Source organism: Camellia sinensis, chromosome 8, assembly GCF_055761805.1.
Source record: "Camellia sinensis isolate YWXY chromosome 8, ASM5576180v1, whole genome shotgun sequence".
In the NCBI taxonomy this organism is placed as follows: domain Eukaryota; kingdom Viridiplantae; phylum Streptophyta; class Magnoliopsida; order Ericales; family Theaceae; genus Camellia; species Camellia sinensis.
Window position 1 is genome coordinate 64,685,251 of NC_138968.1, and position 72,089 is coordinate 64,757,339.

A 72,089-nucleotide genomic window follows, 5' to 3' on the forward strand; every position below is an offset into this window, starting at 1 on the left:
TTGGTCGCCTGTAAAAGTACTGAGCTATGTGATTTCGCGCTCGAGCGGGTTCTCTAGCGCTCGAGCGGACCTCTGTTATGTCACGCGCATATTTTGCTGAAGCCGCTCGAGCGGGCTGTTGGGCGCTCGAGCGGAGATCGCGGGCCAGATTCTATAAATTCGCGTGTTAGGCCAGATTTTAGGATGACTACTCCAAATCTTCTTTTTGGGTTCTAAGGTTTATATCTGGTGATACCTTGTGAGTTTTCTTTGATGTTTTGATTGAGTATTCAACTCATGTTTTAAAGAGTATACATCAAATGTTTTTGTTTGTTCTACAAAAGAGAGAGTTGTTCTTCAGTGGATTTTGAAGAATTCGAGCCTGAAGCTTTGGTGGATTCTGGGGTGGCTCATTGTAAAGACAATTCCAAGGTGAAGACGGGTTGGAAGAGGCACATAGAGGTTGGTTCAATTAGGCGTGGATTTGCTAGGTAATTGAGAGTATACCTGTGTAATTCCTTTAAATCTTCTTAGTGGATTGTTTTGTGGCTGTTGCCCGTGGTTTTTTATCACAGTTGGAGGTGTCCAATTGTGGTTTTTTCCACGTAAAATCGTTGTGTCTCTTTGTCTTGATTGTTTGATTGGGATTGTTATATTCTGCTTAAAATTAATACATAATCACAAATCAACATCTAGAGGATTTCTAGATTTTTCAATATTGCTCGTCTCGTGGGAATTACCCATTGCGCAACATTCCCATGGAAAGAAAATTACAAATTATAGAAGCATTTGTCTTGTTAGTATATCTTTTTTTTTTTGATCTGCAAAAGAAAAGACTTTATTGATGATAAACACATACAAAGTATGAAAATTACATCAATAAAGAGGAGCTTAGAGCTAAAAAGCTCCAACCTCCTAGTTGGTGAGAGACCAACGAAGAGAAACCAGAATTTGAGGGAAACAAAAAGAATGAAACTCAAAAACCCAACTTCAGAAAAATGCACAAAAATGGACTCTTAAAAATGGACTCCAAACCAGCAAGAACAAGATAGTGTAACAACAAGCTAACTTCAAGCCAAGCACCAAACAGACCAACAACATAGCAACCTAGCAGCAGAGCCACAGAGCAAAACCAATAGCAAAACCACGAGAGAGCACAAGATGTAGAAACTTCACAACAACAGCCTGGTTCAGAAACAGAACAAACAGAACGGAGCAAATGGAGCAAAACCTGTTCAGAAAACCCAATTAGCAAAAAGAGCTGATATGAACCAGAAGGAGCAAAACCAGAAGGAGCAAAACCACTGCTGTTGCACAGGCAGGAGGAAACAGAGTCAAGCCTAGTGCATTTACAAAAGAACTTGGTTGCTGTTGCACCTAAATCTGACTAGAAACACTGAATACCTCAACAAACCCTGCCTATTAAACAAACTCTGATCTGCCAAATGTTATGCAGGAAGTCATTAATAGAAAACTGATAGTGCTTCGAATAGGCATTCAACCAAATTGCTAGATGGATAATAATTAACTCCTGCAGCTCCTCCATATTTGGCTGAACATTTTTAAACACGCAATCATTCCGATGTTTCCAAATGGACCGAAGCGCAACTAAAGGTATAGCTTTCCAAATCCTTCTTTCAGCTTTCATGAAGCAAGAACCATCCCACAAATACAACAAGCACTCAACCGAACCAGGCACCACCCAAATCGATCCCCACCACTGCAATAGGCCAGTCCAAACCTTCCAAACCAGGGGACAATAAATAAATACATGAGCAGCAGATTTAGCCTCAGATTTACAAAAGACGCAGACAGTGAATGCTTATTCACCTAGAACTCCAATCCTTTGAAGAAAGACGGACGTTTTAATTTTATGTTTCCAAGCTAACCACCCAAAAAATTGAAGTTTGGGTGGAAGATAATTAATCCACACCAATCTACTAGACCTCACACTAACACCAAATCCCAATTCAATATGCCTGTAAAAGAGATGCAACAAAGGACTGACCAGTTTGGCATGCTAGCCACAATGGTTTATCTTTTTCACCCAAACATAAAGCAGGAGCTGCTCTTAACACATCAGTGAGTCTAGATACCTCCTCACCCTTCCACAGAAACAGAGTTCGTCTAAAACTGAGATCCCACAACTCAGAGCAACCTTTTTTATCAACAAAAAACTTGAGAGAACCATACTTAACAATGGAAAGGGAGTAGAGTCTAGGGAAAGCCTCCTTAAGACAAATTCCACCACACCATTTATCATGCCAAAATCTCACGCTATTCCCATCTCCTCCTTTAATTTGAAAATTGTTAACAAAAAATTAAAGAAGATTGATTCTTTTCTCTGCCACTGCTAAAATATCACCCCATAGCTTTGACCATCTAGTGCCATTAGATTGATTTGGAAACCAAGCATCAACAGCAATATTATATTTACTACACACCACCTTCTTCCATAGTGCCTCCTCTTCATTGGCAAATCTCCACCACCACTTCAGTAATAAGCAAGCATTAACCTCTCTGATTCACCTAATTCCCAACCCACCTTGATTGATGCTCTTGGTCACCTCGTTCCATTGCACTAAGTGGATTTTTCTCTTCAAGTCTGTGCCTCCCCACAAGAAGGCTGCTTGTATTTTATCTATTTCCTTAGCAACTCCTTCCGGCAACTTAAAGAGTGATAAATAATATATAGGCAAGCTAGACAGCACTAATTTGATTAGAGTCAATCTGCCAGCAAAAGAGAGGAGCCTCATTTTCCAGCCAGCAAGCCTGAGTTTGACCTTATCTATAACAGCTTTCCAAGACTTCTTTCTGCTTGGTGAAGTACCCAAAGGGAGACCAGGGAATTTGAAAGGTAAACTTTGAATCTTATAATTAAGTAAAGAAGCAAAATCCTTAGCTGACCAGCGTTGACATAACTGATTTAAGTCTACTTGCAAGAACTTTAGACAAAATCTTGTACATTGACCTAATCAGGCTTATAGGCCTATAGTCACTTAGATGACCAGCGTTGACCTTCTTGGGTATTAATGTGATAAAAGAGCTATTCATCACATGTGACAAACGACCCAAACTGTGAAACTCCTTCATAAAAGACGTCACCTCTTCTTTAAACACCTTCCAGTTCTTTTGAAAGCACATTAAGTTAAACCCATCTTGACCTGGTGCTTTATTCCTATCACGCACTTTTACTGCTGCCCATGTCTCCTCCTCCGAAAACTCTACTTCCAATTGCTGAAAAAAATTACTGCATCTAACATTCTTGAAATCACCAGTTATTATAGGTCTACTCCTCCATTCTTCTGAAAAATGCCTGTTAAAGTGGGCCTAAACCTCATGCTTCACATGCTTTGGATCCTCTACCACTCGCTCATCGACTAAAATAGAGTTCAGAGCATTCTGTCTACTGCTAGCCGTCACATGAAAAAATCTAGTGTTCCTGTCCCCTTTTAGGTTCCATTCTAGTCTAGACTTTTGCAGCCATGACCATTCCAACATTCCAACATTCTGTTAAGCCTCCACATTTCACTTCTAATCTCTCTTTTTAGCTACAGCTATGCTTCCACCAACGGTCTGTCTTCAGCCACTACATCCAGGGAGTGTAACTCACTCTCAACTACTTTCAATTTTTCTGGCACATTTCCATATACCTCTTTGCTCCACTATTTTAGTGCTGACTTTAATACATGTAATTTCCTTTGCAATATTGCCCCTGCTCTACCCTTTATTTGAGTCTCTTTCCATACTGATGCAAGATGGGAAGCAAAACTAGGATGTAACAACCAAGCATTTGAGAATTTAAAAGGTTTGGGCTCCCAGTCCCTTACCTCTTCCAATAAAAGTAGAGGACAATGATCAAACATGAGTTTAGGTAATCCCCAAAGATTAAGCTTGAATCTTTCAATCCACTTGGGGCTAAGCAGAAATCTATCTATTTTGCTTCATTTATTTCCATAAAATGCGTTACACCAGGTAAATTTCCTCCCCAGCATTTGTAACTCAGTCAGCTCGCATCTATCTATGAATTCATTGAAGTCATTCATACCCCTTTCCCTTCTTGAGCATCCCACTCTATCACCCACAGATCTAATTTCATTAAAATCTCCACCTACACACCAAGGTGTATGGAAAGATATATTTTAGTAGATAAATGCCTTGATAGGAAATATAACACTCATGGATGCAGTCACTTTATTTATTCTGTTGACACTTTATGAGTCATGTGAATTGTACTTTGTGAACATGTTTACTTTGTTTTACTATGTCATGCATTTTCCTTCACTTTCTTAGAAAATATTTCAGGGCTAATGTGCCTGATTCCCTGAACCATTGATGACGAATCCGATATGAGCCTTACTTGAAATTGTTTTTTCTTCAAAAAAGCTTGCTTTATTAAGGGTACAATAAGCCAGTATGATGGAATCGTTTTAGCTGTTCAATCAATACTCATTTTGCTTTGATGGTAGGAGAGGTAGCCATAGAGTAGTATATGCTCATGAATATATAGTCTATAGATGTACATCAAGTTAAAAACTGTAAGTTGTAGACGAGTCGAAGCAGATGAACAAAGGTCTTAAGTTGAAATTAAGGCAGGTGGAGGTTTAAAGCCAATAAGAAGACAAGCAATAATGTAAAATTTGATCTTGTGCTTGAATCTTGTCAAGACCAGAACGATTCCTTTTCCCCGGTGGAAAATTGATACAATTAGCTTCTTTATGGGCTTTTATGCATCACCTCCTTTACATTTCTTCATCTTTGCCTCCCCATTGAAGAGGATAGCTTCTCAAGAACACCCTTCTATTGTTGTAGTCTTTGTAGCAAAAGCTCTCAGTTCTCAGGCCATTTTCTGCTATAATTTTAGACCCCTTAATGGTCTAATTCATGTTGTTGGGAGAAAGGTATTTTTATAGGAAGAAAAATGGCAGGAGAGTATGAATAATTTAATTACTATGTCGATAAGAGAGAGAGAGAGAGAGAGAGAGAGAGAGAGACCATTTTTCTTAGAAAAATAGAATAAGAGGAATCATTTCATGATCTTAATGGTGGTGGTATCTCTAGTAATTGTTAGTTAACTGCAAATGAGTCGAGCTAGGTAGTAAGTTGTTGAAATTTGACTTGGAAAATTTAACTGGACTTGTTTATTTTTGAAATTGATCTCAAACAATTTTTATTGAACTGAGCTTTGTTTTACTTCCTATATGTATTCATGTAATAAAAACTATGCATATGTTTTGGACCCACTATATTTAACAAATAATGAGAGAATCATATTTTCATGCTGTTATAATTGTTCTATTATCCCTTGTCAAATTGTATTCACATACTCCAACATGCTTCACAATATTTAACTTTTCGGATGATTAATTGTTTCTTTGTTACTACTTCATCTTCGTAGAAAAGAATATACCAAATGAAAACTTAATGCTTCTACAACAAGAAATCTAAGCCAAAATAGCTATTAGAGGAACGACAAGAATTCAGAAAGAAACATATATTCACCTTTTTCCAAAACCACTTAACCTTGGAAATTTAGGAAAAGCTGAGTTTGGAGAACCCTAACAAAGCCTCAATAATCTTATACAATTATACAAATATTTCAACAGTCGTTGGCCAAAAGTGACAGTCCGGGTTTATCATCAAATGGTTTAATGAAAGCACTAGTGGTCCTTAGATTGTCTCACAAGGGAAGCTATTGACAGATCAGAAATCTTGGAATGTTATTTCAACAGGGCAATTTTTCAATTCTGGAAGACAGTAACAAGACACAAGGGGGACCTTCACAGTTGAAAATTATTTGGGCAGTCATGTGGCAGTATAAGATTATGTTCAAAGATATATTATGCACGATGTTATTGCACACTAGCATGGTGGAGAAAATCTGCTCTATACATGTAGACGTCCCCGAGCGTCTCGGGAGGGAAATCCCGTTTTGTTCGTTTGGGCTCACTACAGTTCGGACTCAAAAGTCACGGTCCTGTATCTAATCTCGCAGAGTGCAATGCAAGACCGATGAATCATCAAAGAGTCCAAATCTGGCAAATCGTTTTGGAAAACAGATTTTTAGAAAGAAGTGCCAAACATGGACTGCTTTGCCAGATATAGAGTCGCCACCTAAATATTTTATTTTGGAGGAATTTAGGAAACCCTGACTCGTGCCGAAGGCGACGTGTCCGTCATCACCAAAGTTGTCTCGGCTCGGGAACTTGGGTACGATTGGGGAAGGTCACTTCGTGAGCACCCCCGCTCGCCCGATCAAAGATCGGCCTCTACTAACCATGATATCGAGTTTTGAAAACATTATGCATTCTTATTCCGGTTATTAGCCTAGATTTACTACGTGATGCGCACAACATACAAGTATAGACTGGATCGCCTGAATTGGAACAACACATCTCATGTTTGTTTATTTTGAAAATGGTTTGATGGTGCTACCCGCAAGTAGGCTAAGATGTGGATTTGCCACCCTCAGGTGGGCTTAGAAAACAAGATGATTTGCCACTCTCGAGTGGGCTTAAAACTCACAGTCAATGCATTATTCCAATTTAGAAAATCCAACCTTCACCCACAGGCATTCAGGCAGGTATATCACATAAGCACATAGCCTCATGGTAAGCATGCTATCATGGCAGTCACTCACACACATGCAAGGATGCTAAAGCATAAACACTTACCGAGTATTTTAAGCCAAAACAGAAGTTATGTTAGAAATCCATGCATGATCCTAACTATGCTGAAATGCCTAATGCAACACATGTAGGAATGCAACTACAATAGGCTCGGCTATTCTAAAAATGGCATGTGAAATGCAACAATTGATACACGTATTCAACTTGGAATTGAAATACGATGCAGTTAGTATGATGCGCCGAGCCCGGTACATGCAAAATAGATGAATGAATGCAAACATGTTAGCATAAGTATGCTAATTGAAACATGCCCTAAACTAACCATCAAAAGCTGGTAAATAAAAGGGAGAAAGACGTGGGGTTGGAAGACATACATCACACACACGCACGCTTATTACAATATTGCCCTCTCTTTGAGGGTCCGAATAAATAATACAGTCCGAATAAATAATTAACTATTCTAGCTAATTAAATATTACAAAACCCTAATTAATTAACAAATTAACTAGGAAAGTGAATAAACTAGCATGCAATACTACAAGTAATGGACTGCCTTAGCTCTGTTCTGAATGATGAAAGGTGTATGCATGCTCGAGTCGCCTTGTCGGTAAATTCCATCGCGATGCCTCGCTTCACCCTTGTTTGCAATTGATCTTAGAAACTTGCACAAAGCTCCAGAAGGTTGAAACTCCACCTTGGGAAGGCCACCGACCAGTTATTAGCATGGGAGACCACCTGCCGACCACCCTTTGTGGTGGAGACCAAAGAGGGTGGTCGGCCTGCCAGAAAATCTGGTCAGCCGACCAGTTTCCACCTCTGGTTTTTTGGTTTTTCTGCAACAAAGGCAAGAGAGAGAAAAGGCAATGTATTTTCAACAAATGTGTGCATGACCACTCTTCCCGTCCTTGCACAAGCTCAAGGGAGGGTAGTCCTCGATCCTCGTGCCACCAATCACGCATCTCGATGCATGATGGCCGAGAAGTCAGATCGCGCGACTCGATGTGAAATGAATGCACATATAAGCAAGTAAAGCCAACAACTCTATCATGGACAGTCAAGAATGTCGACGACCGAGAATCGAGGCACGTTTCGTCACTTGGAGTACGAAACGTCCCTCGTTTCCCGTATTTGGACTAAATCCTACTCCAAACACAATGCAACACACATGGCATGCATGAATGCAACTCTAACATGCAACCTAAATGCAATGCCACTAAATGATGCAAACATGCAAGTAGTGATATGCAAACATGCTACTAGCATACACAATGCTATGAACCTAGAATGGCATACTCAATGCACATGAGCTATATGGCATACACAATGCACACATACGAAGATGGACATACACAAAGGCATAATCAAAGCATACACAATGCGATGGTCAATCATGCAACAACATGAACCAAATGGCATACACAATGCAAGATGGACTTAAACCAATATGAGTATACCTCAGCCACACTTACATCAGTGGCCATATGATAGAAATGAGACAACCGAAATACATGCAAACATGCACGGATGCAAAGGACCGATCCTAAGGCACAACATGCAACTCTAACTAAGCATGGCAAAGGATGAAGCATGGCATACAAACACACATTTCCCAGCTCTGAAATATGATACACAATGGCCCTGAATCATGCAAATACTTCACACGATGCATGCTAAATGGCCCGAATACCGAAACTAGTGAAGTGCGTTACACTAGAGGTATACAAGACAATGCACAAATGGAAAAACCAACCCCAAACAGACCCTAGGAAGGTCCAAGACAGTGGGAAATTGGTCTAAAATGATGGCTTGGAATGCATTCAAATGAAGCCCATGCAATGGTCGGTAAATGAGGCATACAAGCCCGACTCTCTAATGCACTTAAAGAGTGAAAATCATGGGAATATGGCATGCATATAGGCTCTGAAATGTGATGTGATATGGCCCCAAAACATGAAAACACCTCAGTATATGCATGCGATGGACCTCAAAACTCAAAGTTAAGCATGGATATTGAACTACAGGCATGCAAAACAAACATCATTCGACCATGAGACCCAAAAATAGAGCTAAGGTAGTCCAAAACATGCACAAAATCAGTTTAAGGCATGGCCAAAATATGCTAGGAAAGGCGGCCAAAACATCATGCAAAACAAGCTAGTGAACCATGATTTGCACTACAACTATATGAAGCACATGAGAGGTCACCAAACCAACCAAAAGAAGAAGTATGTCATGCCAAAATATGACCAAAAACCCACTGAAACTTAGTCAATGCATGCAAGAATGATGTGTCCCTTTGAAAGGCCAATAAGGGGGTTATTCTACACATGCATAATAGACATTCAACATGGCAAAACCACCTCTACACAGAGGTTATGATGGCCCTAAAACTCACTGAAATGGGCCTGAAATGAGTCTAGGAAGCATGCAAATAAAGGCCCCTTTGAAAGGCCTTGAAGAGGATTACTCTACACATGCATAATAGACAGTCAACATGGCAAAACCACCTCTGGACAGAGGTCATGCAGGTCACAAAACTCATCAAAAATGGCCTGGAGCATGGCTTTGAAACATGCAAATAGCGGCTTTTTTGTAAGGCCAAGAATGCTAGCAAACAAGACAAGGGGTGTGAAGGCCACCCCTCTCTGATTTTGGGGCTCAAAACAGCATGCTAGCCACTGAAAATCCACTAGATTTCAGTGGCTAAAAGGCCAAATAAAGCACAATACAAAGGCCTTAATGCATGGCTCAAAATAAGATGAAAACAAGCATGCAAGGGGGTAGATGAGCCCCAACAGAAAAATGACCTTAAACAAACTTCAAGAGGAGCTCAAAATAAGACTTTTTTCAGTTTATGACAAAGCCTAAATATGCTTTCAAACTAGGCTAAAAGATGAAGCAAAATAGTGCTATAATGAGGGAAATAGAGAGTTACCCTTGTAGAGCAGACCTCCAGCAACTTCTGGACCAATGTAGCAACCCTTCAACCTCTGAGAAATAGCTCCAAGGTGCTTGGATTGATGGTGGAAAGGTTAAGCTAAGGGTTGGTGTGTGATAGGCGAAGAACTATGGAGTTTTGGAGGCAATATAGAGATACAAGAGGGAGATATATGCATGTATGCTCCAGCACTTTTCTGAACCAAGGCCAAGGAGGGGAGTCCCTTCCTTTATAGAGGAGAAGGTCTAAAGCTTCTCAAGAAAGCTTAAAAGCTAGGCCAGGATGCACCAAATGCCCCCCAGCTGGCACAGCTGGAACACACTCAGAGAGAGGAAAAAACAGATGGCTGGCCGACCAGTTCAGGTGGTCGGCCGATCAGGTTCAAAAGGGTCAAGCTCAAAAGGTGGTCGGCCAGCCCATATTGGTGGTCTCCCAGGTGAATACAACTCAGTGGTGGTATGGGAGACCAGAAAATGTGGCTTAAAAGTGAGGGAGACCACCTACCTGTCAAGAAAATCGGCCGACCGGGAAAAGGTGGTCTCCAAGAAGAAAAGGTGGTCTCCCACCCTACTACCACCTTCCTAACAATGAAACTAGGATCCATGCCAAAAATGAACCCACACCGATGCGAAACGAAGGTTCAGGGGCCAAAACGCGCAGCCGGGGGCCCCGAAAACTGGCTATTAAGCATCGAAAGTGGCGTGCGACCACGAAGGTGGTCTCCCAGGCCACAGTGTCCCTTTAAGGAGAAAAAACAAGGTGCATGCCAAAAACCGGAGCAAACGGAGGTAGTTAAGCGGTCCCGAACCGAGGCACACGACCGATGGCTCCGAAAACCGGAAACTGGTCTCCAAACGGGAAAAATGGCCTACGACCACGAAACGTAGCCTACGGCCACTGAGAGATGGTCTACGAGACCTCTCCCTCCCTTCAGGAAGAGAAAATAGAGAAAACAGGACCTGATTCGTAAACCGAGGCAAGGCACGAAAAGGTTCCGACGCCTAGAGGCAAGGCTCTCAGCCGAGACTTCGTGACCTCAGGACGAGCACAGCATGCGCAATCACCAAGCGCTCAATCGATGACATCTGAGTCTTAAGGTCGGTCAAAAATGGGGTGTCTACATACACCTAACTTAATCCTCTGTACTATCCTTACTTCGATATAGATTTCATCATTACTAGTTGGGTATGAGAGGAGTTGGGAGAAGAAATAGAAGCAGCCATATGCCACGAATCAACAAGTGAAAGAAAGCAAAGGGGGCTGAAATATATGACGAAGAAATCTGAGGGAGATATAGAGATACTACTTCCCAGTTTCAATCATGTTCAACTTACAAGGCCATTTCATTGACAATGTATTGAAAAATTTCCTCAATTTTTCAAGCTTTACCAAAGATTTATTTACTTCACTCAATTGATATTTGTAGACATCACAGACTCAGTAAGAACCGTGTTTCAATAATTATTTAAGCTTACCGAAGAAAATCTAAATCCTATAGCGTAACACATAAAAGAAAACTCCCACTGAGCATACCACAGAAACATGAAGGAGCTGCCATCCTTCTAACTGTCCCATTAGTGCATCCCTATTGCTAACAGTCCACTAACACACAAATTGAACCGGGCAAGTCTCAATACACACCAAAAATAGATAAGGCACAAACAGTGCACCATAAAGAACAGTATCCTATACTGCATTACATTTACAACACCTATTTGAAAGAATTCTCCCCCATAGACTACGTTGTCAATTGACCAACAAAAGTTCAGGAGCAGAAGATAAAGTACATATTCTTTAGTTGAATATTCTATTTGTGCAACCTAATTTAATCAGGGATAAGAATGGAAAATGTTATCACCAGATTATAATTTTATGCTAACAAAGAAACACAAGCACAAATAAATGCACTATGCATTTCTTTGAAAGAAGTATTAGATCCAGCAATATCAGTAACCTGATTAACTTTTGTCCCACGCATCTTCTTAAGGCTATGAGCTGTTTACTTTTCTCATTATTCTATCCTGGGGTTGGCCAGTAAGAATCGTGATCCTAGTTCTTATAGAACTCATTTATATCAATTTCCATATGGTGCACGTATTTGGGTTTCTCAATAACTTCATACAAAAAGGATCAGGAGAGAGAGAGAGAGAGAGAGAGAGAGAGAGAGAGAGAGAGAAGATTCAAAACCAAGAGTATGATAAGAAGCAAACTACAAAAACAACAAAAAGCATCATTTAGTGAATGATCCTTATTATAATTTTCAGTGCATTACAAAATATTACAAAAATAGTGACTTAAAAGAAAATACCACAATATCAACTTCTGTCACAGCATGATGGTTCGAAAATGGTGAGAAACATATTCTTCCTTATAGTGACTCGAATGCTAAATATACAAGACAATGTGACCACAAAGCTAGTTTGTAATAAGTCAGATTTAGTCTGAAGAAAATTCAGCTAAAATTTAAAGTTAATCAGCAGCTCACCTATGTTCAACTACTCTCGAGTTTGTCACCTGAAAATATTTGAGTTATGGTCAGACACTCTATTTGAATAACAATATTCTGTTTTAATTTTTAAAGGCAATTCATGTGATAATGATACAGTTATTTGCTTAACAATGTCTATTGTTACACAAAGAGGAGCTGACTTTTGACAAATTCATATCAAGGAAAATCAATGGATCCAACTTCAAAAAATTAATAATGAGATCATATTGCCCGAAGAATTCTTATTGTTTTCAAATAACACTAAACTAACCAACTTGTGAGAAAATGCAGACAAGAGATTTACCTATGGCCGATCACGAACCGGACGTTAATTCCCTTCTCTTGTTCCAATTGAAGAAGTCTCTCTCCTAATCAAACCCAAAAAGCTAGTCAGGGAAAGCCATGAAATTAAGATATAGTAGGACATACACACAAGGACAATATCAAATTATCACCTTGAGGCATCCAAGTTTGTCTGACCGAATCGCGCCTCTTCCTACTACTAAAACCAGTATTAATTTCAATAACTATGAAAGCCTTCTTCCTTGGCAAGCCCTCATGAGTCAATTCAGAGATATGAGTGAACTCATCAGATCTTCACATCTCTTCAAAACTTCGAGTAGTAGCCAACTCCATCTGAAGCGTTGAAATCGACTTGTCTAATGATCTGCCAGACCTCCAAAAAAATCGAATTACCAATACAAACTTCAATTGATCCAGTAACACACACACAAGAAAAAATACGAAGTATGACGAGTTTCAAACTCACTGAATCGTTCGATACAGAAGAGCGTGTAGAGGCCAGTTAGGGTTTGAGATCAATTGATTGAGAATGCATTTGGCTTCGTAGTCTACATTTCCATGGCTCTCACCAAACCCTAACTTCAAATGAAATAATGAATTCGAAGCTTTTGGGAAAAAATGATCGAGAAACAGAGAAAAATTGATCGATTGGGAAAGAAAGTGAATGACATACATTGTGACGCCATGCGAAATCGCGCGATCGATCAAGGCAATGCTCGAAGAGAGCTCGAGAGCTCGCACATAGAGAGAGAGAGAGAGAGAGAGAGAGAGAGAGAGAGAGAGGGTTTGGGGCAAAAATATATACAAATAGAATGAGAGTCGTCTGGGAGAGTGGTGAACGAGGCTAAACTAATGTTTTTGAGTGTTTTTTTTTTCCCTTTAGTTATTGTAAGTTTTTAAATATTTTAAATAAATTTTTTTTTTTACTTTTTAAATTCAAATAATTAACATATATTTAACAGAAAATATTTTTAACTTTTTAAAAAAATCATTCAATTCAAAAAAATATAAAATTTAATACATTTCATATATATTATATTTTATAATTTTTTTTTTACAAATATTTTACTTTTTAGTTGTATTTAGATTAGACACATCTAAAAAGTAAAAAATAAATAAATTATCAAAAGAAGGGAAAATATCAAATCAAGGTAATTTTAAAAAAAAATATTACAAATTAGTGAGAAGCTATATAAATATTAATTATGAAAATTATAAACTTTTTCATGAATATATAACTTTTTTTCCCAAAATCCCACTGGGCGCAATTATCCCTTAAAAGAGGCACTATATTATAAAATAATGTATAAATTATTTTTTACATTTTCCTCAATTAGGAAAATTTAAAGTGAGAAGCGTGATTGGAAATTGTTAGTTTTTTTAAATAAAAAAAAAATTGAATTGAAAGTTTCTTTAATAAAAGTTTTCACGACATGCTAATGCATGCCGTGTAAAGTTATAATATTTTACGACATGAAATGTATGTCATCTTAAGTACAAATATTTTATGACATATTTTTGTATGCCGTGAAAATATACATTTTTTACGGCATGCTTTTGCATGCCATAAAAAAATTTCGGATTGAATTTTTTTTTTTTTACAAAAGTTTTCACGACATGTTAATGCATGCCATGTAAAGTTATAATATTTTATAACATGAAATGTATGTCGTCTTAAGTGCAAATATTTTACGATATATTTTTGTAAGTCATAAAAACATACGTTTTTTACGGCATGCTTTTGCATGCTATAAATATATGAATCAACGACTTACATGGTATGTATGCTGTTATTGACAAAACATTAACGGCTTGCAAAAAAAAAATGCCGTAGAATGTACTAACCACGACATGCATTTAATGCATGTCATAAACATGATGCCGTGAATAGTTAGTTTTGTTGTAGTGATCTGGCAATTAATTGTACCATGAAACTTCGAAACATCTTTTGCTTGATTCCCTTGTTCTGATTTTCCATTAAAAAATAAATAAATACCACTAACCTCTTCTTCCTTTAATTTATATGGTTATGTATTTTTCAATTCAATCATTTTTAGAATAAAGTTATACACATTAATTATTATATCAATTAGTATATTAATGGATGATAGATTTTTATAATTTGTATAATGAGCTAGGTCCGTAGTTTTAAATGATAATGTCATAATATATATTGATATATTAATTGATGTGTATAGCACAACTGTAAAATGGGTGCTTTTATTTACATATCACTCTTTTATTTTTTTAAGGTTAAAAGGCAGTTTCTGCCTTAGAGAATCTCTTACAATAAAAAAAAAAAGAATTAAGGGCACAAAAATACATAAAATGTTAAAATAAAAAAAATTATGAAAAATAAATAATAATTTCATATATATTTAATAGGGTAAATTAAATTACATTTATATTTTTTCCCTTAGAAAAATGTTTTATTTCGTTGTGTGTTTAAATTAGTATTGAAGTCTAATTTCTCTTATTAATAAAATTATATGAGTATTAGATATACGGAAGAAGTAAAATTAGATAATTTAAACAATAACACTTCGCTACAAATTATAATAGAACAAAATAAAAGTGAGAAATTAAAAAATAAAGTAAAAAATTTAACCATTAATGAAGGTGAGAAATTAATTTTAAGATTTAATTTAATAAAAATAGTTTAAATGAAATAAATAAAGATAGAGAGATAGATTTTAAGTATCATACATAACAAATTAATTGAGTATTTTATTATTCTCAAATAATCTCTGCATTCAAGTAAAGATTAATTTTAATTTTAGGTGTAAGAAGTGATAAATTATTTGAATTATTCATTATTCACAAATGATTTCTTAATATTTCATTCTCTATTAACTAATTTTAATTTATTGTGAGATGATTTTTTTTTTTACTTTTACTTTTAATTTTTTAATTTTTTTAATCATTTAAGAAATATTAACCTGTATTTTTTTAAATATGCATCGACTAGAAGTTTAATGACTCAAAGATAAAAATTAAAATTTGATAATAATATATGATTCAAAAAAGATAAAAATAATAATTTTTTTATATATCAATAAATAAGTAATGTAAATTGTTGAGAAAAAAAAAATCTATTTATTTTAACTTTAAAAAACAAATCAAATAATAAATGTATTACGTAAAATAATAAATTTTAAGTTATATGTGGCGTGAAATAAGTCTTATATTAAATTATTAGAATGTTATCTAACATTAATTTTAGAGAGATTATTATTTTTAAGTATTTTGTCAATAATTTTTTTTGGCATTAAATAATTTAATAATGTCTTAACAATTTAAAGATTTTATTGAATATTGCATGAAATTTAAGAATTTTATTAAATAATGGTAAAATATGTATGGTTTTTGATAATATATATGCAAAATCTTATGGCAAGTAAGTGAAATTTCTGATTTGAATAGATAAAGTAATTATCATTTTTGGTATGATATCAACAAATTCTGTTATTAAATTTTTGGTATGACATCAACAAATTATGTTAAATTAATAGTAGAAAAATCTGATAATAGTTTTAAAAGTAAAAAATGACAGTGTAATTATTGAAATTAAAAGAAAAATCCATGTAATTGTTAGAAAGCTCACAGTAAGGACGTGTAATTTGTCCTAAACTAAGCCAATTATTATCAACAATTCAAATTTATTTACGATGGATGGCTCATCTTCATTTATTCATCATTTACATTTGGGAAAATAACTTGATCATGTTAGTAGAAAAAATCACTGTGATTACAAAAGGTGAAAAATATTATAAATATTAATAATTTAAATATTATAAAAATTTTAAATTTTTTTTTAACTTTTCTGACACTAGGCTCCATTTGGGAAGAAAAAAGCCAAGTTTTTTTGGCTAAAATAAACACACACAAAAAAAAAAAGATTTTTTAGCCCAATAAAACAAAACATCACATCTAACCCATAATCATTATATTTTTTCTCTCACAAAAAATTTAAAAAAGCCAAAAATCATTCCCAAACGAGGCTTTTTAGCCCCAGGATAAAAAAACTAAAAAAGTTAAAAAGCTGAAAAATCAATCTACTTTCCAAACGAACTTTATGATATACGAATTTTTTGTAGGAAAATGAGTGAGAGCACTAATTAGTGCTACCACTAATGATGTGGCAGTAGGCCCCACTTTGAATGATTTGATGTTTTGGCCTTAGTGTTGTATTTTTTTTTTATTGAGTGCCATGTCATTAGTGATCTTTTTAAAGCTCCAAAATTAGTGGTCTCTATCATTGTTGTTTTTTGTATGTACTGTTTTCTTGGAATGAAGCATTGACACTAATATTTTATGATTTTAAATAATATTTATACGTCTCAAGTTATTTTTTAAAATTTTAACAAAAAGTATGAGTTCCACACTTTTTATCAATAAATATCACAATTCAAATTATGGGCTTCGTTTGGGAAGCCAACTTTTGGGTTTTTTTGGCTAAAATAGTCACAAAAAATAAAATAGATTTTTTAATTCAATAAGACAAAATATCACATTCAATCCATAATCATTACATTCTTTCTCTCACAAAAAAGTCAAAAAAGTCAAAAGCTCTTTCCAAACTAAGCTTTTTAGCCCCAGGCTAAAATAGCCAAAAAAATCAAAAAACCAAAAAACCAACCCACTCTCCAAATGAAACATAAATGAGATCTACAGTAGGTGCTGGTCCTACGAACCACTCAAATAATCAAATTCTCAGATATTAATATGTAAACGTGAGATAAACTAGGGGCTGTTTTGGGAAGTTAGTAAAAAGTTGACTTTTAGCTTTTTACCAAGTTTTTTGACTTTTTTAGATGTGATTTGAGAAGTTGGTAAAAAGTTGACTAATTTGGTACAATTTCGAAATTTTACCAAATGCTTTTAATTATTACTAATTTATTACTCTGTTTTTTACGATTTTTTTTATTATTACAAGTTTATTACTAAATGTATTCTTTTTTTATATATTCTACAATTTCCAAATTTTACCAAATAATTAAAATTATTACAAATTTATTATTCTCTTTTTCCCTCAGATTTTTTTGTAATTATTACAAGTTTATTACTAAATGTATTATTTTTTATATATTCTACAATTTCCAAATTTTACCAAATACTTCTAATTATTACAAATTTGTTATTCTCTTTTTTACAAATTTTTTATTATTATTACAAGTTTATTAGTAAATGTATTATTTTTCAAATACAAACAATTACCAAATTATCCAAACAATTATTGCAAAAGACCAAAATACCAGTAGCAACTTTTTTCAAATTATCATGACAATTTTGTTAATTATTTTTATTATTATTACTGAATGGGGGATTTATTTTCTTCATTTTTCCCAACAAATTGCTCGCTTACATTAATTAATTTCCACATTACATAGTTTTGGTAAATGCCCTTCACAACCTGCAACTTACCAACAGAACCATACATTTTTTTGGACACTTTCTACTTGTTTACACATTCATTTCATTTGCCATCACCTCGTACAGACCGAACAGGATTTACAATCCAAGTTCACGCTGATGTCGCACTAATTCATTCCGTATTGATTTCCTCACTTCGTTCATATGTACGTCATCGTCGCCCTCTGGTTCACCATCATCATCATCACCAAGACCGTCAACATTTGGCATGTCGTTGAATGTAAAATTCTCTGCATTCGCAACCTTGTTGAATGCTTCATCGTCGCTCGAGTTACGGCGTATAAAATTATGTATCGCCATTGGAGCCCTAACCAATGGCACCTGCACTTTCCCAAAATCATATCGCGGCATGTTATGTAGGAATCCCAATCGCGCTTTCCATACGCCGAACGTACGTTCAATTGCACTCTGTAAGGAGGAGTGCACCATGTTGAAAATTTCGTTTGCATTTTTTGGCCGTCCTGTTGCGCAAAACACTTCCCGGTGGTACCGACATCCCTTATACGGCGCCAAAAATCCTTTTTGGTTCTTGTACCCCGCGTCGACAAGGTAATATTTTCCTGGTTGCATGTCGATAATTTCGCATTAGTACGGTGGTCGATTATAAATATCAAATGCACACAACTAATACAAACAAAAAAAAAATGTGTCGTTCATCCTACCATCCTCTGGCATGGGGAATTGTTTGGCTGGGTCCTGTGTTACTTCGTTAAAAACTCTACTGTCATGCATACTTCCCTCCCATCCGCAAGATATAAAAGTAAAACACAAATCGAAATCACACGTTGCATGTATGTTTTGCGTGTGTCGTCCTTTACGGCAAAAATATGGCGGTGCCTCATGAAGCGTGAGATGTGCCTCGACATGTGTGCCGTCAAGCGCGCCAATACAGTCTTGAAATTTCACACATGATCATAAATATGTTTTAATGGTACTACCCAAAATAAGTTTGCCTTACTTTCCGAAAGTGGGTACTACTCATAATGAAATTGGCCAAAAATAAATACCCTCACTTTGAATGGGAAATATTTTCGTCGGGACTCCAAGTACGGATGTCTACTGTGTTGTGACCTTGTCGGTCGGCAATGTGCCCTCGTGAACAACTTCGTCGCTTTAAGAACTCGCATTACATGACACCAGACTGTTTCCTCCGAGTGTTGAAAACGGTCTTCTATGTCCCAACTCGTGAAGCCCCGTAACACAAATATGAACATGCCGACACTCTCAACTACGTCTATACCATGGGGACGCTGTAGTATTGGAAGGCTGCAATCCTCAACTAATGTCTTGCACAACATCAAGAACACCTCCTGTGACATCCGAAAATTTCGCTGAAATGCTTCATTCCTTCCTCCAAGCATCTCCTGCATCCACATGCTACCAGTCAATGTGGATGTGTGAAACGGAGTCCTGTCAACATGCGCGCACTCGTTGGCAATGCGCGCAATTTCCATCCAAATCATTGATGTCGTCGACTCCATTTCTCCGATCGTCTCTCGTATCCAAGCATTTATTTGGCCATTGCGTATGACTCCCGAGCTAGTACCCTATCCATAGACGTTGCACTATAAATGAAAGAAGAACTACCAGTTGTAACTTGATATTGTAAAATCAGTTGCACAACTCCATGATATATAACACTCCGCTTGCATAAGCAATGAGCAAATCAACGTAGGCTACTGTGGGCATGTGATTGTCCAAAGCCTACTACCCCACACCTTCCATGTCAATGCTACTGGTCAGTAGGTTTGTACAAATAATTTATTGCATGCTTGCATATAAGCATCTAACTTTAGGATTGTAGTAGGCCGGTTTGGACGTATGCGACTATTTTGTATCGAAAGATAAATAAATTAAATTTAAACATATTTTAAAACTTGTTAAAATTTTAAAGAAAACCTAAATTTGCAGTCCTAGTATTTATAATGATTAGAAAGAAGGTAAAAATCATAATAAAATAGAAGCACAACAAACTGAAATAAGTCTGCAAAGTCTTGCAAAAGCATACATACACGTCTACACAAAAATAAAAGAAATGCAAACTGTCTCGAGACTTCACCATCCCAAAAAAAAAAAAAAACAAACAAACACCATACAAACACACATAATATACTACAATCTCATGATAAGCAAATAGTAACATGGCAATCCAACCACAAAGGCCTAGTCCAAGTCAACAGCACCACCACTCCCGAACAGCCGTGTCCCCCCTTCACGATCCCTGCCAACATTGGCCGGCGTGCAGGCACGCTTCTCTGTCAACCAGTTGACAATGCAATTCTGGGGGAGGGCCATGATGATGTCCCGATTATCGGGTGAATCCATTATGCCGCATGCGAATGAGAACAACTTACCGCCTGTCTCCAATCCAGGCGTGCTCATAAGCCGTGCATGACAGTCCCCCACTGTGTTGTCACCTTTACCCGTGACAACATATTGCGTGATTTTCAGCTCTCTGCTTTGTTTGCTCAGTACTTCCACGAGATTGTCCATGCTGCTAGCAACAGTACCAGGCACTGCTCGCTTGCGCCATTTTGGATTGGTTGATCCGTCCACGGTTGACTGGGGGAGAGCATCCTCAAATAGGCTACTATCAACCACGTTCTCCCCGACAGTGTCATGGCCCGGCTGTGGTGGTGTGCCTGCACTGAGAGGTCCCATCCCGCTATCCACGTCCATGGCATTGGTCGCAGCAGCAACATCGCCTTGCACTTCCGTTGGAGGCCATGCATGTTTCCCAGTCGTTGCTGCGCTAGAGTACACCCGCTCCATGAGATCCACGTGCTCTAGAGGCTTACTCCTGAATTTACCACATCGGTTGTTCATCTGTGAAAGAGAAAACACATATGTTTTACTACAGCTTGAAATGTAATTAGAAAACAATTTATGTAACTCGTACCAAAAAAGTTTAGTGAAAACATACCGCTTGCATTTTCGCTCACCAATGGTCAGGTGCAGTGATCAAGCCTATCTCATGGTCGTATCGAAGCCCTGTCAAGCCGTGGCTGGCATTCTCCAACTTCTTCCAGGCAACCTAATCTTTCTTCAAGTTGTCGAACTTGTTTTTTATTTGTTTGGCTGAATGTAGTAGGCCGATTTTCTCTAGAAATGTGTTTGCTACGTTCTTATACCCTGCCATGGACAATCCGCACGGTTGTCGATTACCACCTTTCATGTCAGCAATGACGAGTTGAAGAAACAACTTTGTATTGTCGCTGTCGAATTGGCATTTGTGGACTGGCTGGGGTTGGGTTGCTGTGACAGCGTTACGTTGATACTTTGAAGGGGCACGGGGTGATGTTCGGTTTGTTGCCATGAGTAGTGTTATCCTGCTTGTAACATTTACAATGCAAAATCAGAAAGAAATGAAGTACAGTACATATTATGTGCATGGCCAAAAAGTGAAATAAAACTATAAACACGGTTACTGCAGTAATAAGCACAAAACAGTACAACACTTTCCGAAAGACAAAGTCCGTTTGTACTACACGTTGGGGAAATCTTATGTAACAGGACCAAAATATCTAACTGACAGCAGCATACATATGTGATACAGAAAGAAACTACGCAGTTCATATCCATGTCAATACATCATATCCGAAACAACAACACCAAAACAACGACGCACAAAAAATCGACGACGGTCCTAAGCATACGTAGGCTTTGATCTATGCGCGCAACATCCGCTCGTAACCCCTGATCGACATCATTATGTGGCTGGCCAGTATGCAAGCTGGTGCAGCGAAACTCATCACACCAACCAACCCACGACGCACATCTCTGCTGGACAAAATTGCAATAGATAGTTAGCATGCATACTATACGACACAACCACAAACAATTTCCAAGTTTTGTGACTAAGTGCATAAGACAGTGGCAACACAAACGCACCGTAGTTCTAGGGCAAACGTAGAACGCACGACCAGGGTTTTTGGCGGATCGTGATATCTTTACGACGCAGTGTCCAAACCCACAATCACACATCCTTGGTGGCCATGACGAAGTGGTACTTGACGTGGAGGACGCCATCTGTAGACTCATTTGTTTTTTTTTTGTTCATGTTATAAATTGAACTAATATAATCTACTGTGCGGAAAGACAGTAACTGAAACAAGTTCATTTTGAATTTAGGTTAATACGTGAACAACCTGCACTTTGAATTTACCAATTTGTATTTGTTTATGAATGCACTGTGATAGATCATGGAACCTCCACAAGATCATTGACAAAAGAAAGACACAATGGTTAGGTAATGAACTAATGGGAAAGGGATTTGTTTGTATTCTCTATCTACTACTCGGTTTGACTCAATATATTTATGACACTATAACTCTCCTGTCATGGGGAAAGAGAAGAGATAATATCTATATATATTGTGTTTTAATTGGCAAATGTTAGTTATTTTTTGTTAGATGAACACTATTAAGTATATATGTATTTGATATTATTATTTATTATTAAGGGTAGTTTACGAGTCTCAAACATTTTGTTTAATTATTTATTTAAGATGGACTTGTACATACCTCTGTTTGAACAACAATAAAACAAAAAAATGATAATTATGCTTGCTTAGTTATCGTTAATTTGAGTAGTGTAAATATCTTTCTTATAGATTTCTTGTGAATTGAACTGACTGTTAATACTAAATAAGTGGCATTATACTGTTGACTGTAGTAGTAAGACCAGAACATCACACCTGATAGTCCACTAAGATAATCCTTTGATCTTATAACCTTCATTAGTAAGAGTAAAAAAAAGCGTAAAATATTATTTGATAGCAAAATGGTTCTAATAACTGGTTGAAATAAGTGAATTTACTAACAACAGTTGTGATTGAATTTAATATTTATTGAAATAAACCTATCAGAGCAACATATAATTGTGGTGATCTTTTCTATACAAGACAAACAATCATATTTCTTTTAATTATGGTCCATGTATTATTTAGTGAACTGGTGGCATTCCTGACTTCAATTTGATATGAACCCAATAAGTAGATGAAATTCATATAAAACCTTAATTGAATCTCTTAGGTTTATGGCTTGCTTATTTATTTTATTTTTTTGCATCAATGGATGATTTAATTGTTCATCCATTTTCTTGTAAATGCTTCTACTCATTGGGGAATTTAATAAATATTTTTGAAGTTGTTGACTTTGGAACAAGAGGGACAGAACTCGCTAGAGAAGCAACTTTGAACAATGAAAAGCTTAATAACTATTTTTACAGGCTTCTTGGCTTTAGAATAAGACGGACCAGATTCACTACAGAAGCAATTTGAAGGATGGAATGACTTGGTCATTTTTACTTGTAAATGATTCATTTGGGACCTCATCTTTTATGTTTTATTGATATGTAGAATAAATTTTGGGACCTAATCTTTTATGTTTTAGAGTATATTTTTGCGCTTTGATATTCCGTAATTATTTTTATCTTTGAATGAAATTTGTGTTAGATTTTCATTGCAATGGTATAGTTTTTTGTGTGATAGATAAATAATTATTACATTGATAGCAACGGGTTGCTCAATTAGAAAAAAAAAACTAATGATAACATGTTAAAACGATTTGAAGAATGCTACAAACTGTTTATCGTGCCATTCTGGTCAGTAGCTTAACATTTCCACTTGCATATCAGGTGTTCGATAAAACGTCTCCGAGAGAACAACAAGAACAACAGATTTTTCTATACACAGGAGTCATAAACCAGAGAAAAAAAATTCACCAAGTCGTCCCAAAGATTAGAACCATGTGCTGAAAGAGTTATCAAATGAGTTTCATATAATCAAATTGAAATATTTCAGAACAAAAACAAAACAAAAAAAAAATTGTACCAAATTATCCAAACAATGGAAGCAGATTCTAGCGGATTCGTTTGCTGTCTCCATGATATCTCTCACTATATTACATATATTTTTTATAAATATTTACTACACTTCAGTTAATGGGAAATAAATCGAATTCTTAGTTTTTAAAAGTGTCATTGATCTAATCTACAGGTGTTCTAAGTACAGAACACCTTGGTGTTTCAGATCTAATCAGCAATCGGTTGGTCGACAAGATGAAGAACTCGTTCATCCATGGTTTTGGGTCCGTCACTACTTGCGATAGTAAATGGAAGACGGTTTTCGGCGTACTTGATGGTGTAGATCCGGCGAAGGCGAGGACGTGGACGACGAATCCGGCGGCAGCTTCAGCTGGGGACGGCAAGGTCGTCGGTTGTTCGAGGGAGTTACACGGCGCCGCTTCAAGGAGGAGTTCGCAGAATGAAGCAACTGAAGGAGGCAAATGTTGCTTCGTTTTGCCCTAGGCCCCAATTTATGAGATATGAGGGTAGATTGGTAAACAAAAAGTTACGTTTCTAGCTCTTCCCAAATGGTGGTTCAGCTTTTTTCAACGTCCATGGCGTTTTGATTTTGGGCTGAGAACGCTGCGTTTTGGTAAGGTTCCCAAAACGGGTCTAAATATATGTAAATTTGGCCTAGTACATAATTTTTTGGGGACAACTACACATGCAATAGAGGTAGTAAAAATTAATTATAATTATTAATATTTATATTATTTATTATTTTTATATATATATATATATATTTTTGTTGCAGTATCAATAAAAGTTTTTAGAATTTTTTTATTCACACCACCAAGTCTAATCTTTTGAAAAGATGAAAAAAGTCAAGTTATTGGCTTATTTAGATTAGATCACCATTTTATTTTATTTTTATAATTTTTTTGCAATAAATAAATAAAATTACTTTTCAAACTAGACCTAAAAGTAATAATAATGTTTGGTAATCTGAATTTTATAACCCGTATAATTCGAATGTCTCAAAATGATCTTATTTTAAAATAAAATGACATCATTTTAATATATTCAAACCATTCTTATCATACAAATTCAAGCTATGGAACATTTTTTTTAAAAAATAACAAGTCGTGGTCAATTCGGGCAATGGCAGTGTCTGGTTGACCCTTTTTTCTTCAGTGAAATAATATGTTGGTTGATTATTTTTCCAAATTGAAAATTGACCCGTCATATTCATGCATGAGGTAATTTTTTATTTTTTGGGTTGAGGGGCTGGTACGTTTCTATGATTTAAATTTGAATTAATTACATAAAAGTTTTATCTATAAATGTTATGGTAATTTAGATCTTATTTAAAATTTCTTAAATTAATAAGTCTTACTTAATAAAATTAAAAATATTATCAATTTTGCATAGTAATGTTTCAGATAATTATTTCACTAACTGATAAAAAAAAAGTATAAGATTAAACTGTAAGATTTAATAATACATGTAACCATAATAATAATGCGGAATTAAACTTTACAGGATCTTGAATTCAATACAACTCAAGAATAAAACGAATATACTTTTATCAGCCATTGAATTAGAGAAGTTGAGAAAATACCCCTTAGAGTTGAACCTTTAATTCTTGGCTCACCTTCTTCTCTCTGTCTCTCTTAATTAGGATGACTATAAAACTTAAAGTGATGGAAAAATACTCATGATATGAAAGGGGAGTCACCCATCCTTATATAGAGGAGAGAAGAGGGCCAGATAAACTATATCAGAAGAATTCCTAATCCATCAAGGTTTCCTTCTTATCTTAGAAGAGTGATTATATTAAAATTCTATTTACTGAACTTGATCTCAAATATTGGCTTTATCTATTTGTGGAGTCCAAATAAATTAAAAGATGTAGAAAATATGTAGGCTATTGGGCCACACTAGAAAAATAAATCCAACATTCTCCCACTTGGCCCATTAAGCCGATTATGATGCAATTATGAGTTTTTTCAAAAATATGCAACTTAAAAAATTTTGACTCATTGGATTCCACACTAAAAACTTTGACATGTGATCACGAATTTTAAAAAATAGCCAATAAGTTTAGATATATTAGAAACTATAATACTATGATTACTTCAGATCACCAATGTGAGTCATAGCGGTTATATAACATTTATGTCATATTTCCTTCTATGCACCACACCATTGATAACCTTCACCAACCCAGTCCTTTATTGGGATATATAATTATTTGCCTGAAAGGCCCCTGTAATTTGTCTTGTTAAGACATTTCCTGTTTATCAATATTCAAAATAATGTGTACACACACTTTTAGAACAGGAAAAACAGAAACAAAATTATTATTGCGCAAATAGTGTCAAATAAAAATAAGCACTCACGATTAACCATACACATCAAGGGTTGCTTAAAAGACCCATCCTAATAACATGCTCTTTGTATGTCTTTGGTGGCAATCCCTTTGTGAATGGATCAGCAATCATAAGAGAGGTGCTTAAGTTTTCAATTAACACTTGTTGTTTCTGGACTCTCTCTCTAACAACCAAGTACTTTACTTCCATGTGTTTGGAACCACTGGAGTACTTTCCATTCTTAGAGAAGAAAACTGCTGCGGTATTGTCACAAAATATCTTTAGCGGCCTGGCAATTGAGTCAACAACACCAAGTCCTGAGATGAAATTTCGCAACCATAAAGCATGATTTGTAGCCTCAAAGCATATGGAATGTCCTTCATTTGTTTTCTTTTCAAGTCATTCCTTGGGCACTGTTTTTCACTTAATTTATCACCCTTCATGATGGGTGCATCACCGGCTGAACAAAACTGCATATTGAATCTCTCCAAAACACGATCAATATATCCTTTCTGTGATAGTCCTAGCAATCCTCGAGATCGATCCCTAAAGATCTCTATGCCAAAAATATAGTTTGCCTCACCCATATCGACCATTTTAAAGTTTTTTTTTTTTTGAAGAGATATTCCTTGGTTTCATGCAATAAGCCAAGGTCGTTACTAGCTAACAAAATGTCATCCACATATAGCACCAAAATAATGAACTTGCTCCCACTAACCTTCAGATATATACACTGATCAACTGTATTTTCCTTAAATCCGAAAGAGATAATGGTATCATTAAACCTTAAATACCATTGCTTAGAAGCTTGTTTAAGGCCATATATGGATTTTTTTTTAATTTGCAAGCTAAATGTTCTTTACCTTTCTTTGCAAATCCTTCGGGCTGCTCCGTATAAATTTCTTCATCCAAATTCCCATTTAAAAAAGCAGTTTTCACATCCATTTGATGCAACTCTGAGTCATAATGAGCTACCAATGCTAGGATGATTCTAAGCGAGTCCTTCTTAGATACTGGAGAGAAGGTCAATCTATGCCTTCTTTTTGAGTAAAACCTTTGGCAACAAGTCTGGCTTTAAATCGTTCGATATTGCCTTTTGTGTCACGCTTGGTCTTGAAGACCCATTTACACCTGACCTTTTTGCAGTTATTAGGCAATTCGACGAGATCCCAAACACTATTCTGTTCCATGGATTTTAACTCTTCATTTATAGCATTGACCCATTTAGAAGAATCATCACTATTCATGGCTTGTGAAAATGAGACTGCATCTTTGTTAATCCCAATATCAAAATCAGATTCCTGTAGATACACCATGTAATCATCTGGAATGGCAGGCTTTCTTTCCCTCTGAGATCTTTTCAAAACTGCCGGTTGTGGTGGTTCTACAATATTTTCAATGGTGGTATCTTCATGAAGTGGTGAAACATGAGGGGTGAAGGATTTTCATCATGTTGTTCGTTTTCCTCAGCCTGTGGAATAGTCTGAGGAACAACAACTTTTCGATAAGGGTCAAATGTTGGCACATCTACCCTAATTTCCTCGAAATTCACCACTCGTGTTTTCTCACTCCCACTGATTTCACCATTCTCTAGGAATCTAGCATTACCAGTCTCCATTATCCTCGTACTGTGATTAGGACAATAAAATTTGTACCCTTTGGACTTGTCTGGATAACCAATGAAATATCCAGATATTGTTCTTGAGTCCAACTTTTTCTCTTGTGGGTTGAAGATTCTTGCCTCTGCTGGACAACCCCAAATATGTAAGTGTCTCAAACTAGGTTTCCTACCAGTCCACAACTCAAAAGGAGTTGTTGGGACCGCCTTACTAGGAACCCTATTTAAGATATACATTGCAGTTTTTAAAGCTTCACCCCACATTGAAATAGGTACAATTGAGTAACTTATCATACCCCTAACCATATCTTTAAGTGTACGATTACGCCTTTCAGCAACTCCATTCTGCTGTGGCGTACCAGGCATTGTATATTGAGCACAAATGCCTTTCTTTTCTAAGAATTTGGCAAATGGGCCAGGATTTTGGCCTGACTCATCATATTTACCATAATATTCACCACCCCTGTCTGATCTCACTATTTTAACCTTTCTATCTAATTGTTTCTTGACTTCAGTTATGTACACCTCAAGGATGTCAACAGCCTAAGACTTTTCATGAATTAGATACACATATCCATAACGTGAGAAGTCATCTATAAATGTGATAAAATATTTTTTCACCACTAAGACATGGGATGTTGAGTGGCCCGCAAATATCTGTATGAATTATCTCAAGAAGCTCATTACTTCTTGTGGCACCTTTCTTGGTGTGTTTGGTTTGCTTTCCTTTAATGCAATCCACACATATCTGAAAATCAGTGAAGTCTAGGTTTTCCAAAATCCCATTCTTCACCAATTTTTCAATTCTATTTCTGGAGATATGCCCCAACCGTCTATGCCACAAGATCGATGATTTTTCATTAATTAGACCACGTTTTAAACCAATATTCGAATGCAGAGTTACTAATGATTGTGCAAACTCATGATTTAAGGTAATTTTATATAAACCATCACATAAATTACCAGAACCAATCACTTTTGAATTAAACATTAAATTGAGTTTTCCACAATTAAATAAAACTGAATATCCAACACGATCCAATTTGGATAAAGAAACTAAATTCCTAGAAATTGAAGGAACATAAAAAGTGTCTTCTAGATCCATTTGATGACCCGTCTCTAAGATCAGTCGATAGGTTCCTACAGTTACGACTTCAGCTTTGAGACAGTTCCCCATATAGACAAATCTTTCACTTTCCTTCGGTTTCCTGGTTGAGAGGTATCCCTGCATGTCATTTGTAATGTGGGTCGTGGCCCCAGAGTCAATCCACCACGTATTAGAAGGTACTTCAGCAAGATTTGATTCATAACAAACAAAAGAAAATTTCTTACCTTTCTTTTCGAACCAAGCCTTTCGCTTGCTGCAGTCTTTCTTCACATGTCCCTTCTTGCCACAAAAGTAGCACTTGACAGTGAAACCATTCTTAGCCTGATTTTCTTCCCCAGGTTCATTCTTTTTCTTTGGTGGATTTTTCTTTGATTTTACAAACTTACCTTTCTTTTTCTTTATAGCTCCATGAGTTACAGCCAATGCAGTTTGACGTCCTTCCTCCCTCAACCTCACTTCCTTCTGAACACACATATTAGTCAGCTCATTCAAATTCCACTTATCTTTATTGGTGTTATAGTGAATTTTGAATGCGCTGTATTGTGATGGAAGTGAGTTGAGAATAAACTGCACGAGGAAAGTTTCATCAACTTGCATTCCTAAAGTTTTAAGCTTTGCAGCTTTGTCACCATATTGAGGATGTGATCCTAAACTCCTCGGTGGCCATTATATTTCATTGTTGTTAATTCAGCCATAATAGTGCCAGCAAGTGGCTTGTCGATCTTCAATAGCCTTTAACCAAATTTTACTTTAAGCGTTAGGGTAACGTCACTAAAGAGTCCTTTGGTCAATAACCAAGTAAGATCCCAGGAAGGTCGGAGGAGTCAATATAGCCTCCCTTCTAAGTCCAACCACCTTAGATAGCATGCTATCTTTTTGACAGATCTTAAGAGGTATTAACACAAGATCTCATAAGTAACATGGAAAAAGGCATAAACAATATACATATTAAAGCTTTGAGAATTACGATGAACTATTGATATCACATAAGTCTTTCCTTTGGGAAAAACTTAGGTATATCTATTGTCCACTCGTCAAGAATCACTTATGTAGGTCTAAAGTAATTTATGCAATTTTTCAGCTAGTCATGTTACCTTTGGGTATTCAATTCTAATCTGTCAAATTACATAAGTTACATTATCCTACCCAGTTCATAATTATTTGAAAGTGACTCTCCTTTGGGCTAGTCTCAATCTCCTAATTATAACTGCAATTTAGAATATTATCGACCTTAACGTTACCCTTTTTAACAATTCTTTTATGTAGTTCTATATTCATAAGTTTTACAAATCTAGGCCACTTTGGCAGCTACTAAATTAGTAAACCCTATGAATACGGAACTAACCAACAATATTCTCTATTCATTAATTTTGAGTTATTTAATTATCATTAATTCAATCACAATTTTAATGAGATCACTATTTTTATGATTTCTAAAATTTCTTTTATGTGATTGCTATTACCAATATAATAATAATAATTCTGGATGAACATGAATATTTATATATGTATTATATCAATCATGAATATCTAAAATAATGGTTAATAAGAATTACACCTAATATGAATTAACCACTTTAATATTTAATATTCAATGTCATAAAATTATATCATGATATCAATTTTAAATCATGAAAATATATAAATATTTAACAATAATAGACAATAAGTGTGCATAATTAAACAAAGCAAAAACATAATCCTCTAATGTGATACAATCAAATAAATATATTTATTTAATAGTCTGAACGATTTAGCAAAATTCTAAAATTGCTTTTAATCTATGCACTTTATCATAACGACAAGCAATACACTCAATTCAATACCATATTATGATGATTATAAAAATTATTATCACTAAAATTGATAATAAATCAAAACATGCATATGAACAGCATATAGAATTACATAAAAGTTTGCACCTAACATATCACAAAACAAAGTGAGTGAGGGAGTCCATGATGTGCATACTTAGTTACGATTTAGAAATCAGGAATGAAATCTTCTTTCACACAACCTTTGACTTTTAACAACACAAAAGAGTTTCTTTGATGCATAATGAATATGAAAGAGATTAGATGTACCATTCAGATACTGCCTAATAAATATGGCATGCAGCTTACAAGGTTGAACATACAGCGTATATTCCAGATAACCAACACATGCCGAGAGTTCAAACCTTATGAACAAAAAATATGTTGTTATGAATAATTATAATTATAATATAATAACAATATTTATAAATATATTATTATTCCAAGGTGTATTGATTCACAAACTAAAGCTCTGATACCACATGTAAGATTTAATAATACATGTAACCATAATAATAATGCGGAATTAAACTTTACAGGATCTTGAATTCAACACAACTCAAGAATAAAACGAATATACCTTTATCAGCCATTGAATTAGAGAAGTTGAGAAAATACCCCTTAGAGTTGAACCTTTAATTCTTGGCTCACCTTCTTCTCTCTGTCTCTCTTAATTAGGATGACTATAAAACTTAAAGTGATGGAAAAATACTCATGATATGAAAGGGGAGTCACCCATCCTTATATAAAGGAGAGAAGAGGGCCAGATAAACTCTATCAGAAGAATTCCTAATCCATCAAGGTTTCCTTCTTATCTTAGAAGAGTAATTATATTAAAATTCTATTTACTGAACTTGATCTCAAATATTGGCTTTATCTATTTGTGGAGTCCAAATAAATTAAAAGATGTAGAAAATATGTAGGCTATTGGGCCACACTAGAAAAATAAATCCAACATAAACGTTTTTATCCTTCTATTTATTGGTTTGATTCAACTATCGAATAAAATCGAGAATATTAACAGTTTTTCTCGGTTTTAAAACTGAAAACATTATTATTTTTTCTATTTTTTTTTAGATTTGTACATCAATGTTCCATCAACATACTCCTTTATAAACACAAAATTTTCAGTTTTGCACCAAAAAAAAAAATTGCACATAAATTTTTTTTTTTTCCGTAGTTTTTTCAATTTAAAAGTCGATATTTTAAAGTTTTGAAAATCAAAATAAATGTCAAATTATCATGTTCTTTTATAGATAATCATAAATGATGAACAATCATTGTTTAAAAGCAATTCCGACTATTAAAAATTTAATGAGACTTGAAGGTCCAAAAAATCTTAGTTAAAACTTAATGGATAAGTTTATGAATTAGGACTTATGTGTAAATGCCCCTTCAAATTATTTATTTAGTAAGATTCTTAATATTTATAATACATAAAAAAAATTACGTTTATCTTTTTTATTTTTTTAAAAAATAGATGGTCTATTGAAAAGATATAAAAGAATTTGAAAGAGTCATGAGGCCTATCTTAAGTCTCATTTTGATGATTTAAACTATTCATTTTAGAGGATTTTCAATGTATTATCAATAAAAATAATAATATCTATCTGATAATTATAATATTTTTATTTTATTGTATTTATCTCTAAAAAATATATATTTTATTGTTTTAAATGTATTCAAAATAAAAATATTACGATTATCGGATCAAATTAATTTTTTTTATAGATAATATGTATTGAGAATTTTACAAAATAAAAAATTCAAATTATTAAAATAAAATTCACAATAAATCCCAATCCTATAAACTTCTCATATCTATATAACAATGGAAGGGTTAATTTGAAAATGTCTTTCAAATCAATGGTTCAGATCTGTTTAGATTTAAAAGCAATGGCTCAGATTTATTTTTTAAAATGTCTCTCTCACAAACTATCTTTAATGGTTCAGATTTGTCTAATTTAAAAACAATGGTTGAGATTGAAAAGAGTTTCAATGGTTTAGATTTGTCCATAGCTAAAATCCAATGGTCCAGATTTGTATTCCTATCAACTCTCACCAACCCACTGCATTTTACCAGGTAAGGCATCATTTGTATTCCTATCAATGCAGAAGGCTAGGAACAAAGCTTTGAACTGGAACAAAGCTTTGAAGAAAGCTTCGAAGAAAGCTGTGAAGAAGGAAGAAAACTCTGTGAAAGCTCTCTTCTCTACCAATGACCAGGTAAGACACCCTCCTCTCCTCACTTTATTTTGCTCACCTTGAGTTTGAATGCTCAGTTTGAATGCTTGCTCTCTGAAATTGAAACATTAAGGCTATGGGTCACTGAAGTTGAAATTGAAACATTAAGGCTATGGGTCATTGAAACATTCGGACCACCTTCTGTTTTTTTTTTTACCTTTGAAATTGTTAAAACAATGCTTCTTAAATACAAACTGGTTTTAGCTTTTTCCCTCCTATTCTTCTTACATACTTTCTATCATTGAAGTGGGTTTCTATTCTTTTTAGCTTTTTCCCTCTTATGAAATGGATTTCTATCATTGAAGTGGGTTTATAGATTCATTCACATTTTAAGAACATGATTTTCCATATGCTGCAATCCTTATTACACAGTTACACAGTTACTCCAAATGTGCTCATCTGTATATCATTTAAAATTTAAAAATTCTGACATCTCAAGATTAAAATTTTAAAATTTGCTTGTTGCTTTCGGAAAATTTCAAGGCCAAAATCTATTGTTATTAACAAAAAATGTTGTTCCAGTTTACTCTAATTTATTTTGCATGTACATTAATATCAGGATGCCATTGGATGCTTAGTGTCGATCACTGATTCTTCAGTGACCAAAAGTATTTTCATATCATCACTGGAAAGATTTCAGCTCATAAATGATTTAGGTGAATTTGGAAAGCAGGGGAGTTATATCAGTGCTTCAGTTGATCAAGAACAGGGCAACACTACTCCTAGCGAAAAAGGCACAAAGAGGTATTAAGTTGGTATCTTTTTTTCTTTTTCTTTTTTCTGTTGTAATAACAAAATAGTGACCTTAAGGAAAATACTGATTTTTTATACAAAATAGTGACATATAGATGTGTAAAACGTTTCTTAGTATATGTATAAAAAGTGTATTGGGGTATAAAAAGTGTCATGAACATGACCCTTCTTAATTTTTTATATTGATTTCTTGGGCTCTATATTATATGATCTTAGTATTTTTGAATATATATTCATTCATTAAAAATTTAAGAATCTTTAAGATTGAAATTTTTTTGAATATATATTCATTCATTAAAAATTCATTCATTCATTAAAAGTATTTTTGAATATATATTCATTCATTAAAATATATATTATATTCATTCATTGAAAACTCTACTAGATGACCATGATGGGTTGAAAATTTAAGAATCTTTGTATTAAAATTTTTTGAACATATATTCATTCATTGAAAACTCTATGCCTAGATGACCATGATGGGTTTACATTTTCTTTACATTTTGGCGCTGATGACATTTTCTTTACATTTAAGAACCTTGAAATCTTTACATTTTCTTTTTGTAGGTTTAAAATTAGTTGCAAATATGATGGGTTTATATATTTCTATTTCATTGATGGGTTTTATCAACTAACCTATGGTTATAATGGGTTTTGATTTTGGTTTTGATATCTATAAAATTGTATTTTGGTTTTGTATTTTGGATTTCAATTTTGGATTTCTATGAAATGAGTTTTGATTTTGGGTTCATATTTGTGGGTTTCATCCTATGAGGATTTCATAAAATTATTGAATAAAATGGGTGTTGATGACATTAGCATTCTGTTTTTTAGTTTGATTTTGAAACATTAGCATTTTGTTTGCATTATAGGCATAATCAGAAGCCCATTTAGTTGGGGACCCATAATCCAAATCCAATGTATCAAATGTATGCTGTTGAGGATGAGCTTTAATAATTCCTATAATGTATCAAATGTTAAACAAAATAAAATTTTGTATTGTGTTTTTTTCTTTAATAACCAATTGGGGACCCATAATCCAAATCCAACACCATTTGCATCGCAACCTATGTCCAATTTAGATAAGCTACACTGTATCACAAAGCATCAAATAGACTACTAGAACGAAGCATTTGGATACTACTATTTCAAACAATTAGAGATTCTATAGTTTTTAACCAAGTAGTTTAAGCTATTATTAGGTTCATTGTAGAACTGTAACACTTAGTATTAAGGATTTCAAGTAACTACTACGTTATTTCAAATTTGTCAAGACAAAATTTTCAAATTCAATCTTAAAATCACATCTAAACAAATTTAAATTTGAACTATTTTAATTTTCTGAAGTATCCTATAGTTCTGCTTTAAGTTTCAACAACAAAACTTTTGGACTGTAAAAAGTTTTCAAGATATTAAGGTTCTGTTTTCCCTTATAAAAGGGTTATCTCTAAAGTTGTCCCATACAATGCATTAGAGTATCTTGAGGATGCTTAAGTGGAGCAAGTAAGGGGTAAATGACAGTTTTTAAGAAATGGGTTACTTTCTATCAACGTGGTAAAGATTTGAGTGGATTGAATTGTGAAATTACTATCTAAAACCTTTCTCTTACCACGTCTACTGTTGATTTGACTCCTCATCCTATGCTCCAAATCTTATGAGCATTGATAGAGATGTAAAAAGATCAGTTAGAATCATGAATTGTTTGTAGGTTTAAGAAAGTAGTTGAAGCATGAACTGTTTCAACAAAAGGCAGTAAGGAAACAAAACCACCCTAAAGAAGAAAAAAATAATGTAATGATAACACTCTTCTAAATTGAAAAAAGACTGTAAAAATAACTAGACAGACTTTATTTGCCTCCCCAAATAATCATATAGACAACACAAAAGATATTTGTAATTATCCAATTACAGTGTGGTGAGACCTTTTATAAATTTTTATTGTAGGTTTTAACCTATTTTTTTTTCACATTTTAAAATGAAAAATTAGTAATTAAATTTCTATATTGAAGTTTTGCTAAAATTTTATTCATAAGTAGTATAATTTACATTTTTTTATAATTTACTTTTTTTTTTTTTTTTGGTGTGGTATACATTAGTTGTCAATACGGAAAGTGGGCAGTACAATCCATAACAATTTAACTGTTGTCAATGCAAAATTACTATGTAGAATCAAACACAAAATCATGTATTGCAATAGTTCTACATTTTGGCCAATACAAAAAAATGATGAAGATTTCTACAGTATTTAACTTTTCATCTATCCTTTTTAATGTATATTGAAGACAAAAAAATTATAATTTGTCTTCCATCCTATAGTAGTTCAATTTCCCCATTTGTGATATTCATGCAATTACAAGGATTTTGTTACAGTTTAATTTTGTAATATGATATGTCTTCTTTTTTTTTTCCCCCATCTCTTAGGCTGTATTTGGATTTAGGATTTGAAGGGAATTTGTTGATGAAAAGGAAAAGGGAACATTAAAAAGTTAACCCTTTTTATTTGATGACCTTTTTTTTTTTTGGCTTTTAGTAAATTGTTTTTAATTTGGTTTTTTATTGAACTGCTATTTTAAAATATTTGGGCTTCTCTCTCTCTCTAAAAAGAGTCCAATTTATTTAGCTTTTTAAATTTTATTTTTTGAATTTTTCAAAAAAAAAAAAAGAAGACTTTTTAAATGTTTATCAAGTCTTTTGAAAAAACTTAAACTTCTTTTAAAAATTTGTTTTAATAATTTTTTTATGGTTTTTATGAGAGTATTACTCTTGGGTTTATATAAGCTACTGAGTAAATAAGCTACTGTGTAGTATAAATTTTTATGATGTGTATTGAAAAAGACATTTGTAATTATATAGATAATACAAAAGGCATTTGTAATTTTTGTTGAGCCCTTTTATAAATTTTTGTTGTAGTTTTTTTACTTATTGTTTTTCACATTTTAAAATGCAAAATTAGTAATTAAAAACAATGGCTCAGATGTACTTTCACAAATATTTTCAAGGGTCTAAAATTCAATGGTCCAGATATCTTTACCTATCGACTCTTACCAACCCACCACTGGACTTTACCTATCACTGTGAAAGAAGCTTACAATCGAAGGAGAGGAAGTGAATCGCCATCGAAGGCAGAACAAAGCTCCAAAAAGCTCTTCGCATTCCTTTCATTTTTTCTCCACCATCACCGGGTAAGGCACTCTTACCTCCTCACTTTCTTTTTTGTTGTTCCATTCATTTTTTTTACCCCTATTTTTTTTTTCCTCTCAGTTCATAGCTCTGTTTTTTTACCTCTGTTTCCGGACATGGGTTCATAGCTCTTTTTTTTTTTTTTGGGTCAGTTCATAGCTCTTTTTTTTTTTTTTTTTTTTTCTCTTTTTCAATTCATAGCTTTGGGTTTCATATCCTAGACATGCATCATGTTAAAAAAGTGGTATTCAGATGAAGTGGACTATAAAGAAGTGAAGTAATGCATCATGCTCTGGGGTTTTTTTTTTTTCTTCTCTTTTTCAATTCAGAGCTAATGTTAACATTAAGAATCTGAAGCCAAAAAAAAAAAATTTATGTGTTGTGTTTTGTTCTTAATGGGTTGAGGTTGCAAAAAAAACTCTGAGTTAATGTTAACATTAATTGGGTTGAGGTACCCTTTAATAATCAATGGAATTTTAACACCCACTTTTCTCTCTTTATCAAATGGAGGTTAAGGAAAAATGGGTTTCATGTTTCAAATGAGGGTTAAGGAAAATTGGGTTATTTGTTAGCAATCATTTTTATTTCATCTTAATGGGTTGAGCTTCCAAAAAAAACTCTGAGTTAATGTTAACATTAATTGGGTTGAGGTACCCTTTAATAATCAATGGAATTTTAACACCCACTTTTCTCTCTTTATCAAATAGAGGTTAAGGAAAAATAGGTTTCGTGTTTCAAATGAGGGTTAAGAAAAATTGGGTTTTATATTAACAATCATTTTTATTTCATCTTAATGGGTTGAGCTTCCAAAAAAAACTCTGAGTTAATGTTGACATTAATTAGGTTGTTGTTATATAGATTTTTGTTTCATCTTGGTCAGATGGGTTGAGGCTCTCTTTAATCATCAATGGTCATATTTTTACTCAGCAAATATAAAAATAGATTTGTATACATTTTTTGTGATGAGTGTTCTATCCCTTGCAATTCTTTATTAGTTCCTCACTTTTTTTATTGAATTGCAGTGGGTTAATAAATGTTTTGGATTAATGAATGGACTCTTTCATATTTCTTTAATGCTTTGGAATTTTCATGTTTGGTCTTCGAATTTTCAATAATTAGATTAAACATTAAGCTTGTAATATTTGGTTTAGAAATAAGTCTAATATAGTGTGTATAGTTATGTATCTTGGTATATAACTGTTAATTTGATGACCCTTATTTTTTTTGCTTTTAGTGAATTGTTTTTAATTTGGTTTTTTAATTGAACTACTATTTTAAAATGTTTAGGCTTCTCTCTCTTTAAAAAGAGTCCAGTTTATTTTTCTGTTTCAATTTTATTTATGGAATTTTTCAAACAAAAAAAAAAGAATTTTTAGATGTTTTTCAGGACTTTTGAAAAAACTTAAACTTATTTTAAAAAATTGTTTTAATAACTTTTTAATGATTTTTATGAGAGTATTACTCCTTGGAGTAAATAAGCTACTGTGTAGTATACTTTTTTGAAAAAGGCATTTGCAATTATACAGATAATACAAAAGGTATTTGTAATTTTCCAGTTACAGTGTGGTGAGCCCTTTTATAAATTTTTATTGTAGTTTTTTACTTATTTTTCATTTTCACATTTTAAAATGCAAATTTAGTAATTAAATTTCTGTAATTAAGTTTTGCTAAAATTTTATTCATTAGTATAATTTATATTTTTTTTATAATTTACTTAGTTGTTAGTAGGAAAAATGGGCAATACAATCCATAAGAATTAACATTTGTCAGTGCAAAGTTGCTATATAGAATCAACCACAAAATCATGTATTGCTATAGTTCTACATTTTGGTCAATAGAGAAAAATTATGACGAATTCTATGAGAGTATTTAATTTTTCTTCTATCCTTTTTAATGTATATTGAAGACATAAAAAAATTATAATTTTTCTTCTATCCTGTAGTAGGTGAATTTCTCCATCTGTGATATTCATGCACAAACAAACTTCTTAAACTAGGTTGTTAACTAAAATATGTTAGGAGGTTGTTAATTTTGTAGCGATTAATTTTTCTTTATGGCAATTATTAAACCTCATTTTGCCTTCATACAGTTATCTTTGTCAAATTTACATAACCTGGCACTTTCAGGTTGAGACACCATTGACCTTCAACCGCTAATTATGGACAACATTACTATTTTTGGTCATGTAAGTTGTTTTCTTTTTTATTTATTTGAAAAAAAAAACATTTTTCTTATAAGAAAAAGTCAATTTTCTTTTCTTTTCATAATTTTTTTTATCTAATTCCTTATAACAAAATTCTCTTTTCTTATAATTTACAGATGGATGGAGACCTACGTCGAACTGTAATACTGATTCCTTTTACTTATGTTCTTACATGTATAATTTTTTTATTTTTTTTACCTCTAATTCTTTTGTATTTTTAGGTCCAATTTCTTCAAGAAAGAAATGCTAATGTTTTTATCCGTCATGAGCGTGCCCTTAATGTCATCCGTGTTCGAGAGGTAGGCCCAATTTAATTATATAGATTTTTTTTCATTCAAAACACCGTATACACCGTATATTCTTATTTATATATTTTTTAAAAACTTTCTACATATATATATATATATATTTTCTTTATTCTTTAAATTTATTTTTACTTTTTGTAGGCAAAAGAAAAGGAAATTGCCAAGGCATTGTTGAAGAAAAACGAAAAGACCACCGTTTCGGGCAAGGGAAAGGAAAATGCATGTTCAGTAATATGGCTCTTCAACATTTCCATTTAAAGTTATTTTTTTGAAATATTTATTTTGGACCATGAACCTTGATTATTTATTTATTTTTAAATGTAAAATTGACATACTACTTGCACAGTGACATATACTGTTCTTATAGTAAACATTTTCATATAAATTTGTGAAATGTTTTTTTTGAAGCATGCTAAAATATCATTTGTACAAAAAACATTATATTTGTTTTAAATTATTATTATTCTTTTTTGGCGTTTTGCTATTGACATGAACAACTACAAGAGAATAAAAAAGGAATAGAACAAAAAAAAGGAATGAGGGGAGGAGGGATAAAAAATGAAAAAGTTTTCAATTTTTTTACAAATGAAGAGTAAAGTATAAAACAATAGATGATAAAATTTAGGCATCTTATGAAATTAATCTTCATGTTTTAGGCACATAACAATAATGTTATATCGAAAGCTGCATTGGCTCAACGTGCACGGCGAGAACGCGAAAGAAATGATAAGGCAAGCTCTTCATATCAATTGGGACAACGTTCGCGACGTGAACGAGAGAGATCGAGAGAATTGATTCCACCAAGCACAACTAATACTCCATCGGCTCATAAAGGAGTAATGTTTACACATCTGCCTTCGCCAAGCACATCTTTACCTTCACAAAGGAATTGGTAAAACATTGTATTTAATTCTACAAATACATATTCTTATTGCTAAGATTTTATTTTATAAATTTTATTTTGTACACAACAAATATTTGTAGGCCTACTCATGCAAGCCCATTGCTCCATGAGACTAGGAATATCGGTGTTGTTATTCGTGATGAGTGCAATCTTAATATTATCCGCAATTCTAAGGTAAGTATAAATATCAAGTTCAACATATTCTTTTTTCATAATCTTAATAAATTCTATAAATACATGTTCTTTTTCGTATTCTGTAGGCAAAGGAAAAGGAAAAGGCCAAGGCAATGTCTAAAGGAAAAGAAAAGGCAACTTCTTTTGACAAAGGAAAGGAAAACGCATGTCCAATGGTATATATTCAACATCTTTACAAAAATATTTATCGAGTAAAACAAAGCCAATCATATTGTTTAAGTGAACATTGATCATGTATATTTTTAAAAATGTAAACTGTGTTGTCAATTTTTTTTGTGTGCTCTTTGTTTTCTGTATACTCAAACAAAGTATTTTTAGCTCTCTTTAACATTTCCTAAAAAATAATTGTAACCTTTATCAACTCCAAGAAAAACTTTATAACATCTAAGCAAAGGAACAGAGGAACATAGGCATAGAAAATATTTTTAATTTTCTTAAAATCATCATGAGGCAAGAAGAAAGAGAAAACAATAATTAAAAAATAAATTGTTATATCAGAAGGCATGAAGAGGGAAAATGAAGCAAAATGGAAAAGGAAGTAGGACAAAGAAAATGTAAAAATATTTTTAAAATTATCACAAGGCCGGAAGAAAAAGAAATAAAATAGTATACGATAATATTTGTATTTAGGTATCAATGACATAATATTCACATTTTAGGCACACAATAACAATGTTATATCAAAAGCTACATTGGCCCAACGTGCACGGCGAGAACGGGAGAAATCAAGAGAATGTATTCAACCAAGACAAACTTCTTTAATGCCGTGTCATCGTAGTCGTGCTTGCTTGGAACTAGGAACAAAGGCAACTGAGGACACTCAGTCGGCGCAAAAACGAACAATGGTTGCACATCCTTCCACATGTTCGTTCTCAATGCCAAGCACATCTTTAGCTCCACAAAGGAATTGGTAAAAGACTGTGTTTAATTCTTCAAATACATACTCCTACTATTACCATTCTATTTTAATTTACACAGAACCAATATTTGTAGGCCTACTCTTACAACTCCTTCCCTTCAAGAGGATCTATGTACTAATGAGGAATTAGAGGATATGCCTATGGGTCCAATGGCTGGTACTCGAGCACATATAAATTCATGTCGTCATTCTCTTGGCAAGATGGATGTATTATGTCCTTTCTGTTCAGCATTACATTGGATGGATGAAAAATTAGTAAAATCATCTCCAAACCGTCCTCTATTCGGAACATGTTGTTCAAAAGGGAAGGTTAAGCTTCCTCTGCTTATTACACCCCCTTCACTTCTTCAAGCATTATATGATGGGAATGATGATAAATCAAAATCGTTTCGACGTTATACTCGAGTGTACAATGCAACCAATGCTTTTACAAGTCTTGGTGCTACATTAGATCCAAGAGTACTTACTGGAAGAGGCCCTACATCATTCACTATCCATGGGGAATTGCGACATCGAACAGGATCACTACTACCACAATTAGGGCAAGATGCAGCTTATGCGCAATTGTACATTTATGACCCTGATTCAGCTTTAGAAGTTCGCAATCGTAGAAATCCTCAATTAAGAAGAGATGTTCTAAAAACTATTCAAGATAGTTTATTACAGGTTAATGCATTCATTACTAAATTTCGCCAAGCTCATGCAATTTTGAATCAATTAGCCTTGACAGGACGAAATTTGCCTGCTCATCTCCACTACAGTTCATCGACAGATCGACGACGGTATAACCTACCAACTACAGATGAGATTGCAGTTGTAATACCAGGTGATGGAACCAAGGTTAGTGGAATGAGAGATGTTATCTTACATCTACATGGAAATAATGAGCTAATGCAAATCAATGAATGTCACCCAGCATATTTGCCATTACATTATGTTTTATTATTTCCACATGGTGAGCTTGGATGGGAACCTGGGATGAAACTGTGGGATGTTGAACGTGATCGGCCTTCAACTGATCGGCCTACTCAAATGGATTTTTATAGTTATCGTTTGTTTGAACGACCCACAGAGTATTCAACAATTTTGAGAGCTAGAAAACTGTTCCAAGAGTTTTTGGTTGATGCTTGGGCCGCAACTGAACAAAATAGGTTGACTTACTACAAGCTCAATCAAGGGAAGATCCGTGCTGAACTTTACCAAGATTTGACAGATATTGATCCAAATGACCTTCAACCCAATCAAATTGATCAGAGGTTTGTTTTGCCATCTTCATTTGCTGGAGGTCCTAGACACATGTTTGAAATCTTTCAAGACTCAATGGCTATCACACGATACAACCAACATCCAGACATTTTTCTCACCATGACTGCAAATCCTAATTGGCCAGAAATTACTTCGGCATTATTACTACACCAAAAGCCTATTGATCGTCTTGATTTAATTGCCCGTGTTTTTGAGTTAAAGAGAAAGTGCTTGATGAAGGAGATAGAAACAAACCGAGTGTTTGGTAATAAAGTTGCGCATGTTTTTACAATTGAATTCCAAAAGCGAGGCCTTCCTCATATGCATGCACTTCTATTTCTTAAGGGTCCAGACAAAATTCGAACATGTGCTCAAGTAGACAAATTGGTTTGTGCAGAATTTCCAGATCCAAAAGATGAACCTATGCTTTTGAAACTATCAAGTGTTGTATGGTACATGGACCATGTGGTGCTCGAAATCCACAAGCACCATGTATGGAAAATGGTAAATGCACTAAGAGATACCCTCAAGCATTCGCAGAAACAACTACTATGGATCAAGATGGATATCCTATCTATCGTCGTCGCAATAATGGTCAAGCTCATATTGTGAGGGGGAAAGAAGTTGATAACAGAGACATCGTACCATACAATGCATATCTTTCTAAACGTTTCAACTGTCACATAAATGTGGAAGTTTGCCCCGGAATGAGATGCGTCAAGTATATACACAAGTACATTTATAAGGGTTATGATCGTACAACGGTGGTGTTGGGATTGATAAATGAGATCCAACAATATCTTGATGCGAGGTATATTGGACCTCCAGAAGCTGCTTGGCGAATATTTGGTTATCCATTGCATGCAGAGACACCAACAGTTGTACGCTTAGCACTTCATTTACCTGGAATGCACCGCGTTCTTTTTAATCCTGATGAATCATTAGAAGCAATTGTTTCTAGAGCTGGCCAACAAATGTCAACTCTTACTAGTTTTTTTGCATGTTGCGCTTCTATGGAAGATGAATGTCCATTCACTTACCAAGAATTTTCACAACATTTTTTTTGGCTTAATTCAAAAAAGAGATGGAAACCAAGGCAGCAGGGCTATGCAATCGGTAGAATGTACTTTGCTAGCCCTAATTGTGGAGAGAGATTTTATTTGCGTTTGCTATTAACTGTTGTCAAAGGACCAAAATCGTTTCAATGTTTACGCATGGTCAACAATGTTTTGCATGATACATTTAAATCAGCATGTGTTGCAAGAGGACTTTTAGAAGATGATGAAGAATGGATACAATGCCTTAAAGAGGCTGCAGTTATGAAAACTAGTTATCAATTAAGGAGATTGTTTACTATTATTCTTACTCAGTGCTCTCCACTACAACCGTATACGTTATGGAATCAATTTTCAATGCATATATGTGATGATCTTGCACATAAGATTCAAACATTGTTTGCCATTTCTGAACCAACTGAGGCTCAAATTGAAGACTATGGTCTATATCTTTTGAATCAAATGCTCCAAGAATCAGGAAAAAGTTTAATTGACTTCCCGCCAATGCCACAACCTTCTACAAATTGGAGTGCAGTAGTTGGTAACAGGTTGATATTCGAACATCAACAACTGCATAATGAGGCACAACAGACAGATGCAGAAATTATTATTGATCGCCTCAACAATGATCAACGAACAGCTTATGATGCAATCACTTCCTCAGTCTTTGAAAATAAAGGAACTATTTTCTTTTTGAATGGAGGTGCCGGAACAGGGAAAACGTTTTTGTACAATGCAATTGCATTAAAGTGTCGCAGCCTTGGCCATATTGTTATTACTGTGGCTTCATCTGGAATTGCACCATTGTTGTTGGTAGGAGGTCGTACTGCTCATTCAACTTTTTCCATTCCGTTGGATGTATTGGAAAATTCAATTTGTGGATTTAGCAAGCAATCATTACAAGCAGAATTGTTTAGAGAAACAAAACTTATAATCTGGGATGAAGTTCCTATGCAGCATAGACATTGTGTTGAGGCAGTTGATCGCACACTTCGGGACACTTGTGATAGTGAAAAGCCATTTGGGGGTATCACTGTTGTTCTTGGTGGAGATTTTCGACAAATCTTACCAGTTATAACCAAAGGAGTCCGTGAGCAAATTGTGAATGCATCATTAAGACACTCTTTTCTATGGAAGGATATACATGTTCTGTCTTTAAATTTGAACATGCGCTTGAATCATGCAAATCTTGAAAATGCTAATTTTGCAAAATTCTTGATAGAGGTAATATTTCTTCAAACTTTTTCTCTATTATATGGTTCTTTTAAATTGACGAAATATATTTACGTTTATGTACTTTAATTGATTTTACTTACTATTTTATTTATTTATTTTTATAAATAGATTGGGACCAATCCTCAGGAAATTGTTAAACTTCCATCAACAATACACAAATGCCAAGATCTAAAAGACATAATCTCAGTAGTTTATCCGCAACTGGATGTGGCAATGACATCGACTGCAAAATTTTTAACTGAACGTACAATTCTTTCTGCACGGAATGATGATGTCAGTGCTATCAATACTGCAGCATTGAATATTTTTCCCGGCAACACACATACTTATTTGGCAGCAGACAAGATGTCTGAAGATGATGAAATTGATCGTACTATAATAAATAGATATCCTAATGAATATTTAAATTCATTAGATCCTCCTGGGCTACCGACTTTTAAGGTAGAGTTGAAAGTGGGTTGTCCTATAATGTTGTTAAGAAATATTGCACCAAAAGATGGACTGTGCAATGGCACAAGATTGATGGTTTCTAGATGCAATACTCGCATAATTGAAGCTCAAATTTTAACTGGAGAAAAATGTGGCAATTTGGTATTCATACCAAGGATATCCTTGACACCGTCTTCTTTAGAAATGCCTTTTCGAATGACAAGACGTCAATTTCCAATTCGATTGGCATATGCCCTGACCATTAATAAATCTCAAGGGCAATCTGTGAAATTTGTTGGAGTTGATTTGCGCACACCAGTGTTTAGTCATGGGCAATTGTATGTGGCCCTATCTAAATGCACATCCTTTGATCGTATAAGTGTCCTCCTTCCCAATGATGAGCCAGATTCTACTACAAACATTGTTTATCCTGAAATTTTGTTATAGTGTTACTTATGGATCAAACCACTTTTGTCAAAAGGTACAATTTATTTTTTGATAACTTTGTTTCTATTGATTACAAATTGTTATTTTTAAAATATTTTACTATATGTGTCGACTTTTGTAGGATTGGGTTAAAAAATATATGGAGCTCAAAAATATAAATACAACTAGATTGCTTCGATGGGGATGTAACAAGGTAATTTCAATTTGAAAGTGTTTTGATATATATATAAATTTTCTTTTGCCAATATACTAACTTTTTTTTATTTTCATAAATTAATAGATTGTCGTGCATGCTCCTCACTGGGGATACATACAAGTTGATACCAGGACTTTTTGGAAAGTGATGAGGCGCTCCTAGGATTTCTAAGAAAGAACAAGTTTGAAGCTCATATTTATTTTTGTGAAAAGCATACATATGCTAGCTACGATCCATATTTTGTAAAGTTTCCGATCGATGTGAAATTTATTACTTACAATAGTTTTGTAAAGCCTTTTATCTATGTGGAATTTATAACTAAGTTTAGATGTATGTTATATCATTTTCGTTTGAATTATTGATTTATGCTATGAGTTTGTTTTTGTAAATGTAACACACTAGGTGATATATTTTTTTTTGTTTTTTCTTCCTAATATGCTCTTGAATTAGGTTAAACAAAACTAATTATATTTTTATTTGGTTATCTTTTTATCAGGAAGGGTGTTGCATTTTCTTTGTATTACAGAACATTGGCTGGTGTGCTTAATTTGTTATTTGGCTTTTTTTTTTGTATTGTAGAGCATTGGCTGGTGTGCTTAATTTGTTATTTGGCTTTTTTTTTTTTGTATTGCAGAGCATTGGCTGGTGTGCTTAATTTGTTATTTGGCATTTTTTTTGTATTGCAGAGCATTGGCTGGTGTGCTTAATTTGTTGTTTATTTTTTTCTATTGCATAGCATTGGCTGGCGTATTTTGTCTGATTTTTATATAGATGTTTCAGTGTTGTGGGATTTACATTTTGTTGTTTGTTTAAAATCTTATGTTTTTATTGTGCTTGAATTTTACGTAGCAATTATGTGTTTACTTTTCACTATTTCGTTTACCTATAAATTTGGAAAATTTATGTTCAAATTGATTTATTCACCAAGCAGCATACAATTTATTTATTTTTTATTTATTTAATTTTCTGCACAATAAACTGACCACCAAATCGTAAAAATTGGTAGATTTTAACCATTACATTAAAATTGATGCAAAATTATAGCTTTGAGATCTCTCTTCTTTACTTCAACCAAAACTCATTATCTAAGAAAATGTGGATATAGAAATTTATTTGGGTACTGTTATTGGCTAGGATAATAAAATGCTTATTTTCTATTACAAATTGCAAGTGGGTTACATAAACAAAAATACTACAATAGTAAATATTTGGTGATATGATCTTTGTTTGCATTTGTGTCATCATACTACAATACTCCAAACTCTTTTCAAAAATCTAATTATAAAATTCATTTAAAAATTCAAAACCATACGGATAATCTATTTATATTTTCACCTCAAATTTTTTTTCCCAACAAATTAAATAAATTACATTTTAACCCAATAATTTTATATTCAATTAATGGTCACCGTGCCTTCAAGCACGGGCAAACCCTAGTTCTCTTATATTGACAAGGTATTTGAAATGATTTAAATAAATATATTTTTTAATTTTTTCTGAAAAAATATAAAAATAATATGATAAAAAAAGTAAAAAATTAAAAAATGTACAATTTTATTTTAAAAAAAATCCAAATAGTGCCTAAAAATGTGAACACGAGATAAACTAAACATATATAAATTTGGTCCGATATATAGTTTTTGAGTTAATTACTTAAAAGTTCTATTTATAAATTTTATGATAACTGAGATTCTATCTAAGATTTTTTTTAAACCAATAAGTCCTATTTAGTAAACTGAGAATATTATCACTTTTTTTTTCAATTTTTAAAACTAAAAATATTATCAATTTTATATAGTAATGTTTTAGATAATTGTTTCACTAACGAATGAAGAAATAGAGTATGAGATTAAACGTTTTTGCCTTTCTACCTATTTGATTGATTCAACTATTCAATAAAACCAAGAACATTACTAGTTTTTTCCAGTTTTAAAACTGAGAATATTATCAGTTTTTTCAATTTTAAAAGTTTTTTTTTTAATTTTGCACATCAATATTTCATCATCATATTCATTTATAGATACAAAATTTTTAATTTTACACAAAAATAAATTCAATTTTTTCAATCTTTCGAAAAAATATATATATATATATATATTTGCACATAATTTATTTTTAGTTTTTTTAATTTGAAAGTTGATGTTTTAAAATTTTAAAAATCAGAATAACTGTCAAATAATTATATTCATTTATACATAATCATAAATAATGAACAATCATTATTTAAAAGATAATTTTAATTATTAAAAATTTAATAAGATTTGAAAATTTTAAAAATCTTAATTAAAATTTAATAAAATATAAATTTATAAATTAAAACTGACGTGTAAATGTCATAATTTTTTAAATCACACAACCTAGTCATCAGCAGTCAATTCGGACAATGAGAGTGTCAGCTTGACACTTTTTCCTTCAGTGAAATAATATCGGTTGAATTTCTTTCTTTTTTTTCACATTAAAAATTGACCCACTATATGCATGAGGTAAATTTCTGGGATACTAACCCATAGGTCTTTGAACAATCTTATATACATTAATTGGTATATTTGATTAATAATTTTAAATTTTTATAATCTCTATATATAAGAAAAAAAGGTCTTTTTAAAAATAATAATTGTGGAAGCTCTAAATTCTTAAATTAATTTTGTTAATTTGTTAATTTTTAAAGAAATAAAAAAAAAATCTATTCATTAGTTCCTTAAGTCAAAAATTAAAAAATAAAAAAGTTTTAGTTATCTACAATTTTGAATTTTAAATTCAAAACAATATGATAAGTTAGTATCACTCTTTCCAAAAATAATGTTGATCAAAACAATTCAAATAAAAAATAAAAACACTAATTATTTATGATTTTGAATCTCAAAATTCAAAATAATATGATAAGCCACTTTCATCCCAATCTCATATTTTTTGAAAATAATATAAATCTAAAATTTTAAAAATCCAATCAAATTAAAAATTCAATATAATTCTCTTTTTAAAATACAATATTTGATCTTTTTTCCAGCCCACCCATCCCTTCCCCAATGTAATAATATAATGGTTATTCTCCCTCTTTGCCAATAGTCCAAAGGGTAAACTATCAATAGGTCCTAATAGTTAGACTTAATTTCTATCAAGTCCTATGGAAAATAAATTTTGGTAAAATCGTTGCTAAAAATAATTTTTTGTGATGATTTTTTACATATGTCGCTAAAAATTGACAATTAGTAACTTTTTGTTGTCATTATTTTTATAAATTGTCACTAAAACTTACAATTAGTGATTTTTTTTGTGACGATTTTTTAAAATTGTCGCTAAAACTTATAATTAGTGACATTTTCTGTGAACTGTAGGTGTTAACAACGGTCTGATTCTTGTTGTTGAGAGGAAGGTATTTTTATATGAAGAAAAATGGCAGGAGAGTATGAATAATTTAATTACTATGTTGATAAGAGAGAGAGAAAGAGAGAGAGAGAGAGAGAGTATTTTTCTTAGAAAAATAGCATAAAAGGAATCATTTTATGATCTGAATAACAAGTTTTATTGAACTGAGCTTTGTTTTACTTCCTATGTGTATTCATATAATAAAAATTATGCATATGTTTTGAACCCACTATATTTAACAAATAATGAGAGAATCATATTTTCATGCTGTTATAATTGTTCTATTATCCCTTTGTCAAATTGTATTCCCATACTCCAACATGCTTCACAATATTTAACTTCTCGAATGATTAATTGTTTCTTTGTTACTACTTCATCTTCATAGAAAGGAATATCCCATATGAATATATCTGTTAGACCATGGTATTTTTATTTGTTCTACCTTATGAAAGTGATTTTATGGAATATGCTCCTCAATTTCCACACACTAGAGCTGGAAGAGGTTTGTTTTGTTCCAATGATCCAATGTGAATCCTAATTACACGAGCAGTTGATAAAAAAACACTTATTTTTCTTTCATTCTTTCTTTTTGTTTTCTTTTATTTATTTATTTAATTATAAAATATTTAGTGATGAAAACAATTTTTTGTTTTGTTTTATGTGTTATCATTTTTTATTTTTTTTTGTGGGAAATAACATATAGACAATAATAGCAAGAAGAAAACAAAAACAATCTCACACAAGAAACAACACAGAGATTTACGTGGTTCGGCAAGATTGCCTACGTCCACGGCTCACATTAATTTTATTATATTAGATGGAATGAAAAGAGAGTACAATTGGCTGCTACAGAAAACAACACTATATATAGCGCTAGTGCTACATCAACAAATACCAGTGTTTGATTCTTATAACAAAATAAATTTTGAAGTTTTAATTTTGTCATTTTAAATTCTAATATTTCAATTTATTTTCAATCTAAACTGTATCTATTTTCGTTAAAGAAAACCAATAGAAAAATAGTTATTTTAATCATCAAACTCAATGAAAATAATATTTTAAACATTTTATATACACTTACATTGAGCTTAATGGCTAAAATACTTGTTTTTTGTCAGTTTTACTTAACGAAAATAAACAAATGATTTAAATTGATAATAAATCAAAAGATTACGAGTTAAATTAACAAAATAAAAAATTCAGAATTTATTTTGTTGCAAGGATCAAACTTCAATTTTTTTCGAAGTTCACTTGTGTCCTTGTTCGAAGTTCCCTTTTTGAATCAACATATCTGTAAAAAGTCAGAATCTTAGATTTTTTTTAAAAAAAATAAGTAGCCATTTCTCATGCAAAGTAACAAAGTGATTGATACATTATGTTGATTTGCCAATATTTTGCACAAAGAATGGGGGAGATTTATGATCTTGCTTCATTTGTGCAGCAAAGGATGAATTTTTACTTCATCGGTCTACACCAAGGATGCAAAAAACCTAAAATGTGTTTGTGTGATTTGCTTTTTTAATCGAAGTCCATTTCAATGTATTTGTTGACAAAGAGTTCTTTTTTTTTTTTTTTTGTGTGGGAAGTGTGGGTTGATTACACGACTTCAACTTTAAAATTGTGTTTTTAAAACATGACTTTTTAATAAGGTCATGTTTTTAAATAATTTTACTATAAAAAACTTTTAAAGTCGAGTTTTCAAAACACCATGTTAAACTTTAAAATCAACTTTAGAAAACATTAGTTTGGAAAGTAAGTTTGGAACCACTTGAGTTTTGGAAATATGATTTACAATCAAATGCTTTTTGTTGATGAAAAATCTTGAAAGGTTTTTAAACAAGGAAATAATGATTCAGTGTAAAATTAGAAAAAAAAAAAATTTACACATCAATTGTAAACTACATAAATATTAATAATTAAAATTCTAAACTTTTGTATGTGTCTGTAATTTTTTTTTTTTTAAAAACTCACTGGGCTATAATTTCCCTTTCTAAGATGTTGAAGGATGCATATTACACTACAAGAAAAAACACTTTTGGCGACCACCTATTTTTTTTGGTCGCAAATAGTCCACTTTCTGCGACTAAAATTTAACTTTTGGTGACCACAATTTTTTGGTCGCGGAAAATCACCTTTTGGCGACCAAAAAAAAAAGTTGGTCGCGGAAAGTATACTATTGGCGACCAAAGGCGTTTTTGGTCGCGGAAGATCATCTTTTGGCGACCAAAAAAAAAGTTGGTCACGGAAAGTATACCCTTTGGCGACCAAAAAAAAAAGTTGGTCGCGGAAAGTATACTATTGGCGACCAAAGGCTTTTTTGGTCGCGGAAGATTACCCTTTGGCGACCAAAAAAAAAAGTTGGTCGCGGAAAGTATGCTATTGGCGACCAAAGGTTTTTTTGGTCGCGGAAGATCACCTTTTGGCGACCAAAAAAAAAAGTTGGTCGCGAAAAGCCTACTATTGGCGACTAGAGGCTTTTTTTGTCGTGGAAGATTACCCTTTGGCGACCAAAAAAAAAAGTTGGTCGCGGAAAGTTATGACGGGATAAATTTTAAAAAAAAATGATACTACAGTAATTACATGCTATTTTTCTATTTAGGCATTAAAAGTTTTATAAAATAATATATAACCCAATTTTTATGGGTTATATATTTTTTTTGTCAAATATGAACAAGAAGAATGTTATTGGCAGAGTGGATTGGGTGCATGGTGACTCCTTGGTCAGGAGTTCAAGTCCCAGGGAGCACAAAAGAATTATTTTTTTTGGGTCAAGGCGCTAACTTTTGGCGACCAACTTATCTTTGATCGCTAAAAGTTTACTTTTGGCTAATATGAATTGGACTTTTCGCGACCAAAAAAGTTGGTCGCAAATGGTCACTTTTAGCGACCAAAGGCTTTTTTGGTCGCAGAAAACTATCTGTGACGAGGCTTTAGCGACCAACTCGCGACCAACATATTTTGGTCGCGAAAAGGTTTTAGCGACCAAATATGGTACTTTTCGCGACCAAACATGTTCGTCACGGAAAGTGTTTTTTCTAGTAGTGTTACTTGAGGAACAAAGTGGTCCTTATTATTAGATTTAAAAGAGACTCATGTTCCAAAAAAAAAAACTTGAAAGAGACTTAGTACCTTTAATTTATATGATTATGTATTTTTCAATTCAATTATTTTTAGAATAAAGTTATACGCACTAATTATTATATCAATTAGTATATTAATGACATAATTTTAGAGCGTTTAGATTTTTATAATTTGTATAATGGGCTAGGTCTGTAGTTTTAAAGTGGTAATGTCATAACATATATTAATATACTAATTGATGTGTATAACACCACTGTAAAATGGGTGTTTTCATTTACATATCACTCTTTTATTTTTTTAAGGTTAAAAGGCAGTTTCTGCCTTAGAGAATCTCTTACAATAAAAAAAGAATTAAGGGCACAAAATACATAAAATGTTAAAATAAAAAAATTATGAAAAATAAATAATAATTTCATATATATTTAATATGGTAAATTAAATTACATCTATATTTTTTTCTTTAGAAAAATGTTTTATTTCGTTGTGTTTAAATTAATATTAAAGTTTAATTTCTCAGTCTTGCCATTAAAATCATATGAGTATTAGATATACGGAAGAAGTAAAATTAGATAATTTAAATAATAACACTTCGCTATAAATAATAATAGAACAAAATAAAAGTGAAAAATTTAAAAATAAAGTAAAAAATTTAACCATTAATGAAAGTGAGAAATTAATTTTAAGATTTAATTTAATAAAAATAGGTTAAATGAAATAAATAAAGATGGAGAAATAGATTTGAAGTATCATACATAAGAAATTAATTGAGTATTTTATTATTCTCAAATAATCCCTGCATTCAAGTAAAGATTAATTTTAATTTCAGGTGTAAGAAGTGAAAAATTATTTGAATTATTCATTGTTCACAAATGATTTCTTAATCTTTCATTCCCTATTAACTAATTTTAATTTATTGTGAGATGATTTTTTTTTACTTCTATTTTTAATATTTTAATTTTTTTAATCATTTAAGAAATATTAACCTGTATTTTTTTTTAAATATGCATCGACTAGAAATTTAATGACTCAAAGATAAAAATTAAAATTTGATAATAATATATGATTAAAAAAAGATAAAAATAATAAATTTTTATATATGAATAAATAAGTAATGTAAATTGTTGAGAAAAAAAAAGAAATGAAATCTATTTATTTTAACTTTAAAAAACAAATCAAATAATAAATGTAGTACGTAAAATAATAAATTTTAAATTATATGTGGCGTGAAATAAGTCTTATATTAAATTATTAGAATGTTATGTAACATTAATTTTAGATAGATTATTTATTTTTAAGTATTTTATCTACATTTTTTTTTGGCATTAAATAATTTAATAATGTCTTAACAATTTGAAGATTTTATTGAATATTGCATGAAATTTAAGAATTTTATTAAATAATGGTAAAATATGTATGGTTTTTTATAATATATATGCAAAATCTTATGGCAGGTAAGTGAAATTTCTGATTTGAATAGATAAAGTAATTGATGGGCAATTTTATCATTTTTGGTATGACATCAACAAATTCTATTAAATTAATAGTGAAAAAATCTGATAATAGTTTCAAAAGTAAAAATTGACAGCGTAATTATTGAAATTAAAAGAAAAATCCATGTAATTGTTAGAAAGCTCACAGTAAGTACGTGTAATTTGTCCTAAACTAAGCCAATTATTATCAACAATTCAAATTTATTTACGATGATGGCTCATATTCATTTATTCATCATTTATGATTGGGAAAATAACTTGATGATGTTAGTAGAAAAAATTACTGTGATTACAAAAGGTGAAAAATATTATAAATATTAATAATTTAAATTTAAATTTTTTTATTAATTTATAATTAATTTTCCTGACACTGGGCTCCATTTGGGAAGAAAAAAACTAGGTTTTTTTTGGCTAAAATAGACACAAAAAAAAAAAAAAGTTTTTTAGCCCAATAAAACAAAAACATCACATCCAACCCATAATCATTACATTCTTTCTCTCATAAAAAATCTAAAAAAGCCCAAAAGACCAAAAGTCCTTCCCAAACGAGACTTTTTAGCCCCAAGTTAAAAAAAATTAAAAAAATTAAAAAGTTAGAAAGTCAACTTACTTTCCAAACGAACTTTATGATATACGCACTTATTGTATGTACTATTTTCTTGGAATGAAACGTTGACACTAATATTTTATGATTTTAAAATAATATTTATACGTCTCAAGTTATTTTTAAAAATTTTAACAAAAAGTATGAGTTCCACACATTTTATCAATAAATATCACAATTCAAATTATTAAATAAGATCTACAATAGGTTCTGGTCCTAAGAACCACTCAAATTAAGGATGCAACTTGGGCGGACTCAACCCGAGCAACCCGAGCCCAACCCGAGTTTTTTTAGGGCTTGGATAAAATATTTTTAAATTTGGTGCGGGCTTGGACAAAAATTCAGAAGCAGAAATTAAATTTGGGCGGGCTTGGGCAAGGACGTCAAACAACCCGAGCAACTCGAAGCCCGAATTATACATATATAGATATATAAAAATATTAAATATACATATTAATTATTGGTCATTACATGATATTTAAGTAATTTAATTATTAAATCATATTGAATATATATTATATATACAAATAATATAAAATCGTACTTTTTTTTTCTTTTTATTTTCACTCCTAAGTTGTAAGGACTACTATAGTAACATATCTCTTACATTATATAAATTATTTGTTTTGATGGTATTAATGATTTTCTATAAAAAATAAAAAATAAAATGTAAATAGAGTCAATTTTTAATAATTTAATAATCTAGCTGCAAAAAAAAAAAAAAAACTAAAATTCATTTACAATTCGGGCAAATCGGGTAATTCGGGTTTAACTCGGGTCGGGCTTAGGCAGATATCCTCGGGTTACAATTCGAGCTTGGTTGGGCTTGGACAGGTCTCAGCACAACTTGGGCTGGGCTTGGACAACCTCTCAACCCAACCGAACCCACCCGAATTGCACCCCTAACTCAAATAATCAACTTCTCATATATTAATATGTAAACGTGAGATAAACTAAATCTATGTAAATTTGGCCTAGTACATAATTTTTTTGGGGACAATTACATCCAATAGAGGTAGTAAAAATTAATTATAAATTAATTATAATTATTAATATTTATATTTTTTATTATTTATATATATATATATATATTTTGACTCCACTGCCAATAAAAGTTTTCAGAATTTTTTCATTCACACCACCAAGTTTAATCTTTTGAAAAGATGAAAAAAGTCAATTTATTGATTTATTTAGATTAGATCACTTCTTTATTTTTTTTATAAATTTTTTACAATAAATAAATAAAATTACTTTTCAAAATAGACATAAAAATAATAATAATATTTGGTAATATGAATTTTCATAACCCGAATGACTCAAATGTCTCAAAACGATTTCGTTTTGGAATAAAATGATATCATTTTAATATATTCAAACAATTTATATCATATAATTTTGAGCTACCAAATATTTTTTTAAAAAATAATAAGTTATTCGCGGCCAATTCGGGCAATGGCAGTGTCAGGTTGACCCTTTTTTCTTCAGTGAAATAATATGGGGGGATTTGGTCATAGCCCCCTCACTATCTAATTTCTCTTTCAAAAGGACAAGAATTATATAAGTACTTTCAACACCCCCTAATATTTTAAAACTTGTTTCTTTTACTATATTACCCTTATATCTATCAGCTCTCCTATTAAGACATTTTCACTATGTATTTCAGAGTAAAATTTTACTCTGTATGAAAGTAAAATTTTACTATGAATGAGAGTAAAATTTTACACTCTGAAACTAAAAGTAAAATTTTACTCTGTATAAAAGTAAAATTTTACTCTGAAAAATAAGTAAACTGTAAGATTCTGAAACTAAAAGTAAAATTTTACTCTGTATAAAAGTAAAATTTAACTCTGGTTCTGTCAAATGAAAAAAACAGAGCAATTTTTACTCTGGTTCTATCAAATGAAATTTGATGTTTACTCTGAAAAATCGATGGAACTTTGAGCTTTGAATCAGGCCTATAATCCTTGAATCAATCGATGTTTACTTTGAAACACATTGAATCATGCCTATAATTCTTGAATCAGGCCTATAATCTGAAAATTTTAGAGAAATCTCAATTTTTCATACCCCGGTTCTTCAGATTTTACAGATTTTTCAGATTTTTAAAACTTTGAGCTTTCAAAAATCTATATATTCGAATTCAAATCTCAAAACACACAAACATACACACACACACACACATATATATATATATATATATTATAGATCGGAATATGTAGATATATATATATATATTCGAATTCAAATCTCAAAACACTCAAAACACACACACACACACACACACACACATATATATACATATTCCGATCTGTAATATATATATATATATATGTATGTATCAGCGCGATTTGCAAGTTCTCCACAGCTCCGGCCATGGAGGAAGCTAGGATTAGAAGAGAGAGACGAGATAGAAGATGAACAGTTGAAGGAGAGTTGAAGGAGAAGAGTTGAGAAGATGCAGAGAGAGATCGTCGGAGCTTAGGAATGACACAACTCCGGCCATGGAGGAAGCTAGGGTTAGAAGTGAGAGACGAGAGAGAAGATAAATTTTGTATCTGGATTGTGTATATGTGAAGGTATAATAGTCTGATAAAATATTTAAATAATAAATTTTATCCTTTATGCAAGATTTTATAATTATGAAGGGGTTTAGAAAGTATAATTTTTTTCTTAATCCTTTTAACAATGAAAGAAAAGTAAAAAGGGTTTATAGTTGGTTGATTGTTTTTCCAAATTGAAAATTGACCCGTCATATTCACGCATGAGGTAATTTTTTTATTTAATTTTTTTTTTTTTTGGGGTTGAGGGGCTGGTACGTTTCTATGCTTTAAATTTGAATTAATTACTTAAAAGATTTATTTATAAATGTTATGATAATTTAGATCTTATTTAAAATTTCTTAAACTAATAAGTCTTATTTAATAAAATTAAAAATATTACCATTTTTTTTTAATTTTTAGAACTAAAAATATTATCAATTTTGCATAGTAATATTTCAGATAATTATTTCACTAACTGATAAAAAAATCAAGTATAAGATTAAGCGTTTTTGCTCTTCTACTTATTGGTTTGATTCAACTATCAAATAAAATCGAGAATATTTACATTTTTTCTCGATTTTAAAACTGAAAACATTATTAGTTTTGTTTCTTTTTTTTTTTTTTAGATTTGTACTTCAATGTTCCATCATCATACTCTTTTATAAACACAAAATTTTTAGTTTTGCACCAAAAAAACATCAATTTTTTAAATTTTTTTTCAAAAAAAAAAAAACATTGCACATAATTTTTTATTTTTTTTTAGTTTTTTCAATTTAAAAATTGATATTTTAAAGTTTTGGAAATCAAAATAAATGCCAAATCATCATGTTCGTTTATAGATAATCATAAATGATGAACAATAATTGTTTAAATGGTAATTCCGACTATTAAAAATTTAATGAGACTTGAAGACCCAAAAAATCTTAGTTAGGATTTAATGGATAAGTTTATGAATAAGGACTTATGTGTAAATGCCCCTTTAAATTATTTATTTAGTAAGATTCTTAATATTTATAATTCATAAAAAAAATTACGTTAATATTTTTTATTTAAAAAAAAAATAGATGTTCTATTGAAAAAATATAAAAGCAATTGAAAGAGTCATGAGTCCTGGCTTAAGTCTTATTTTCACGATTTGAACTATTCATTTTAGAGGATTTTCAATGTACTATCAATAAAAATAATAATATCTATCTGATAATTATAATATTTTTATTTTATTGTATTTATCTCTAAAAAGTAGATATTTATTGTTTTAAATATATTTAAAATAAAAATATTGCGATTATCGGATCAAATTAACTTTTTTTTTTATAGATAATATATATTGAAAATTTTACAAAATAAAAAATTCAAATTATTAAATAAAAATTCACAATAAATCCCAATCCTATAAACTTCTCATATTTTTCTTATATTGAGAATGTATTTGAGATGATTTAAATAAATATATTTTTTAATTTTTTACTAAAAAATATAAAAATAATATGATAAAAAAATTAAAAATTAAAAAGTACAATTTTATTTATAAAAAAAATCCAAATAGTGCCTAAAAATGTAAACACGAGATAAACTAAACATATATGAATTTGGTCCGATATATAAACATATATCAATCTTATATAGTAATGTTCTAGATAATTATTTCACTAACGAATAAAGAAATAGAGTATGAGATTAAATATTTTTGCCTTTCTACCTATTAGATTGATTCAACTATTCAATAAAACCGAGAACATTACCATTTTTTTCCAGTTTTAAAAATGAGAATATTATCAGTTTTTTCAATTTTAAAAGTTTTTTTTTTTTAATTTTGCACATCAATATTCCATCATCATATTCCTTTATAGATATAAAATTTTTAATTTTACACAAAAATAAATTCAGTTTTTTTCAATCTTTTGAAAAAAAAATATTTTTTTTTGCACATAATTTATTTTTAGTTTTTTTAATTTGAAAGTTGATGTTTTAAAATTTTAAAAATCAAAATAGCTGTCAAATAATTATATTCATTTATACATAATCATAAATAATGAACAATCATTATTTAAAAGGCAATTTTAATTATTAAAAATTTAATAAGATTTGAAAATTTTAAAAATCTTAATTAAAATTTAATAAAATATAAATTTATAAATTAAAACTAACGTGTAAATGTCATAATTTTTTAAATCACACAACCTAGTCTAAAAGTCATCAGCAGTCAATTCGGACAATGAGAGTGTCAGCTTGATAATTTTTCCTTCAGTGAAATAATATCGGTTGAATTTCTTTCTTTTTTTTCACATTAAAAATTGACCCGCTATATGCATGAGGTAAATTTCTGGGATACTAACCCATAGGTCTTTGAACAACCGACAATGCTACGTAACTCAAATTTTGTGGCTCAAAAGTGGCTTAAATGGCCAAAACGACGTCGTTTTGAGTATAGAACAACATAAAAATGGTCAAAACGACGTCGTTTTGATTAATAATTTTAAATTTTTATAATCTCTATATATAAGAGAAAAGGTCTTTTTAAGAATAATAATTGTGGAAACTCTAAATTCTTAAATTAATTTTGTTAATTTGTTAATTTTTAAAGAAATAAAAAAAATCTATTAGTTAGTTCCTTAAGTCAAAAATTCAAAAATAAATTTTTTTTAATTATCTACAATTTTGAATCTTAAATTCAAAACAATATGATAAGTTACCATCACTCTTTCCAAAAATAATGTTATTCAAAACAATTCAAATAAAAAATAAAAACTCTAATTATTTATGTTTTTGAATTTCAAAATTTAAAATAATATGATAAGCCACTTTCATCCCAGTCTCACCTTTTTTGAAAATAATATAAATCTAAAATTTTAAAAATCCAATCAAATTAAAAATTCAATATAATTCTCTCTTTAAAATACAATATTTGATCTTTTTTCCAGCCCAACTATCCCTTCCCCAATGTAATAATATAATGGTTATTCTCTCTCTTTGCCAATAGTCCAAAGGGTAAACTATCAATAAGTCCTAATAGTTATGGAAAATGAATTTTGGTAAAATCGTCGCTAAAAATAATTTTTTTGTGATGATTTTTTATATATGTCGCTAAAAATTGACAATTAGTAACTTTTTGTTGTCATTATTTTTATAAATTGTCACTAAAACTTACAATTAGTGATTTTTTTTTTGACAAATTTTTTAAATTGTCGCTAAAAGTTGTGAATTAATGACACTTTTTGTGACGCTTTTTTTAAATTGTCGCTAAAGTTTATAATTAGTGACATTTTCTGTGACAATTTTCATATTGTCGCTAAAAATTAATAATTAGTGACATTTTTTTAATAATGTTTAATGAAAATTGTCATTAATTATCATAGAACCTATTAAACAATAAGTCCACTTATTAGGACCTACACGTAAATCCCCCTAGTCCAAACTTATTTCAAGTTTGTTTGTTTGAGATTTTTTTTTTTTTTTTTTTTGTAAATTTATATTTTCGTGTGAGTATTTTTTTTCCCCCTCTATATGACTCTTTTTTTTTTGATGTATTTTTTTCCAACTAAATTGTTAATAAACATATATCTGTTAACTATCATTGTTTTGGGAGTTAATTTGAAGGTTTTTTTTTTTTTTTTTTGGTGAATGTTTGTGTATTTTTTATATTGTTGCTATTATTTCTTTTGATATATGTGAATTGATAATACAGTTATGAGTTTTTTTTTTTTTTTTTTTGTTAGAGTAAGGCGTCTTATATTATTCTATATGATTTGGCCATTTTTTAAAATTTCTTAAACAAAAGTTTCAAATTTTTTATTTGTAAAAAATTAAAAACATTTAATTGACTTGCCCATCAATAAATAAAATTTTGAATGATGAATACTATTTCATAATGTATGGATTTTAAAAATAAAAAAAAAAATTTAACACCTATATATGGAATAAGAAAACCTAAAATCACGCATTTTTTTATTTTTCATTTTTAACTCTTTAAAACTCTAATGGTACCTTTTTTATTTTCACAACATTGTCTTTTTATATTTACAAAGATAAAAAACTAGATTGGAGTTGCATAATGGTTAGTGTCACGACCTCATTTTGCCCTTAACAGAATGATGTCGTGATAGCCAATAATCCAAGATTACTAATGGCCAACTTACAAAGACTCACACAAACATAGTATACGTATGGGGCTTACATGTGCAGAAGTATAAATTTAAATTTAATTAGTCCATAAGAGTTGTGCATAGATCAAATAAAATGACATACATCTTATCATGGTTTTAAAACTTGAATACAAAACTAAGGTAAAGTGAATAATATATCTTAATCAAAAGACTTCTCAAGCCAAAACATACAAAAGAAATAACCTATAAAGCCAAGAAGCATAATCTTCAAGATGATACAAAAAGTATGAACCAAAACATCTTTCAAATAAAACTTAGGCGACACTACCTTCTTGCTCATCACCTACATATATATAAGGGAGAGAGGTAAGCTGAAAACTCAATAAATGATATAAGTAATAAATGTTTGAATGAATGATATCCAAGATCTTTATCAAAACCAGGCATATCATAACTTGCAACAAAACAAGGGATGAACCAAGTCCATCAATCAAAGTGTTTCAAAGCTTCTTGGGATGTTTACTAACATCTACATAATACCAAGGGATGACATTCATTGACAAAACAAGGGAATAACCAACCCGGAATCGATTAGACAAGCCCACTCGCCGAAGCCGTTGGTGGCAAGGGAGATGTCTCAAACAAGGATGCTAGTTGCATTAAAGTCCCCTAGCACTAAGGACCTTTCAAGAATGTCATCAAAACAAACATAATATTTGATGCAAAAACTATAAGATAATCATTCATGCTTGATCAAATACTTTCCGAAACAAAGTAAAGCCTTTATCAAAACTTTATAACATAACTTTATTAAAAATACCACTCACAATAGCTCTTCGGATGTAAGGAATTAGGACAAGAATCCAAGACCTACAAATACATGGCAAAGTCCACTGAATGCATTTCAAGAAGACAAGAATAGATGCTCAAAGATGGGTATGTAATGCACTCTTAAAACAAGTTTCAATTGAGCAAGAAAGATCCCAGCACTTCTTTCCAAAACCAAGTCAAGATAAAGCAAAACATATGCTGGAAGTTAAATCAATGTGTTTCTTCTTGGAAAAGCATGCTGGGTACAAACTAGGTCTCGGAATGGGTGCACAAAGATAAGTTGGGCTGAAATGGCCTAGCTGGGTGAACTCAAGAGGTCTTGGCCGAGGTGTGGTTTCCTTGGCCTAGGTGTAGGGTTACCTACCTAGATGTTACCAAGTGCCGGCAAGGTGGACTGAGGTCGGCCTAGGTGTGCATGCAAGATAGATTAAGGTGCAAGTGATTATGCAATGTAGGCCAAGGTGAGATACAATGCTTGGCCTAGGTGTGAGGTCTGGACAAGAGTGGGTCTCGGTGACCACACTTAGGGAAATGAAGTCTGGAACTCTAGGTTTCCTCTTGAAGAACATGAAAAACATGAACATGAAGAGCATGAATGTTAAAATCATAACTCTTTATTCAAAATCTAAGATTTCACGATATGAGTTCAAAAACATGGACCTGGGTACCCATACTTGAAGATTTCAAGAAAACAAATACAAAAATATGGAACTTGATACCAACTTTCGGATCAAAATATGGTTTTCTTTCAAGAACACAAGAACATCACTTTCTCTTTCTAAAACAAAACTTTAAATCAATGTATGGCTCATGAATCATGCTAGATCATGCAATGTGATCAGATTAACATAAAGAAAAACAAGAATAGATTAAAAATCTAACCTCAAAACACAAATCCAACAGTTCAAGATATGAAAATCAAGCTTGGAAATCTAGTTCTTACTCTAAGAACTTATTATTCTTCTTCCTAGAGCTTCTCTCTCTACAAGGCAAAGATGTGACAAATGATATGGGTTTCTCACTGCTAACCAGACTAATACCCACTTTTGGGACACGTGGCACCATTTGGTCAAATCTTCTAAAAAAGGTGCCAGAATGAAAAGACAATAGTAGGTCAAAGTGTGTATAGCAAGTAAGGTGGCATGGGCACTCTGACAAGGCAATGATCGCGAATCAAAACAAAGCTTCAGGAAAGTAAGGTTTCCCTGATCTCGGTTAGGAAGGATAAAACTTGGCCTAGATGTGCCACACCTCGGCCTAGATTGTACCAGACCCGGAACAAGAGTGCTAGGTTCAAGGATCAAAGATGTTAGATGCCTAGAGAATAAACATCTCAACCTAGATGATACACGTCTCGGCCTAGGTGTTACACACCTCAACCAAGATGCCAGGCTGAAGGTGGAAGTCAACCAAGGTGGTTCCAAGATGATCCTAGGTGTTGACACACAATGGCCTATGTATAAGAGGTTCAAAGTTGTGACCTAGGCGTGAGATAGTGTAGACTCGACTTTCTCCGCGCGCCCCCCTTTCGGAGAAGGCGCAAATTTGGTCTTCTACAATTCAGACTCCTGTCATGGTTCTGAATCTAATTTCACAAAGTGCAATGTGAGACTGATAAACACCAAAGAGTCCAAATCCGACAAATCATTTTGGAAAATCGATTTTGAATAAAAAAAGCCAAACATGGACTGCTTTGCCAGATTACAAAGTCGCCACCTAAATATTTTATTTTGGGAAATTTAGAAAACCTTGACTCGTGCCAAAGGCCACGTGTCCGTCATCACCAAAGTTGCCTCGGCTCGGGAACTTGGGTACGAGAGGGAAAAGTCCTGAAATGAGCACCCCCGCTCGCCCGATCAAAGATCAGCCTCTACTAAGCATGATATTTTATTTTATAAACACATGTGTTCTTATTCGTTTATTATCTAGCTTTACTATGTGATGCGCGCAGCATACAAGTATAAACTCAATCACAAGAATTTGAACAAAACAACTCATGTTTGTTTTCAAAAATGGTTAAAAAGTGCTACTCGCAAGTAGGCTAAAGCGCGGATTTGCCACCATCAAATGGGCTTAAAACATGATTTTTCCACTTCGCAAAGTGGGCTTAAAACTCACAATCATCGAGTTGTTCCAATTCAGGCAATAAAGCCTTCACCCACAAGCATTCAAGCAGTTAAGCACTTAAGCAAATAGCCTCATGGCAAGCACACTATCATGGCAACACTCACACTCATGCAAGTATGCTAAAGCGTAACATTTACAATGTACTCTAAGCCAAAACAGAAAACCAGTTAGAAACAATGCATGATCCTAACTATACAAGATGCCTAATGCAACACATGCAATAATGTAACTAAATAGGCTCGGCTATCTAAGATGGCATATGAATGCAACAATTGATACACGTATTCAAATAAGTATTGAAATACGATGCAGTTTGAATGATGCGTAGAGCCCGATGCATGCAAGACAAATGAATGATGCAAACATGCAAAGTATAAGGTATGCTAATTGAAAAATACCCTAAAAGTAACCATTAAAAGCGGTTAAGTAAAAGGGAGAAAGAAATGGGGTTGGAAGACATGCACACACACGCACCCTTATTACAACATTGCGCCCTCTCGACGGAGGGTCCGAATAAATGAACTAAGCTAATCTAAGCTAAGCTAACTAACTAATCTAATTAAACTAATTAGACTAATTATTACAAAACCAAATTGAATAACTAGCAAACTACTTACTAATTATTACAACACTTCAGCTAATTAACAAACTAGCTAATTAAATTACAAAACCAACTAAGCATGAAAAACATGTAAGCTAGGCTGCCTCAGTTCTGCCTTGAGTAATGAAGAATGCATGCTCTCGATTACCGCCCCGAAACGCCTTCTGGTTTGCTCTTGAGAGGCTCTGTTTGCAAGGTGTCTCCAAGAACTTCCTTCTCTGCCTTACCAATTCACCACTGAGAAATGCACCAGTGGCCTGCCGGCCATGGATGCTTGCTGTCGGCCACCTACCGGCCAAGGATGTGCACTGCCGGCCAAGGATGAAGCAGTGTCGGCCATCTGTGAGGCACTGTTGACCACTGGTGTGCTACACCACCATTCTGTAACAGAACACAAACTGGAGGAAAATGGAGGGTCTCCCAAGGGTATGTATGTACTGTGCCACTCCTTGTCATCTCAAAACATCAAAGGAGAGGCACCATTGAATCCAAAACCATCAATCAAGCACCTTGAATGCATGATGGCCAAAGACCCAACTTGATACACATTCAATAAATGCACAACAAACAAGACTCAAGAACCACTACCTTATCATGGATAATAAAAGGCAATGGAGACAAAGGGGATTGGCTCATTTTTATCACTTTGAGTATGAAATGGACCAATCCACCTTGTGTTCAATATAACGTCCGATTGAACACAATGCAATGCAAACAACAATGCTTATCTTGGCATGTTTTACTTGATCCAATTCTTGTTTACACATTTTAAGTTACCAAGCCATTCATTAATTGATTTGTCCAATGTGAAAGTCCTCTAATGGGAGAGGGGTCAACCAAAAGAATGGTTTAAGGCATGAGAGAGATCATGCCTTTGGCTAGGAGGAACCCTCATAAGAGGGTTAAAGCCATTTGAGCACAAACTCTATCAAGCTTAAACAAAAGCATAAGGTAACCAACCCTCAAAACAAATAGAAAAATGAAGAAATGAGGGAGGTTGCAGACTTTTAAATGCTGAAATGGCATGCTAAAGACCTCAAACCATGCAAGCAACACATGCACAACATGTTAAAAAGCCAAAAGTATTAAAGCTAGTGAAGAGCATTACTCAAGAGGCATGCAATACAATGCTCAAAATGGACCAACAATCCAAAACAGTCCTAAAACACCCTAAATAGAGTTCTAAAACATGCTTGAAATAAGCTAAGAATAGCTATATTAAGAGGCCAAAACAATAGCACATGCTAGGCAATTTAGCACAATTGCACTACAAGCAAATTAAGCAAAGCTCATATGATCAAACTAGCTCAAAACAGAGCTTAATCATGCCAAAACATAAGCAAAGGCATGCTGAGATGAAGCTAACACAAGCTAAAATGATAGGCTAACTCATTAGGCATGCTAGGCTAGTGAGCAAAATTACACTACAAGTGTAAGAGGCAAACAAGAGGTGCTCCAACCAGCCAAAAACAAAGTTATAACATGTTAAAATAAGGCCAAAAATATGCTTGAACTGGGCTACAACAAGGTAGAAAAGCATGCTCAAGTACTAGGCCATCAACACATGCAAACAAGATATGAGGAAGAGGGACCACCCCCTCCTATTTTGGTCCTCAAAACCAACTTTCTACCACTGAAATTCCTCTGGAATTTAGTGGTTTGTTTCAAAAGCTTTGAAAGATAGCTCAAAAGGCTTTACAAACCAAAGAGCAAAGGAGGGGAACCACCCTTTAACCAAACAAGGCTTAAGCCAACATTTTTAAACCTTAAAAATAGAGGTTTTACAGTTAAAAACCAGCTCAAAAACAGTTTACAAAGGTGGCAAAACAAGTGTGCAAAACAAACTTAAAGGGTGAGTCTTGTACCTCTTGAAGGGAAGACAACACTTAAGCAACAAAACCAAGCCAAATGACCTTCAAGAACTCCAAAAAAGCTCCAAGAGAGCTTCAATAAACCTCAGCCCAAAGTTGACCCACTTTCATCAAGAATGAATAAGCTAAAGTTTGATGTATGTAAGCCTTTAAGCACAAATGCTCAAGAGAGAGAGAAATCTAGAGAAAGAGGTTTTAGAGAGAGAGAGGCTCCCAAACCTTTGCTAAATTGTTCTAACCCTCAAACCATAGATAAGCCTCTCTATATATAGAAAAATACAAGCTTTGGTCGAAATATCTCCAAAAGGGACAACTATAACAGCTGGAGAACAAATATTTGCAAAAATCTGCTTTTCTGCTCAATGGCTAGCACTGCTTCACTGATGGCCGGCACTTGATCATTGTTGGCTGGCATGGGACACTCTTGGATGGAAGGGGGCTGGAATAGGCCATTCATGGCCGGCACATGGCCAAAACATTCCATTTATGGCCAGCATTTTCCACCTCTGGTTGGCCAGAAAAATCTGCTTTTTGGGCCCGACTTCAACCAGACATATCTCCTTCATCTAGACTCCTTTACAGGTCATTCTTTAGCCTAGATTGAAGCCCTTGAAGTCTTATTTCCAATGGTGTCAGCCTCACATCAAAATTTCAACTGTGCAAAAAGATATGCTCATTTGAGTGAAGACTGCTCAGTTTCAATCCTACCCGGATTCATGCCCAACTTCTTCTCCAACTAGTTTTCTTCTCTCCTCTCTCATTTTCTTCAACTCCAAACCCCTAAATAAGGTGTTTTGAAATATTTTCCAAAGATTTCACCTCTCTTTCATTCATCCCCACTTTGTCCTTGCTCGGTTTACTGAAAAGCGCGACATTTAACAAAATGCGAGCGTCGAAACATCGTAGGAAGCTTTTTCAAAAACTATTTTGAAAGAGAGGGTTTTAAGGTCTAAAATCTTTTGGTCAAAATCGTTTTGGCCCAAAAATGGGGTGTAAGGTTTGGGATTTGACGCTCTTCTTGCCAAAGAAATCGACCATTTGCACTGCACACCTTTCATCACCAAGTAAATAATCAGTAGCGCCCAAGTCTTAAGGGCGGTCAAAAATGGTGTGTCTACAGATAGCAAAGATATGTAGCCTAAGTTCAACACACAAAGTAAGGAACGAAGCATGCATATAACACTTAGGCAAAACACAATAGCACAAAACAAAGCAAAATAAGAACCCTACATAGACAAATCAAATCAAGCTCTGCAAATGTAAGCTTAATAAGACAAAATCATGTAAATGCATATGAGCATGATTAAGATAAGAATAAGGGTTGTTATAGTTAGTGGAGGTGGTGAGCATGGCAACAACATGGGTGATGATAAGCTGGACTAGAGCATTGTTTGAGTGGATTTTAAAAGGTGAATATTAAAAGAATAGTAGATAGTTTGGGTGATGAATTGAATCAAAAAACTAATGTGTGGTTGAGATTAAATGTGAATTTTACCATATAAATTGAATATGGATCATATATTATTTTTTATATATATTTTGGGTACTTTTGTATAAACCAAACCAAACCAAGCTTTAATTCCCATCAAATAGGGTCGGCTACATGAATCCTTCTTCTCCAAGCAGCCTTATCAAAGGCTATTTCATTAGTCAAATTAAGTAGATCCTTATCTCCATTTACAATGCTAGCCAACGTTATTCTTGGCCTACCCTGTGCCCTAACACTTCTATCTACCATTACAATATCGCATCTCTTCAGTACTGCCTCTGTTGGTCTTCGTTGAATATGACCAAACCATCTCAATCGATTCTCCCTTAACTTATCTTCTATCAGTGCTAGTCTTACCCATTCTCGAATACATTTATTCTTAATTTTGTCTTGTCTAGTCTTGCCACATATTCACTTTAGCATCCTCATCTCAGCCACACTCATCTCATCTACATGTTGTTTCCTAGTTGCCCAACACTCCGTCCCATACAATATCGCTGGTCTAATAGTCGTTCTATAGAACTTATCTTTTAGTCTAGTGGATATTCGTTTATTGCACCATACCCCAGATGCACTTCTCCAATTATACCATCCCGCTTTAATCCTATGGGCCACATCCGCATCAATCTCTCCCGCTATTGTAATAATCAACCCTAAATAATGAAAATGTTCACTCTTAGGTAGTTCTTGGTTCTCAATCTTCACTTCTCTTCTAGTTTCATTGTTACTGTTACTAAATTTACATTTCATGTACTCTGTCTTAGTTTTGTTTATTCGGAATCATTTAGATTCAAGAGCTTTTCTCCAAATCTCCAACTTTGTGTTAACTTCTTCTCTAGTCTCATCCACTAGCATGATATCGTCTGCAAAAAGCATACACCATAGCACGTCATCCTAAATATTTCTCGTTAACTCATCCATAACTAAAGCAAAAAGATAAGGACTTAAGGTAGATCCTTGGTGTAACCTTACAGTGACAGAAAATTTATTTGTCTCTCCAGCAGACGATCTAATAGTGGTCGCCACCTCTTTATACATGTCCCTGATCACATCAATGTAATATTTTGTAACCCCTTTCTTCTCTAACACCCACCATATTATATCTCAGCGTACTCTATCATATGTTTTCTCAAAGTCGATAAACACTATATGAATGTCTCTTTTATTTTCTCTATACTTCTCTATTACTCTCGTCAAAAGATAGATCGCTTTCATTGTTAACCTGCCAAGCATAAACCCAAAGTGTTATATCTCACAATCGACATTCCATAACCCTCTCCCACACTTTCATTATATGACACATTAGCTTGATTTCTCTATAGTTGTTGCAATTCTGAACATCTCCTTTATTCTTATAGATTGGCACTAAATACTTCCGTCACTCATCTGGCTTGTTTCTAGTCAACAAAATTTTGGTAAACAACCTAGTCAACCAAGTAACCCCCCTTTTACCCAAACACTTCCAAACTTTAATAGGGATATCATCGGGTCCTAAAGCCTTATTTGATTTCATCTTCTTAAGTGCAATCTCCACTTCAAAGTTTCTAATCCTGCGATAGAACCTATAGTCTTGATTTATCGTATTACTAGTTATTTCTTCCCTATTGCCATACCTCCATGTTCCTCATTTAACAGTTTCTCAAAATAATTCTTCTATCTTTCCTTAATCTCTTTATCTTTCACCAATACCTTAGAATCCTCACTCTTGATGCATTTAACTTGATTAAAATCTCTTATTTTCCTTTCCCGTATCCTAGCAAGTTTGTATACCCTCTTCTCTCCCTCCTTACTATCTAGTCTAGTAGATAAGTCATCATAAGCTTTCAATTTAGCCTCTCTCCCGACTTTCTTGACCTCCTTATTAGCCAATCTATAGCTCTTAAGGTTTTTCTTAGTTCTATCCTTCTGCCACTTTCTAAAGCACTTTTTTTTTTTTTTTGCCTTAACTACTGCTTGAACCTCTTTCATCCATCACCAAGTTTCCCTAGAGCTGAGTCCCGTTCCTTTCGACTCTCCAAGCACTTCCCTCAAGATTCTCCTCATACAATTGGCCATCAAGTTCCACATAATGTTAGGATCATCTTCCAAGTCCCAAGTACCTTCTTTATCCATTCTATTCTTAAATATTTCTAGTTTATCCCCTTTTAGATCCTACCATCTCATCCTACGACGCCCACCATCCTTCCTAGCTTGGTATTGCCCTTTAAAACATAAATCTAGTATCAAAATCCTATTGTATAACTATCAAAAATTATTATGATCACATGTTACTTATCATTTGATATATTATTGTTGTATTATTGTAATGAATTTTATTATTAATGTCTATTATCAATGCAGTAATGAGACGTCACATGATAAATAAAAATATGTTTTGTTATTGTTATTATTGATAATATATTTCTTTATTTTACATTTCTACAATGTTCAAAAAATTAATTTAATTTATTGTTAGTTTTTGTAGATGAGAAGTCAAAAATGAATTTTAAACAAACTCAAGTTATAACTAATTTGAGCTTGAAAAGGAAATTTCAAAAGAAATTATAATTATATATAATTTTAAAATATTTTTTAAAAAAATTACAAGGAGAAATTGGAACTATAAATTAAAATTACCAAACAACCTAATTCTCTGAAAAAATTTAAATGAAAAATTGATCAAATTTGAATTTATAATTATTAATTTTTTTTAATAAGCCATTAATTTTTTATTCAGGTTCTAGCCTGATTTGATCTTAAATAAGTTTTCAGATATAAATATATCTTAATCAATATTAGACATATTTTAAGAAGGATAAATCATATCGATAGTCCCTACATTTTGTCTCTTGTGTCAATTTGGTCTCTGTAATTTCAATTAGTTTGATTTTTAACCCTAATTTTAGATTTTGTATTAATTTATTCCAATTGATAATGCCAGTTAAGAAATTATGTACGTAAAAATTTTCTTGTCCTTCACCTAATCATTAAATGTAGGGTCAAAATTGAGCAAATTAAAATTGCAAGGACAAAATAACACAAGAGTTAAAATATAGAGATTACCAACGTAATTTCTCCTTTTAAGAATAAGTACATAATTTCTTAATTAATTCTGAAATTGTTAATAAATACACCAAACAAATATGTTCATATTTCCTATTTTTGTTATAAATTTTAAAATATATATATATATATATTTACTAATTAAAATGTAAATAAATAGGTAGGTCTACTAGCTCATGGATTGGACATGAACTAGACGATTCTCTAAGGATTAGGCTTAAATCAAGAATTATTGACAAAAAAAAATCAACTTAAACTAAATTTTCTTGGCTACTTTTTAGTGTTTAATCCAATATTAAAGCCCCCCAAATTAACTCATATCAATCACAAGATGATAATCTATGATATAATTTAAATATCAAATTTAAATTTTGTAGGACTAGAATATGACCTACAATTTAGGCCATTTTTATCTTAAATAATTTTTTTTATACATAAAAATATATATATATATATATAAAACTATTCATTTAATTGTTTTAAACATAAATATATAGTTTTTTTTTAAACTATGGTTCAAACTTTTTAATAAGTATGCATAAAATAAATCCGTATTTCTTATTTTTATTATGAAAAAATATTTACAAATATATATTTACTAATTTAATAAATAGATAGGTCAAATGAATCCTATAAGTTGATAATAGCACAAGACAATTTTTAATGATTCAGTGAAGGACAAATTAGCGCAAATCTAATGTTAAACCCAAATTTAATATCACAAGTGAATCGTAATTCATTTTTACATAAATCTTATAACATAAGACAAATTATAATTTTTAGACTTCACAAAATATGAAAAATTTACTATATTGACAAATGTAATTTACCACTATCATATGATAAATTAAATTTACAAAACTCATAAGACAAAATGTATTTATATTTTACCATAAATATAATTTTTGTGATTTATTTTTTAATTTTTACCACTTAAATTATGACATATATTTGTTATTAAGAACTTAGAGCACACAATTAATGATATAAGAATAAAAAAAAAAATTCTCTTATATGTAACTATGATAAAATTTAATTGATTCTAAATCATTTTTGCTAAATATTATAGATAATTTTTTTAGATTATTATTTAATTTTAAAAATTAATTTTTTATTATTTATTTATATCTATTCATAGCATGGGTAATTATGCTAATTTGTATA

At 32.4% G+C, this 72,089-nt stretch overlaps 2 protein-coding genes and 1 long non-coding RNA gene across 3 annotated transcripts; 2 read left to right on the forward strand and 1 right to left on the reverse strand.

Annotated features, from left to right (window-relative positions):
* Positions 1-11,779: 11,779 nt before the first annotated feature.
* Positions 11,780-13,166, reverse strand: LOC145796564 (uncharacterized). The gene is made up of 4 exons (XR_014337041.1): positions 12,804-13,166; positions 12,490-12,701; positions 12,339-12,402; positions 11,780-12,060 (listed from the first exon to the last, which is right to left on the reverse strand). It is a non-coding gene; the product is annotated as an uncharacterized LOC145796564 (long non-coding RNA).
* Positions 13,167-41,095: 27,929 nt separating this feature from the next.
* On the forward strand, positions 41,096-43,029 carry LOC145797800 (uncharacterized). The gene is made up of 3 exons (XM_082885221.1): positions 41,096-41,163; positions 41,247-42,127; positions 42,245-43,029. The coding sequence occupies exons 1-3, from the start codon at positions 41,096-41,098 to the stop codon at positions 43,027-43,029; spliced, it is 1,734 nt and encodes a 577-aa protein (XP_082741347.1).
* Positions 43,030-43,124: 95 nt separating this feature from the next.
* LOC145797801 (uncharacterized) lies at positions 43,125-45,584 on the forward strand. The gene is made up of 3 exons (XM_082885222.1): positions 43,125-43,746; positions 43,951-44,696; positions 44,817-45,584. The coding sequence occupies exons 1-3, from the start codon at positions 43,125-43,127 to the stop codon at positions 45,582-45,584; spliced, it is 2,136 nt and encodes a 711-aa protein (XP_082741348.1).
* The last annotated feature ends 26,505 nt before the right edge of the window (positions 45,585-72,089 follow it).

Bases quoted from the DNA above. Each gene is read 5' to 3' on its own strand.
- LOC145797801 (XM_082885222.1), top strand. From the start codon at position 43,125: ATGAGATGCGTCAAGTATATACACAAGTACATTTATAAGGGTTATGAT. The intron at 43,747-43,950 runs GTTATCAATTAA...TCCAAGAATCAG, and splicing joins GGCTGCAGTTATGAAAACTA to GAAAAAGTTTAATTGACTTC. The intron at 44,697-44,816 runs GTAATATTTCTT...TTTTATAAATAG, and splicing joins TTGCAAAATTCTTGATAGAG to ATTGGGACCAATCCTCAGGA.
- LOC145797800 (XM_082885221.1), top strand. From the start codon at position 41,096: ATGGTTGCACATCCTTCCACATGTTCGTTCTCAATGCCAAGCACATCT. The intron at 41,164-41,246 runs GTAAAAGACTGT...CAATATTTGTAG, and splicing joins TTAGCTCCACAAAGGAATTG to GCCTACTCTTACAACTCCTT. The intron at 42,128-42,244 runs GTGAGCTTGGAT...AACGACCCACAG, and splicing joins TGTTTTATTATTTCCACATG to AGTATTCAACAATTTTGAGA.